This window comes from Hordeum vulgare, chromosome 4H (genome assembly GCF_904849725.1).
Source record: "Hordeum vulgare subsp. vulgare chromosome 4H, MorexV3_pseudomolecules_assembly, whole genome shotgun sequence".
Lineage (NCBI taxonomy): Eukaryota > Viridiplantae > Streptophyta > Magnoliopsida > Poales > Poaceae > Hordeum > Hordeum vulgare.
Window position 1 is genome coordinate 412328728 of NC_058521.1, and position 72089 is coordinate 412400816.

Genomic DNA, 72089 nt, shown 5'->3' on the forward strand with positions numbered 1-72089 from the left:
TGGCTATGCAAAGTCCATGAAGGAAGATAAAATAACTCCAGCCCCTGAGCCTTCTGGTTGTCTTGACCCATCAAAGTGTATTGTCTAGTATGTGTTATCTGGATTTTCTTTGAGGACTTGTAATTCAGTCCAATTGTTAATAAAGTCCACCAAAGCTTGAGATTTTATGGCAGTCCAAGGCACATACTTCACCTAGTGTGGTCCAAGCTCGATTGCCCATTTAGCTATCCGGCATGTGGCTCCCTATTCTGTATAATATCTCCAAGAGGAGTGAACTGATCATGGTGATTGTATGTTCTTGGAAGTAGTGTTTGAGCTTGCGGCTAGCCATGAAGATGCCAAAAACCAGCTTCTGCTAGTGGGGTATCTTTGTTTTGATAAGGTCAAAACTTCGTTGATGTAGTAGACATGTCTTTGCACTGGATACTCTTTTCCTGCCTCCTTGCGCTCAACGACAACTGCTACGCTCATCGCTTTATTATTTGCAGCGATGTACACGAGCATAGGCTCTTTGTTAATCGTGGCGGCTAAAATGGGGGCTCAACCATCTGTTTCTTAAGTGCTTAAAATGCATCGTTGGCACCATTTGTGCAGACGAAGTTATGAGTCTTTTGTCAAGAGCTGATACAAAGGGATCGCATTCTCACCAAGGCGGCTTATAAGCCGGCTCAAGGACGCATTGCGACCCGCCATACACTGGACGTCATTGACGTTTGCCGGCTTAGCAAGGGAGGTCACAACTTTGATTTTTCTGGGTTAGCCGCACTACCACGTTCTGAGACCAAGAAACCAATCAACTTGCCTGCAGGTACAACCAAAACACACTTAGCCGGGTTAGGATTCATTCTGTATACAGGAAGGTTGTGAAATGTTTCCTTGAGGTCATCTAGCAGATTTCCTTCTTATGTGATTTGACCACAATATCATCGACATAAGCATGAACATTGCGTCCAATCTGGCTGTGTAGGCAATTCTGAACACAGTGTTGATATGTATCCCCTGTGGTCTTAAGCCCAAAGGGCATTGAGACATAGTAGAAAGTACCAAAGAGGGTGATGAAAGTCGTCTTCTCTTGATCCTCAACAACCATCTTCATCTGATGATAACCAGAGTAAGCATCCAAGAAGCAAAAATGCTCACAACCGGCTAAAGAGTCGAAGATCTGGTCAGTGCGAGGAAGACCAAATGGATGCATGGTACAAGCTTTATTAAGATCTGCGTAATCAACACAAATCCGCCAAGTATCATTTTCCTTAAGAACAAGCAATGGATTTTCCAACCACTCAGGGTAAAACACTTCAATGATGAACCCGACAGCTAGGAGCTGGGCTACCTCTTCACCAATAGCCTTTTGTCTCCCCTTGTTGAAACAACTGAGGAATTGTTGAACATGTATCATTTTAGGATTAACATTAAGGTGGTGTTCAGCGAGTTGTCTCGATACTCCACGCATGTCAGAAGATTTCCATGCAAAGATGTCCTCATTCTCACACATGAACTCGATGAGCGTGCTTTCCTATTTGGGATCCATGCATGTCCTAATAGTGAACTGTTGGGAAGAATCACCAGGAGTAAAGTCAACATGTTTAGTGTCCTCGACCAGCTTAAACTTGAGGGCTGTTTCAAACTCTGTGGTGGGCTTCTTGAGGGAGGTCATATTGGTCGGGTCAACATTGTTTGTGTAAAACTTCAACTCTTCTATTGCACAAGCTCACTCAGCGTAGGCTGCGTCTCCTTCCTCGCACTCCTGGGCAATTTTCCAATTCCCATCCATGGTAATTGTTTTGTGTGGCCCAAGCATCTTGATCTTGAGATATACATAGCAGGGTCGTGCCATCAAACGTGCATAAGTCCGTTGTCCAAAGAGGGCATGATGAGGGCTCTTAATTTTGACCACCTCAATACTCACGGATTCACAACGATAGTTAAACTTTGTGCCAAAAGTGACATTGAGCGTGATCCATCCAATTGGATATGATAACTTGCCGGACACAATTCCATGGAAAACTATAATTGAAGACTGTAGCTTACACCCAGAAAGATTCAACCGTCAGAACATGTCATAATATAAGATGTTGATGCTGCTACCCCCATCCATGTATAACCCCCAACTTGAGGTGCCACAACAGGGGCAAAGCCACCTGGATTGTCAACCCGGGGAGGGTGATCCTCTTTGCTCCAAGTGATTGGGTACTCACACCAATTTAGGTACGTTGGGACAGCCAGTTCCACCACATTTATGGCTCTATGTTGAAGGTTTCAATCACGTCTACAGGTATTGGTGATAAATACATTATATTGACCCCTGTTTAGTTTCTCTGTATTGATATGCAATCCGGATTGGTTGTTCTGCTGGTGGTTGCTCTAACTCGAGCAATGATGACCACCATTATTATTGTCGTGCCCCTAGAAATTTCCGCCTTAGCCGCGTGAACCTTGAAAGCCTTGACCTGCAAAACCACCAGATGAGCCGGCCCCTGACCTGCCGGCACTGGGATGACCCAGATTTCCACCATTGCCACCTCCATGGTGACTCTGGAATGCTTGGTTGCGGACCTCCTGCATGGTATAACAGTTTTCCCACCAGTGAGTAGTCGGCTTATGTGGGATGCTGTGTTTTTGAAAGCACAACTTCTCCCTAGGGTGGTATTGGTAATTAATCACAACATATGTGTCATCGAACTAATGATCTTATCCAAGTATATTTCAGAAAAGTTCAAAGATGCATTGGCTAAGGATTGTGAGGAGAACCCCTTGATGCAAGGAAAGGAATAGGATTGGCCAAGCTTCAATCTACAAGACTCTGCAATTTATATTTGTGATAAATCTCATTTGAGTCCATAGAAAAGCCAATACTATTAAAAGGTGGTGAGGTATCTACAATGAATTGGTTGCTCAGGTGCTTAGAGATAGCCACCAGAAATACTCACCCATTCTCCCACAAAATTTCTTTGTCCAAAGCCTAAACATCAAAATCGGTGGCACCAAGATTTTCCATTAGGCCCTACCAATTTTACAACAGATAGAACCGTTGTCGAATCCTAGAATCTTGGTACCACCAACATTCCATTCGGTGCCACCGAAAACGAGTGACCAAGTTTCTGGTATGTTGTTTTCAAGAATTGCAAATTCTGAGTCTTGGAATCGGACTCACCGAGATTAGGAAACTACCCTAGGTCACCATATCGATACCACTGTGATTCCTATATTGGTCTCACCGAGCATTCGAAACTTCCACATTTTGTGCAAGTCGGTGCCACCGAGATTTACTTTGGTTTCACTGAGATGGGCAATAATGTTGTAACGGCTGGATTTCGGGAGATGCCTATGTATACCCATCCACCACCTCTCATTCGTAGATGAAGCACTGATAACACACATACACTTGTCATATCCATTTTTTAGAGAGAACCACCTAATCATGTGTTGAGATCAAGATATTCCAATCCATCCATTTGAAACTTGATCTCTAGCCTCCCCAAATTGCTTTCCACCCAATCAATCTTTTCTACCCATGCCAAATTTATGAGAGAGTGATTAAGTGTTGAGGAGACTATCTTTGGAAGCACAAGAGCAAGGAGTTCATCGTTCTACCACATCTATTACATTTTGGAGGGTGGTGCCTCCTAGATTGGTTAGGTGTTGCTTGGGAGCCTCCTACTTCGTGTTGTGGAGTTGAGCCAAGAAGTTTGTAATGGTAAGGAGATCACCTACTTTGTGTAGAACTACCCTGAGTGAGGCTAGTCCTTCGTGGACATAAGCCATGATGGAATAGACAAGGTTGCTTCTCTGTGGACCCTCCGTGGGTTGAGCCCTCCATGGACTCGCGCGACCGTTACCCTACATGGGTTGAAGTCTCCATTAATGTGGCCATACGATAGCACACCTATCATAACCACACCAAAAGTAGTCGTCAAGCTTTGCATTAGATTTTTCTATCCCTACCCTCTCCTTACATGTGCATGCCATTACTTTCTGCTAATATACTCTTACACTTGCATGTGTAGGGTATGCTTGACTTAGAACAACTACTAAAACTTGCCCACAACTAAAATTGGGAAAAGGCTAAGTTTTGATTTGTTCAAGTAGTCTAATTACCCCCCGCCCCCACCTCTAGACATACTTTGGATCCTACAAGTGGTATCAGAGATTTCGTCTCCATTGCATTGGTTTCACAACCTCGGATAGTATGGCATATATTGAGGGAAATTGTCACCGTAGAAGTCCATATTTTGATGGTACAAACTTTGTTAGTTGGAAGCATAAGATGAAAATGCATATTCTTCGTCATAACCTCGCTGTTTGGGATGTTATTCGTGTTGGTTTGCAAGGTGAATTATTTGGTGATGGAAGGGAATCGGATCATGAAGCGACTGAGGAAGAATTGAAGATGTTGCAATACAATGCTCAAGCATGCGATACTCTATTCAACTGCCTATGCCCCAAAGAGTTCAACAAGATTAGCCATCTTGAGAATGCCAAGGAAATTTGGGACACTTTGATTGATATGCACGAAGGTATCAAATTTGTCAGGGAATCAACGTTGTACGTGCTACAAAGTCATCTTACCAAGTTCAAGATGAAGGATGGTAAACGAGTCACCGAGATGTACTCTAGGCGTGCTCTCATTACAAATGAGATTGCTAGCTTAGGAAGCGAAGAGATGACCAACAGATTCATCGTTAATAAGACATCGGAGCCTTGGATGGAAAGTACGATACAGTGTGCACATTGATCCAAATGATGCCAAACTACAAAGATCTCAAGCCAACGGAAGTCAAGGATAGATTGTCACTCATGAAATGTCACGCAAGGACAAAGAAGAGCTACACAACAGGTCAAGCAGTACATACAAAGCTTCTAGTGATCCTGCTAATTCAAATGAAAACCTTGTCACCAATCAAGAGATAAGCCTCATGGCAATAAATTCAACAAGTTCTACAAGAGTACAGGTCAAAAGAGAATCTCCAACTCAAGATATGAAGAGAATCGTTCATCTAGTCGCGACTTAAACTGCTACAATTGTGGAAGGCCCGGACACTACTCAAATGAATGCTTGCCCCCCCCCCCCACCCCACCCACCCACAAAAGAAGAGAATAGTCACCTAGAAGACGAAGTTCAAGAGAAGAGTCACCTCAATGAGAGAGAAGGAGTAGAGAAGATCGTTATGAACGAAGATCCTCCCGGAGAAGCAAGGAATCGGAGAAGAAGGACAAGTACACCAAGAGCCACTTAAGAAAAATACAACAAGCTCATGTTGTTGAATGGGTATCCGGCTCCGAGTCCGTCAATCAATCCGAGAGAAGCTATCACTCCAACTCCGACTATTGTCAAGATGAAGGTGTTGTCGGCCTTGCACTCGTATCCTCCAACTCATGTGACATATTTGATTCACGAAATGAAGGGATTGGAAACTTCTTCATGGATAAAGGCCCCAAGGTACCACACCCTGAGTACTTTGACTTTTATAGTGATGAGGATGACATACTTGGAGATGATGACTTGTTCATTGATAAAACTAGTAATAGCAATGAAAATGAACTTGATGATAATTGGAGATGATGGTTTGTTTATCCCTCTTAGGGGGGATATCACATCGAGGGGGAGCATTACTCTAAGACCTGAGTTAAAGCATCTGTCAAGGTGTGAACACATTGAAAGCTTTATATAAAAGTGGCAACCCAACTTGTGCTTAAACGAAGAGTATGACCTATGATCAAGTATCCTTTCTTCACTCCTAAGTCAATATATTCATATATAGATGACATTGTCATCGCCAAAGTGCTTGGTAGGTACTAGAGTGGTTGTGCATGTTTGTCATGATTTGTTTGACATCTTACTGTGTGAGCATGTTGGTATGCATATTTTTTGCTCATTCGAGGATATCCAATTGTTCTTATTTGGTTTTCCATTTTAATTGTCCAATTGGATACACAAGAATGCCTAAGTACCCCTCTCTAGATATCTATGTTTTCTCGTCTGAAATTCTATTCATGCTACATCACAAAAGTTGAGCAAGCACTTTAGGAACACTCTATGTGAGAAGCACTCGGATATCCGTCTCAACAAGGGCTGATTTCGAAAACCTCCCATGTGCCACTTGGTGTCACTAACCCCAAAATATCAGTCCTACTAGAGCACTAAGGTTAATCTCGTTTTTAGACCTCCGTACCACAGATTTGTAAATCTAGGCCTCGCCGAGTTTTAGTTTCACCAGACAGTTATGAAACTCGGTGCACCAATATTTCCAACCCGGTGTCACCGACAACAACATCGTTTATATACATGGCGGACCCAAGGGTGAAAAAATCTTCACCTCCTCGGCTTTCTGTACCCCTGTGCTTCCGCCTCCCTTGTCCACGGACTTCCTCCACATCTCTAGTGTGTCCTCACCGCTGGAGTCCATCATCGTTGTCGGCAATCTCCACCGCTGCCGCCACCATAGCAAGACTTCACCGAATTAGGGTAAATTTTCCGCCCCTTTTTTGTGTTCCTTATCTGAATCTTTTGTATAAGCATTCGCCCTAAATCTTACCATAGTGTGCCATGACTCCATCGACAAAACAAATCCTGTAGCATAGACGAACGAAGATTTTTTAGGCCTAAGTTTCCACTTTTTTATCTCAGAGTCACTGAATGGATTGGATCGGTGTCACTGATTGAAGAATTAGGGTTTCTGAGAACCATCTCGGTGAGACCGAGTCTCACTTTTCAATGCTACTTAAAAGTTTGGCCACGTCTTTGTTAAGGCAGATGCTTAATCTGGGAGACTCCGATTTTTCAATCTCGGCGGAACCGAAATACACAAAGCTGGTACTTGAAACTAAAACTTTGAGTTCAAAGTTTTGAATGTTTTTGTATTTTGTGATGCTCGCCCACTCCTGCTCTTCTACAACTATTCACAGGGTCCCTTGTTTTCTTGTGTGCTTGTCAGCATGTCAGGGTTTGAAGATAGCTAGAATGTTTCGAGAGAGCCAAGTATGGAAATGGACTCAGGCACTAGTCCTGAGAGGACTACCTCTCATCCAAGTACTCCAAGTTCTCATGATATGCCAAAGGTTGCTAGAAGGTCCAAGAAAAAGCTAAATTCCGATGAGGAGGATGTTGACTTCATTCCTAAAGAAAGCATCTCATGCAAGCAGAAGGAGAGGGTCAGAGTCAAGAAAGTTGTGAGAAAAGAGTATGCCAGCTTAGATGCTATGAGAGTTCCACAGACCGCCAAGAAAGGGATGACACTCTCCCTTGAGAACCCTACCTCCAAGTTAGCCAAGAAGCCAGGACAGAAAAGAGCTATAAAGATAGCCATACATATTGTTGGAAGGCCAACTTCCATGTATTAAGATCCAGGAGAAACAGTTGAGGAAGAAGAGGAAGAGGTACCTGCAAATCCACCTCCTTCCAAGAAGAAAAAGTTGATGGCTGATGCAATGCCCAGCAAGGCTGCAACCAAGACAAAGTCTTCTGCTCCCAAGGCCAAAAAGCCTATAGCTCCTAGGCCCAAGAGGACTACAAGGGACATACCTGCAACAGAGAAAAACAAAGGCTCTGCATCCAAAGATGTTGCTACAGAAGAAGAAGAACATGTTGTGCTGAGAAAGCTGAGAGCTCACCTGCCAGAGCATAATGATGCTCATTATTTCGCCGAGGACATTAAAAAGAGGAGAGATTAAGGACTGCTACTATGGAAAGCAGCAAATCCTTACACTGTTGGGAGGAGGACAGCTGTTGATGGTCGCTTTCACACCAAGGAACTACAGGACTTCTATGAGACTATGTTTTTGGACAAGAGTCCAGCTATGAGTGACATGAGGTATGTAGACTCGGACTACATCCAGAAACATGAGGACTTCTTTGCTCATGTGAGAGAAAATTTCAGAGCTATTGACATAGAGGATTTTGTCGGGAAAGAGATGACTGCCTGGAATGATGAGATGATCATGCAGTTCTATTCCACTTCACATTTCTATCCTGATGGTAGAATTGTGTGGATGACTGATGGTCACAGATATGAGTCAACTGTTGAGGAGTGGGCAACTATCGTAGGTGCTCCAAAGATCCAAGAGGGTGACTTGGATGTGTACTCTAAGCCAAAAATGAATTACAATTATATGGATAATATGTACAATCCGGTGCCCCACAAGTATTTCAAGACACACAAGCTTGGATTTGATTACTTTCTGCAAGCTAGGATACCTACCACAAATACCTTCATGAGGCATACCTTGATGCCTAAACATGGAGATGATAAGATGATCAGAGGGTATTCCATCAACATGCTCCACCACATTGATACTCACACCAGGATTAGAGAGATGGATCTGATAGTTGAGACTATCAAGAGGACAACTGCTGATCAAAAGTGATCCTATGGATATGATCCATGCATTCAAATGTTCATCAATGCCAAGATTAGGAAGCATGCGTATCTACTTGATCGTTCGCACCTGCCACTATAGCCAGAGTTTGAAGACAGCGATGTTGTGATGGTCCCCAGCCATCCTAGTTCATCTTTAGCTCGTGTACAGGCAGAGACAGCAGCAGATGCAGAGGCATCCAGAGCAGCTCCAGCTCCACAGTTGGGAACTAGAGAGGAACATATGACATTCCTTGCCAACACCATCCAAAGGACGGAGAAGGAAAGTACAGACATCTTCCTACACAAAAGAGTCTTGAGAGGATCATGGAGACAAAATTCCATGACCTGGACATCAAAGTGAAGGAGTTGACTGCCGCTCTTGAGCAGCTGAAACATGAAGTTGATGAAGTGCACACACCTCGCTCCAGCAGTGATGATGAGGATGATACGTCTCTCCCCACTACCAATCAGTTTAGGACTCATGCCAGATGTGTAGCCGGAAGCATGGCCATCTTCATCAGCCCAAGCATCAGCACCTTCAGCTCCGTCAACTCCTTCACCTCCAGTGTCAACACCTCCACCTCACATGACTTCAGCTGACACCTTTGCCGATGTTCTCTTGTTGACTCCATCAACTACTACCGGAGGAGATCGAGCCTAGAGTGACGCTTAGTTCTAGACCTTTTAACTTTTTGGTAACTTGTTGCCAAAGGGGGAGAAGTGTATAGATCATTAGGGCTTCAAGAGAGAGATATTTTTTGCTTTTTATTGCTCTCTTTGGTTCTTCAAAACATTTGGCATTTTGGATGTCTTAAATTTTGTTGTGTGTCATCATACACTTTGATTGCTGATGCTACAACTTTATATATTTGAGCTATCTACATGATGGTCATTCACTCATTGTTTGGTTTAATGTGCATTACTATTCATTCATGTCATTCATGTGCACCACCAAGATGTATGTGACATGGAAGGGTGACCCATTATCCTAATCGATTGTGCATTTGCATTCTTTTCGCATACTTTGGGGGATCTCATTCTTTTCGCATACTTCTCAAATGACAATACTAATCATTGATTATATCTTTTGTTGAATCTTTGATCTATATGTTGTCATCAATTACCAAAAAGGGGGAGATTGAAAGCACAACTTCTCCTTAAGGTGGTTTTGCTAATTAATCACAACTTATGTGTCATTGAACTAATCATGTTTGATACGTCCATTTTGCATCATGATTTGCTACTCTTATTTGTAGTGCTTTTATGCATTACACCACTTTATGGTGTAATTATAATGCCTTTTCTCTCATAATATGCAAGGTTTACACCAAGAAGGAGAATGTTGGCAGATGGAATTCTGGACCTAAAAAAGCTACGTCAGAGATACCTATTCTGCACATCTCCAAATGGGTTGAAACTTCACGGAGAATATCTATGGAGTAAATAAAAAATATTGGGAGAAAGAAGTACCGACGGGGGTTGCCAGGTGGCCACTAGGCACCTATCCCATTTCTGGCAACCATCTTCTGGTATATAATCATGTTTGACTTACAAAAAATAAATAGAGGACTTCCGGGACGGAGCATCGCCGTCTCGAGGCGTAACTTGGGCAGGAGCACTTCTGCCCTCCGCCGGAGTGATACCGCCGGGGGAACTTCCCTCATAGAGGGGGAAATCGAAGCCACCGTCATCACCAACAACCCTCTCATCTTGGCGAGGCCAATCTTCATCAACATCTTCAACATCACTATCTCCTCTCCAAACCCTACTTCATCTCTTGTGTTCAATCGTGTATCGGAACCTCAGATTGGTCCCTAGGAGATGACTAGTACTGTTGATTACATCTTGTAGTTAATGCTTTGTGGTTTATTTGGTGGAAGATAATATGTTTAGATCCAATATGGTATTTAATACCCCACTAATCATGAGCATGTTCATCACTTGTGAGTAGTTACTTTTATTCTTGAGGCCACGGGAGAAGTCATGTTGCAAGTAGTCATGTGAAGTTGACATTCTTTTGTTATTTTGATGGTAGGAATAATGTGATTCACTGTGTGGTGTCATGTGAACATCGTCTACATGGCACTTCACCATCTTTGGGCCTAAGGGAATTCATTGTGGAGTAATTATTAGATGATGGGTTGCGAGAGTGATAGAAACTTAAACCCTAGTTTATGCGCTATTCCCTAAGGGGCTGATTTGGATCCCTATGTTTAATGTTATGGTTAGAATTTATTCTTAACACTTCACACGTAGTTGCGGATGCTTGCGGGAGAGTTAATCATAAGCGGGAGGTTTGTTCAAGTAATAACAACATCCAAGCACCGGTCCACCCACATATCAAATTACCAAAGTACCGAACGCGAACTAACCAGACATGACGAAAGTGACAAGGTAAAATTCCCGTGTGCCCTCAAGAATGCTTTGCCAATTATAAGAAACTGTTCTGGCCTGTGCTTTGCCACATAAGGATTGAGCTACCTTGCTGCACTTTTTTTAGTATTTCTAATCGTTACTTGTTACAATTATCTTGCTATCAACCAACTTGTTACCGCTATTTCAGTTCTTGCACAAATTACCTTGCTAAAAACTGCTTGTCATTTCCTTCTGCTCCCCGTTGGGTTCAACACTCTTACTTATCGAACGGACTACGATTGATCCCCTATATTTTTGGGTCATCAAGACTCTTTTCTGGTGCCATTGCCGGGGAGTGAAGCACCTTTGGTAACCGGAATTTGGTATGGGAAAATTTATGTTATGTGCTGAAATTTACTGTCACTTGTCACTATGAAAGTAATCCTTTGAGGGGTTTGTTCGGGGTATCTTCACCTCGACCGGAAACACAAAGAGTTGTCCCTCAACCTACTGACCCTACTAAAAATATTTATTATGGAATTCCTTCGGGTATGATGGAGAAAGTGCTAGCTAATACTTATGCGGGAGATGGAACAGAACATCCCGATATGCACCTAATCGATGTGGATGAAGTATGTGGATTATTTATCCAAAGATGAAGTCAAGAAGCTGGTTTTCCCTTTATCTTTGGGGGGAGCATTGGCATCGTATATGCTATTGTTCATCGTGATCAGAAATTTATCTATAATTTTTGACCTCGTGAAGGAGAAAGAACCGCTCTACTTTTTGGAGGCTTAAGTCAATGTTATATTCATGCCCCAAATCATGAGCTCCTGAGAGAAATTATTATTCAGAATTTGTATGCCCGACTTTCTCGTAATGATCAAACCATGCTCGATACTTCTTGTTCGTGTTCTTTTATGAAGAAGGCTATTGAATTCATGTGTGATCTTTTGGAAAGAATTAAATGCAATTCTGAAGATTTGGAACTCGACAAAGGTAAAGATTCAGTTATAAAACTTGAGTTTGATTGTGTTAAATCTTCTACAAACACTGATGCTTTCAATGACTTTAGAACTAAATATGGACTTGACTCTCACATAGTAGCCTCATTTTGTGAAAAAATTGCTACTCACGTTGATCTCCCTAAAGAGAAATGGTTTAAATATCATCCACCTATTAAAGAAAAAGTTGAAGCACCAATTAGAGTTGAGGATCAAACTATCATTTACAATGTTGACCCAGTTGTGCCTACTTCTTATATTGAGAAACCACCTTTCCCTGTTAGGATAAAGGAACATGCTAAAGCTTCAACCGTGGTTAACAAAAGTTATGTTAGAACAACCAAACCCTCTTAGAAAATCAAGGTAGAACCTAGTATTGCTATGGTTAAAGATGTCTTGGTCGATAATATTTATGGGCATGTTATTTATATCTATGATGAAGTTGCTAGAATTGTCAAACCTGATACTAAAGATAAAAATAAACCCGTTGTTGGCATGCCTGTCATCTCAGTCAAAATAGGAGATCATTGTTATCATGGTTTATGTGATATGGGTGCTAGTTTTAGTGTTGTTCCTTTTACCTTATATCATGAAATTATGCATGAGATAGCACCCGCTGAAATATAAGACATAGATGTTACTATTGAACTTGCAAATAGAGACGCCATCACAACACTTGGTATTGTTAGAGATGTTGAAGTCTTGTGTGGAAAAGAAAAATAACCTACTGATTTTCTAGTAATTCTCTCACCACAAGATGGTTTTTGTTCCATAATATTTGGTAGACCCTTTTTGAACACTATCAATGCTCAAATAGATTGCAAAAAGGAAATTGTTAGTGTTAATTTTGGTTGTATTTCTCATGAGTTTAATTTCTCCAAGTTCAGTAGGCAACCCCATGATAGAGAATTTCCTATTAAAGATTAAATAATTGGTCTTACTTATATTGCCATTCCTCATACTGATCCTTTAGAACAATATTTGCTAGACCATCAAAATGATATGCATATGCCTGAAAGAAATGAAACAGATAAAATGTTATTGGAACAACAACCTATCCTTAAACACAACTTGCCTGTTGAAACTGTAGGAGGTCCTCCTCCACCCAAGGGTGATCCTGTGTTTGAATTGAAGCAATTACCTGACACTTTGAAATATGTTTATCTTGATGGAAAGAAGATATATACTATTATTATCAATGCTAACCTTATAGAAAGAAAATATACTGTTAAAAACTGTAAGTGCATCTAGTGCCCCTTAGTGATTTTGGTGGTTGAAGACTTATAGGTTAAGTATCTAATGTGTTTATAAGTGTACACAGGATCTATAAGTCATTGAGGAGTTTGAGATATTTGAAGAATATCGACCCCTAACAATATATGTCTTCAGTTGAAGAAATTGGTCTGAAGCTGAAGAAATGAATCGCGAGGAATCTGCGATGAAATTGATATTCCTCATGAAGATATTGATATTAAGAAGATCGGTGGTTCCTGAAGAAAATCGGTCTGAAGAAATTGAAGCGTGAAGATTTACGTTTTCTGTTTTACTTTCTTCGCATTTGATGAATAGGAACACTGTACTGTTAAAGGGGGTCAAAGTAACACTATGGAATGAATTTCCTCATGATGCTCAACCCAAGCCAAATCCTACCAAAAGCCTCAAGTGAGAAATATGAGTGACATGAGGACTCTCACAGTTGAGGGTCCCGACCGTTTCGATAACCACGCCAAGTCACTGGTCTTATCCACTCCAACGGCCATAGTATTTAAGGGCATTAGTGTCAAATCATGTCGGCATGCTCCCAGGCTATAAATAGCCGCCCCCCACAACCACTAGCTGGTTGGCTGCTCCATTAGAAACTGACACTTGTCATAAGAGGAACCCAAATTCCTCATAGCCTTCGAGAGTAAATCATCAGTGAGGAAATACACCACCCACCGAAACCACAAACCAAACCTAGTGATTGAGCATCACTAAAGAAGTTGTTCCTGTGTGGGACTGAAGCCTTTTACCTTTGAGGACTGAGCATCCTCCAGACGGTTAGGCGTCATGGTCTAGAGCAATCCAGCAGTCAATTGTGGATCGCCGGGTGACCGAGTTTGTGAGGGTTTGGAAGTCTGCCCTGAAGACTTACCACGCGTGTTGGGCGAGGACTGTGTGTCCTTAGCTCAAGGAGAATACGGTAGGGACTGTGTGTCCCGGGACTGGGTGTCCTTTGGTTTCAATACCAAGCCGCTCCACACCAGATGTACAACTGTCACAACAGTTGGAACTGGGTCATCAACAACAGTCTTCACCAAGAATCGGGTTCTAATTCCTCAACTCTTTACTTTCTCTGTATTATGTGTTGATGATTTTCACTGTGACTGTTTGAAGAATTTGCTGAAGACTTTCTCTGAATTTCCTCAACCCCAAATTCTTCACAATAGTTAATCATCATCTGTATTATGCGTGCCTGCTTACTGTGCAATCTGTTTTCACAATCTTCACTCTGTAATACTGCTGGTGTGAACGTTTGCACGTCTGATCCTTAACTGTTTCCGCTGTAAGTTAGTCATCAGTGAGGAATTTCCTCAGTGATGAAATTCTAAAAATCTCCTATTCACCCCCCCCCCCTCTAGTCAATATAACACACTTTCAATTGGTATCAGAGCAAGGTACTCCCTTGTTCTGTGTGATTTTGGTGTAACCACCTGGAGTTTTAGTTATGTCGACTGCAGGCATGTTTAAGGTGACTGCAGCATGTCCTACCTACGAGGGAAAGAACTTTCCCTTCTAGAAGAACAAAATGCAAATGCATCTACAAGCTATTGACAATGATCTCTGGTATATTGTGGAAAATGGTGTCCCCATCATTTCTGCAAGTGTCAGTGCAGCTGATGTGAAGAAATTCAAGCAACTCGATTCTCAAGCGAAGAACATTATCTGTGGTCATCTGAGCCCTGGCCAGTTTGGAAGAGTAAGTGCCTTAGGCTCTGCAACACTGATCTGGGAGAGACTGTGCAAGGTAAATGAAGGAGTATCAACCCAACGTGACTCTCGTGTTGATATTCTTCGCAATCTCTTCAATCGCTTCAAGAGACATGACAATGAAAGCTGCCAAGACACCTTTGATCGCCTCACTGCCATATCAAATGAACTGCAAGCACTGGGAGCTCGAGACATCACTGATCACGAAGTAGTGAAGAAACTGCTGAGATCTTTCGATTCTTAATTTGACACTCTAGTTCTGATGATTCAAGAAAGACCAGACTACAAGATGCTAGATCCAGCTGATATCCTTGAAAGGCTAAATACTCACGAATTCCAGCTAGAAGAAAAGAGAGATCTATATGGACAAAGCTATTCCAGACCACATGCACTGAAGGCTAGAGCAATTTCCTCATCTGAACAACAAGACACAGATGACAGCAGTTGTGACCCTGAAGAATTTGGTCAGGAGCTTGCAATGCTTGTGAGGAAATTCCAGAGATTTACACGACGAGGCCAGTTCGGAAAATCATCAAGAAGAGACATGAGGAAATCAGAATCTGCATCTGAGGACTACAAGAAACGGACCTGTCACAAGTGCAAGAAATCAGGTCATTACATTGCTGATTGTCCCCGCTGGGGAAAGGAATCAAAGAAGAAGAAATACAAGGATGACAGTTCTGATGACTCGAAGAAGAAGAAGAAATCTTCAAAATCCTCATCTTCAAAGTCCTCTTCACACAAGAAGACTAGCTTCAGAAAGGCTCGGGCACTTATTGGCAAGGAAATGGATTCCGAGGCAGAATCAGAGGAATGTGATGAAGAAGAAGGCTCTGGAGAAGACTCAGAATCCGGACAGGCTAGTCTTGCACTAGCTACCACTTTTGTCAACAAGTCAATCTTCAATCTTGAAGAAAATGAGTGCACCATCCATACTGATGACTATGCTGATGACATCGCTCCAACCTATTGCTTCATGGCAAAAGGTTCAAAGGTATCAAATAATGCCTCCTCCTCTGATTCAAGTGACTGTGAACCTAATGATTATAAGAAACCCGGTTACAGTAAACTTGCTATAATTTCCACTAAACAACAAACTGCTGTGGAAAATCTTCAAAAACTGGTAGACAAAAGTGATGATCTGTTGAATGATGAAATGAATCTTAATCAAATCCTCGCTGATGACATGAAAAATATTCAGTCTAGATTTGATGATCTTCAGGATCGTCATGATACACTCCTCACTGATCATGAGAAGCTTTCCTACGAATTCCTTCAAAGAAAGCTTGATCTTGAGAAGCTGAGGATGTCTCATGATGATCTTCGTATGGAAAATGATTCATTACTAGCTCAATAGATTAGCGCTAGTCAAGTTGAATTTATTCCTCCATGTCTTAAATGCATTGAACGTGAAACTGCTAATTCCTCACCAGAATCATCAAATGCTACAAATTCTTCAACTGCACCTGTTGTGTCTACTTCCTCAGTTGAGGAAAACACAAATGTTACTGATGAAAATGCAGAGTTGAAGGAATTGTACGTGACAGGCATGTACAAAAGTCTCAAAGGACATCAAACCCTTTGTGATGTGCTCAAAAAGCAGATTTTGAACAGGAACCCGAGGAAAGAAGGAATTGCCTTTGAGAGGAAATTAAATGCTGATGGATCTTATTGGAAACCCGAGCAGTATCCTAAAACATCATGGGTTGCTGCTACTGATCCTCCTTTTGATTCATCTAATCTAACTGGCTTCTCATGTGAATTATCCTATTCCTCGGATGAGTCATTTGATTCCAACTATAAACTGTTCAAAAATCAATCTGGTGAAGTATTTGCTCGATATGTTGGAACTAACTGCAGGAATGGCCCTCCTTTGAGGAAAATTTGGGTTCCCAAAAGTTGTCTTGAAAATCTTCAGGTGAATGTCCTCATGACACCACCTCTGAAGAATCTGAACCCCAGATCAAATTCCTCAGGAGGACCAAAGTCTTCAAGATGATCAAAATCCTTAACTGGTCTAAACTATGCTCGTACCCGTGCTTATGTGTCTAACATGCAGGGAAACTTCAAGGACTATGAATATTAGCGTTACTCCTCAAATCATTATGTTCATAAATCCTCAAACCAGTTCTCTGCATACTCATATGAGTACTTTAACCCCCCTACTGTTAAGAGAAGTGCATTAGCTTCAATGCCACCTTTCTCATATGGTGCTCGCAGGATGATGAACGCTTTGCCATCCCTTCAGATGTGGGTGGTGAAGAAATCAAACTAATCACTTCTGCAAGTCAGGTCTCCAGATGAAAATCATCATCTGAAGAATTTGCTGGAGATGTGAGGAAACGCTTGATAGGACGCAAGCTAAATGATTGATGAAATAGAAATATTTCACACGTCCTTACATTTCTGTTATGATGAAATCACTGAACTGATGAAATTAGTATCATATTCTTCAAATCTGAAGCATATGAGATGGTAAGCTGTACTAATTCATCTGCAGGATGACCAACCCAAAAATACTGAGTGGGTTCTCGACAGTGGCTTCACACATCACATGACTGGTAATAAAAGCCTACTGATGAATATGCCACTAACTCCATCATCTCTGAAGCAAATCACATATGCTGACAAAGGTAAAAGCGAGGTATTGGGACTTGGCAAAGTAGCTATTTCCAAGGATAGGCATATGGACAAAGTGATGCTTGTTGAATCCCTTGGTTTTAACCTCATGTCAGTCTCGATGCTTTGTGATCTTGATATGATTGTTATCTTTGGTAGATATAGATGTGTAGTCATCATGGAATCTAACAGATCCAAAGTCTTCGAAGGTGTAAGAAGAGGGGATTTGTACATTGTTGATTTCTCTACAGGTCCTCAACCAGCCACTTTCTTACTAGCAAAAACCTCAGAAGGATGGCTGTGGCACCGAAGACTAGGTCATGCAGGCATGAGGAATTTGCACACACTTGCAAAGAAGAAGCATGTCATTGGCATCAAATCAGTCAAATTCCTCAAGGATCATCTCTGCGGTGCTTGTGAATCTGGGAAAATGACCAGATCCAAGCATCCCTCCAAAACCATCATGACCACTACACGTCCATTTGAATTGCTTCATATGGATTTATTTGGACCTACTCACTATGCCACACTAACCAATGCAGCATCTCTATATGGCTTTGTTATAGTTGATGATTATTCCAGATACACTTGGGTGCATATTATAGTGTATAAAACCGAAGTGCAGGAAATCTTCAAACGATTTTCTTCAAGGGCCTCGACGAACTTCGGCATCAAGATCAAACATATCATGAGTGATAATGGAACCGAGTTCAAAAACACTGGTCTTGATGATTATCTTGATGAACTTGGTATTACTCACGAATTGTCTGCTCCTTATACTCCTCAGCCGAATGGTGTCGTCGAAAGAAAGAACAGGACTCTGGTTGAAATGGCAAGAACTATGCTTGAAGAATATCAGACTCCTCGTCGCTTCTGGCCTGAAGCAATCAACACTGCATGTCATATCATCAACAGGGTATATCTTCACAAATTCCTCAAGAAAACCTCATATGAACTCCTCACTGACAAGAAACCCAATGTAAGTTATTTCAAAGTCTTCGGTGCAAAATGCTGGATTAGAGATCCTCATCATAGCTCAAAATTTGCACCTAAGGCACATGAAGGTTTTATGCTCGGTTATGGAAAGGACTCGCACACCTACAGAGTCTTCAACAACTATCACAACAAAGTTGTTGAGACTGTACATGTGCGGTTTGATGAAACTAATGGCTTGCAAAGAGAGCAATTGCCTTCTGATCCAGATAAGCTGTCTCCCGAGGAAGCAATAAAGCTTAAGCCTACTGAAGACATTGTCCCCACTCAGGAAATTGGTGAAGAAACGATCCCCATCGCTGATAAAAACCAAGAAGATGCTCCTGAGGAAATTGCAACAGCACCACTTCCTCAGCCCAGACAAAATCCTCAACCAGCTCATCCGAGGATTGCAAACGAAGTTGAACTTGACAAAATCCTCAACAGCATCAACGTGCCAGGTCCTCTCACTCGCTCAAAAGCTTCACACTTAGTTAACTTTTGTGGGCATTTTTCCTTTGTGTCCATCACAGAACCCTCAAAAGTAGCGGAAGCTTTTCTGGAACCGGAGTGGATCCAAGCCATGCAAGACGAACTTCTTCAATTCAAGCTGAATGACGTATGGGAGCTCGTCAAACAACCAAATCCTCGCAAGCATAACATTATCGGCACCAAGTGGATTTTCCGAAACAAGCAAGATGAGGACGGTCAAGTGGTGAGAAACAAGGCACGACTAGTAGCCCAAGGCTACACCCAGGTTGAAGGAATAGATTTCGATGAAACTTTTGCAACTGTTGCTAGACTTGAAGCTATTCGAATACTACTTTCTTATGCTAATCATCATAACATCACATTATATCAAATGGATGTGAAAAGTGCATTCCTCAATGGTAAGCTTGAGGAAGAAGTATATGTTGCTCAGCCCCCAGGTTTTGAGGATCCAAACAATCCAAACAAAGTCTTCAGACTCAAAAAGGCTCTGTATGGCCTCAAGCAAGCCCCTCGGGCATGGTATGACACATTGAAGGAATTCCTCATGAAGAAAGGCTTCAAACCTGGTTCACTCGATCCAACTCTTTTCACAAAATCTTATGATAATGAGCTGTTTGTATGTCAAATATATGTTGATGATATCATATTTGGCTGTACTGACAAAAGATACAGTGATGAATTTGTCTACATGATGAGTGAAGAATATCAGATGTCCATGATGGGGGAGCTGAAATTCTTCTTAGGTCTTCAAATTCGTCAAAAAAGCAATGGAATCTTCATTTCACAGGAGAAATACCTCAAGGATGTTCTGAGGAAATTCGACATGCACGAATGCAAAGGTGCCAAGACTCCGATGCCTACCAATGGCCACCTCGGCACTGATGAAAATCGTAAAGACTTCGATCAGCAGGTATACCGTTCTATGATTGGCTCTTTATTGTATCTATGTGCATCTAGGACAGATATAATGCTTAGTGTTTGCATGTGTGCACGTTTTCAAGCAAAACCGAAGGAATCACACCATAAGACTGTGAAACATATTCTTCGATACTTAGCTCACACACCAACACTAGGATTATGGTATCCCAAGGGCTCCAATCTTCATCTGGTAGGGTATTCTGATTCAGACTATGCTAGTGACCGTGTGGATCGCAAGTCAACTTCTGGCACATGCCATTTCCTCGGAAGACCACTAGTTTGCTCGTCCTCAAAGAAGCAGAACTGCGTATCACTCTCCACTGCCGAAGCTGAGTACATCGCTGTTGGTTCTTGCTGTGCTCAATTGCTATGGATGAAGCAAACCCTCAAGGACTACGGCATCAACATGAAGAATGTGCCTCTCTACTGTGACAATGAGAGTGCTATCAAGATTGCATACAACCCAGTACAACACTCGAAGACCAAGCACATCCAGATTCGTCATCATTTTCTTCGGGACCATGTCCTCAAGGGCAATATCCTCATCGACCATGTGAAGTCTGATGATCAACTGGCGGATATCTTCACTAAGCCCTTGGATGAGAAAAGGTTTTGCAAGTTGCGGTGTGAGCTAAATATCTTAGAATCTTCAAATGTTTTGTAAAAACATGCACACATCCTAACACTTATGCAAAGTTGATGACTTAGATGTGCAACACATGATGAAACGATTTTCTTCAACTGATGAAGAAAGTAACTCTGAATGTGAAGAAATTAATGAAGAAACTGATTCTCAGGGCACTACGACAATTGTACGCGGCGCCGGTAATCAACATTATTATATGGTGGGTAACGCCACCACCCAATATGAAATTCCTCAAGTTGATTTTCTTCAAATGATCAATTTCCTTACAATGCATTTTTCTTCAAAACAACTGTTCTTCATTGTGATGATCTATTACAAAATCTTCAAAAAAAACACTTGATGACTTTCGTTTGCCTAGGTAGACTGTGATTTCTAGTCCTCAACAGCATTCACTTATTGCTATTTCTTCAAGTTGATATTTCTGCTAAGTGACTGTGATCAGACCCTACTTTCCCTCTATGATATACTTATCCAGTCTATTCAATTCTTCATATGTGTTCTACTTGAAACTTTGTTCAAAATCCTCACTGCATTCTTGTCAGCTGATGATTTTGTAACGAAAATCCTCAAATCCTCAAAAATTGTTTTCTTCAAAGGAACAGTAACTGAACCCCCACTTCCCACGATTGGATAACCACGATCTCCACTATCTCCACCGCATCGTACGGGAGCTACACGTGTCCTGCGGAGACGTAGAGGCAGGGGTTATTTGGTCCGAAACTTTCGCGCCAAACAGTAACTTTCGGGCTATAAATAGGTCCTTATCCCCCTCGGTATCCTCTTCTTCGCCTCATCGCTCTCCTGCCATCGCACTCTCCACCGAACCCTAGCGCCACCGCTGGTAGTCTTGTCGCCGGTAAGGAAGAGCTTCACTGCCTCGACCTTTTCATCGCCAGCATCACGCTGGAGTCGGAACATCTACGTCCGCCGCCGCCGTAGACATCCTCTGCCACCAAGTTAGGGTGCATTGGACACTCGACCGAAGAGCCTCTCCAACACTACTTTCTGTGTTCTTCGTTCGCACCTTCCAGGGTAAATATATCCCATTTTTACAACAGATTAAATCTGAAATTTTACCACTTCTATGAGAAATCTGTTTTTCCTCAAGATACAATGTGCACGTGATTCCTCAAACACTATCTATCACCACAATCATTGATGAACTAGCTAAGCATCTAAGATTTTCACGAGATTCCTCAATTGTGCAAATTTTCGGATCTGTACAACTCTGGAACCCAAGAACAGTATGCTTAGGAAAATTCCTCAACCACTAGTTATATTCCTCAAACTGTAAAACTTTTTCATTTTCTTCAAATCTGAGAACGCATATGACCTCTCCAAATTCTTCGCAACTATACTCTGTTCACAGGTACACACATGTCAGCTGATGAATCTCTCGGTTCTCATCACATGAACTCATTTGCAGCATTTCTGGAAGAAACTCTTCAAGGCTCATCAGAATCCTCAAGAGTTCAAAATCATCAGCAAATTCCTCGTCTGAAGAAAATGGAGGAAGAAAGGAAACAGAAGGGAGGAAAGAAACTGGAGCAGAACACAGCTGCTGATATTCGTGAGGACATATACTTGGACTATTGTACGCCTGATGAAGAATCTGAGACAATGGCCAAGAGAAAGATTAGGCTGCAGAAGATTGAACGCAGATGGGCGAAGGAATGGAAGGAGTACAGGTTTGTGACTCCAAAATATGCGAAGAAATTCACTTTGAAGCCTCCTGGCAGAAGGGCCCCACTTGAGGATCATCAAGTAGCACATCCCTCAAGTCTTATGACACTTTATGACTACCCAGATGAAAAAGAAAGGCATCTGGCCAAGCTCAAGAAGCAAGCTGAAGTTGTAGTGAAGAAATTTAATGAATCCTCAGTTGCTGCCTCCGGTGCTGCTCAATCCTCAGCAGCAGAAACTTCAGGCTCAGAGATTCCTCAAATGCAGTCTACGCAAACAAAGCCAATGGCTCCAAAGCCTCAAGAGAAGTCTGCACAGGATTCTGTCACAAAACCCTGAGCTCCAAAACCCACGGTTCCAAAACCATCAACACCAAAACCATCAGCGCCAAAACCCTCAGCACCCATCTCCTCTACACCAAAATCCTCAGCTCCACCTCCAAAGTCTCAAGAAAAACCAGTACAGAAAAATGTCGTGAAGCCTACGACCGCCAGCTCCAGCTCCTCACTCCCAGTTGCAACAAGCTCGAAGACAAAGTCTTCAACACCACTTGTGAAGACTTTGGCAACTACTAAACATGCACCTCTGCCCAGCCCCAGCAAAATCATCACAGTCCCGTCTGCATCAGAGGGAAGTGATGAGTATGATGATGAAACCCTGCAAGCCATCATCAGAAACAAGCAAGAACGGGTAGCACAAGCATCAGGCAATGCTATTCCTCTGGCAATGGACCCCACGGTCCTCCTCGACTTCATCAATGTATGGTATGAAGACCCAAACACACCCATTGATGATTTGAAACTTCCTCCTGGCATCAGCCACATGGTGGCGACCTTCATAAATGAAGCCAAGTGGAAGGAACAGAAGGCCAAGCAGGCAAAGATTGCAAAGGCCAAAAAGGAGAAATTCCTCAGGCAAAATCTCCTCAAGCTGACTCCTGATGCACTGGTGTCAACCCAGGCAGAGCTGCAAGTCTTGACTGACAAGTGTGACAAACTATCAGACCGCAAAAGCATCAAGCGCAATTTCATCAAGCTAGCCACTAGTGCTGCTGATTACTACAACAAACGACACCCACCACCAGCACCAACTCCTCAGCCCCTGGTTGAGGAGCCAGAAGATACATCTCCTGATGAGGAGGAAACTCCTCAAGCTGAGGAAGAACACTAGGAGCGCCGTGCTGATGAACCGGCCATTGAGGAAATCATCACCGAGACTGCAACTGATGAAATTGCAACCACTGAAGAAACTGCTCCTGATCCAGCTGCTTCATCAAAGCAGGCTGATGACTCTGTTCCAGCTGGTTCCTCACTACCAGCTGAAGAATCTGCAGAAAGAACACCTTCACCAAAAGCTTCAAAGATGAAGAAGATAATCCCGTCTGCATCAGACGCGAAGAAGAAAAGAGCTGCTGAGAAGGAAGCAAAGAAGAGAAAAGCTTCTTCAGCAGAAGAAAAGATAGAGGCAAAGCGCCTCAAGGAAACTGAAGAATCTGCCCCTCTGGACCCGGTGCCTCTAAATGTTGCACCTTCATATGAAATGGTCGTCATTGGTGACCAAACTACGAGGGGAGATGAGGAAATGAAGGATGTCGCCTCTGAGGAACATACTGATGAGGAAATCCAGATTGATGACAGTCCTCAACCTCATGTTCCTCAGACAGTGACTACTCAAGCTTCAGCTGCAGCAGCTGATGAAAATGCCTCAGCCACAAAGCCAGCTGAAGAAAAACAAGCTGACGAAAATGTCCATCCTGAGAAGGCTCCTCACTCTGAACAGGCTGACCAAACTCCTCAAGCTGAGAAGGAAGCAGAAATTCCTCAGCCTGAAGCTCAGCCAGAGCAAGAAGTTCCAGCTGATGAAATTCCTCAACCTGAGGAAAATGCTGAAGAAAATGTTCCCGCCCCTGACAATAACTACATTGTGCTCAACCCAGAGACTGCCATGGTTGTTTCCCCTCCCATTCCTCAGCACAATATCAAGCCAGTTCAGCGCCAGCCATTCTCGAAGCGGCCAAAGTTTCAGAAAGAAGATTTCTTTGAGGAACGCATGTATTTCATCGGAGAGAATCCTTATGACAAGCCTCAAATGAGGCATCTGAAGTTTTGTACAAGGACTCAGATGAACTACTATGCTTCTGTGATCTGTGGACGCAACAAGATATTCCAGCACAGGCACATTCCTCATGTGGAGCTTGAAGCAATACCCTGCTTGGAACCAGTCCTGAGTGTACTCCACGATGCAGGTTTGCTCCCTATGTGCTCAGACATATCAGATTGGAACAGTGAGCTCATTCTTCAGTTCTATACAACTCTGCACATCTCTGGCAACGCTGATGACATCAACACTTGGGTGTTTGATTGGATGACCCAAAACACTCACTACAAGGCTCCTGCTTCTGGACTCCTCAGAGAATTGCCCGTACCAATTCCTTCAGATGGGGCAGTGAAGCTTTATGGTGAGCGTGAGCTGCCAAATGGAATGATGGAAGTCCTCATGAAGCATTTGGCTGCAGGAAAACCCTCAAGAACCACATTCCTCGTCCATGAGCTCAAGTACACACCCTGGTCTGTCTACCGCATTCTCTGCAGTGTGCTCGCGCCAACCAAAGGCCATGACGATGAAGAAGATGTTGTCGGCCTCATGAAGAATATCCTCTTCAACATCATTCACGGTATTCCTATGAATATCCATGATTTCTTCTTGAGGACTTTGGCCGACAATGCCATGTGCCCCTTTGATCACAAAATTTATGCCCCATGGATCATGAGATTCATCAGGACAAGGACAGGCATCAACTTCCACGCTGATTTCCAAAACCATGTTGGTTATATGCCTCCTATCCGGGTCAACAAGAAGACTTTCGAGCCCATTGAGGGAAAAGGAAAGTCTGTGATTGACGAAGGCAGCAGGCCCCTTGATGGTCAGTTCAAAGAGCCAGACGCATATTCTTCATGGGACGATACTGAGACTCGTCCACCAAGCCCTGTTCCTCCTCGAGTGCTAACCACCAGAGAGCTTCTCCTCAGTCTTCATCAGAAGGTGGATCACAATCACCAATGGGTCAAACGCCAGTTTGGTGCCATTTTGAAAACGCTCACTGAAACCCAGAACTCTGTGAAGATTAATCATCACTATCTGCATGAGGTTTTCGATCGCACCTGGGCTACGCTTGCACATCTGAAGACCCAGACTGAGCTTGAAGAAATGAACTTTGAGCAGGACTTTGACTGGTCGTGGCCTCCCAAGAAGAAGTTCAGGCCCATTCCAGTGCCAGACCTTGAAGACAGCTCCTTCTCTTAATTCCGCACCGCTGAGTCTGATGAGGAACAACTCGACACCGCAACAGGCCCAAGAAAGAAGACTACACCCAAAAAGCGTCAAGGATCTTCATCAACCGCCAAGAAATGAAGTCTTCACGGGCGTTAGTCCTCAGTTTGTCCCTTTTTGTCACTTGATGACAAAGGGGGAGAAACTTGAGAGTTAGTCTTCAAACGAGATTTATTTTTGGGGCCTATGAACTATATTTAAGTTACAAACTCTTGGCTCTTCTGAAGTTTTTATGTAATGAGTTGTAACTTAAGCCCGATGGTACTCTGACGCTTTTGAACGTTTTTCTTCGCATGATTATTCCTCAAGTTTTCATGCACACATGCTAGAATTCGTCAGATACCATTTGCCATCATGCATCTTCATTTTCTTCATATCATATGCTATATGTATGCATGATTTACAAGATTCAGGGGGGGATCTCCATGATATAAATCATCAATGTGCATCTGCTATAAAAGCAGAATCCTCAAGGTATGCACATCTTCAGGGGGGGTCTCTGTGAATCTTGTCTTCAAATTCCTCAATTGAGTATTTACACTCCACATTTTTATTCCCTGTTGAATACTTAACCTAATTGTCATCAACCACCAAAAAGGGGGAGATTGTAAGTGCATCTAGTATCCCTTAGTGATTTTGGTGGTTTGAAGACTTATAGGTTAAGTATCTAATGTGTTTATAAGTGTACACAGGATCTATAAGTCATTGAGGAGTTTGAGATATTCGAAGAATATCGACCCCTAAAAATATATGTCTTCAGTTGAAGAAATTGGTCTGAAGCTGAAGAAATGAATCGCGAGGAATCTGCGATGAAATTGATATTCCTCATGAAGATATTGATATTAAGAAGATCGGTGGTTCCTGAAGAAAATCGTTCTGAAGAAATTGAAGCGTGAAGATTTACGTTTTCTGTTTTACTTTCTTCGCATTTGATGAATAGGAACACCGTACTGTTAAAGGGGGTCAAAGTAACACTATGGAATGAATTTCCTCATGATGCTCAACCCAAGCCAAATCCTACCAAAAGCCTCAAGTGAGGAATATGAGTGACATGAGGACTCTCACAGTTCAGGGTCCCGACCGTTTCGATAACCACGCCAAGTCACTGGTCTTATCCACTCCAACGGTCATATTATTTAAGGGCATTAGTGTCAAATCATGTCGGGATGCTCCCAGGCTATAAATAGCCGCCCCCCACAACCACTAGCTGGTTGGCTGCTCCGTTAGAAACTGACACTTGTCATAAGAGCAACCCAAATTCCTCAGAGCCTTCGAGAGTAAATCGTTAGTGAGGAAATACACCACCCACCGAAACCACAAACCAGACCTAGTGATTGAGCATCACTGAAGAAGTTGTTCCTGTGTGGGACTGAAGCCTTTTACCTTTGAGGAGTGTGCATCCTCCAAACGGTTAGGCGTCATGGTCTAGAGCAATCCAGCAGTCAATTGTGGATCGCCGGGTGACCGAGTTTGTGAGGGTTTGGAAGTCTGCCCTGAAGACTTACCACGCGTGTTGGGCGAGGACTGTGTGTCCTTAGCTCAAGGAGAATACGGTAGGGACTGTGTGTCCCGGGACTGGGTGTCCTTTGGTTTCAATACTAAGCCGCTCCAAACCAGATGTACAACTGTCACAGCAGTTGGAACTGGGTCATCAACAACAGTCTTCACCAAGAATCGGGTTCTAATTCCTCAACTCTTTACTTTCTTTGTATTATGTGTTGATGACTTTCACTGTGACTGTTTGAAGAATTTGCTGAAGACTTTCTCTGAATTTCCTCAACCCCAAATTCTTCACAATAGTTAATCATCATCTGTATTCTGCGTGCCTACTTACTGTGCAATCTGTTTTCACAATCTTCACTCTGTAATACTGCTGGTGTGAACGTTTGCACGTCTGATCCTTAACTGTTTCCGCTGTAAGTTAGTCATCAGTGAGGAATTTCCTCAAAAGGAATTTCCTCAGTGATGAAATTCTAAAAATCTCCTATTCACCCCCCTCTAGTCGATATAACGCACTTTCAAAAACATTAAGGAAGCACCAAACTTCTATTGGGTATACTCTTGATGATCTTAAGGGCATTAGTTCCACTCTCTATCAACACAAGATTAATATGGAACAATATTCTAAACCCGTTGTTGATCACCAGCGAAGACTGAATCCCAACATGAAAGACGTGGTAAGAAATGAAACATTGAAGCTTCTGGAAGAACGTATAACTTATCCCATAGCTGATAGTAGATGGGTAAGTCTCATTCATTGTGTTCCTCAGAAACATGGTATTTTTGTTGTTCCTAATGATAAAAATGAACTCATTCCACAAAGTATTGTGACTGGCTATAGAATGATAATTCATTTAGGAAATTAAACAAAGCTCCTAGAAAAGATCATTATCATTTACCTTTCATAGACCAAATGCTAGAAAGATTATCGAAGCACAGACATTTTTGCTTTCTAGATGGTTATTCTGGTTTTTTCTCAAATACGTGTGTCACAACCTAGTCAGGAAAAAACCACCTTTACATGTCCTTTTGGAACCTATGCTTATAGACGTATGCCTTTTGAATTATGCAATGCACCTACTACCTTTCAAATATGTATGACTACTATTTTCTCTGATTTTTGTGAAAATATTGTTTAGGTCTTCATGAATGATTTTTTTCGTTTATGGAACTTCTTTTGATGATTGCTTATGCAACCTAGATGGAGTTTTGCAGAGATGTGAGCAAACTAACCTTGTCTTGAATTGAGAAGTGCCAATTTATGGTAAATGAAGGTATTGTCTTGGGTCATAAAATTAATGAACGAGGTATTGAGGTGGATAAGGCCAAAGTTGATGCAATTGAGAAGATGCCATGTCCTAAATATATTAAAGGTATCTGTAGTTTCCTTGGTCATCCTGGTTTCTATAAGAGGTTTATTAAAGACTTCTCTAAAATTTCTAGACCTCTTACCAATTTATTATAGAAGGATGTTCCTTTTGTTTTTGATGATCATTGTGTAGAAGCCTTTGAAACACTTAAGAAAGGCTTAACTTTTGCACCTATTGTTCAACCACCTCATTGAAACTTGCCTTTTGAAATTATGTGTGACGCTAGTGATTATGTTGTTGTTGTTGTTCTAGGACAAAGAGTTGATAAGAAATTAAATGTTATTCATTATGCTAGTAAAATTCTAGACGATCCCAGAGAAGTTATGCTACTAGTGAAAAAGAATTCTTAGCAGATGTATTTGCTTGTGATAAATTCAGATCTTACATTGTCGATTCTAAAGTAATTGTTCACACTGATCATGCTGCTATTAAATATCTTATGCAAAAGAAAGATGCTAAACCTAGACTTATTAGGTGGGTTCTATGGCTACAAGAATTTAATTGCAAATCATTGATAGGAAAGGAGATCAGAAGCCCGTAGATGATAACTTGTCTAGGTTAGAAAATGTTCTTAATGACACATTACCTATTGATGATAGCTTCGATGATGAACAATTAGTTGTGGTCAATGTTTCTCATAACACACCGTGGCTTGCTGATTATGCTAATTACATTATTGCTAAATGCATACCACATAGTTTCACCTATCAGCAAAAGGAAAAAAAACTCTTCTTTGATTTAAGACATTACTTTTGGGATGAACCACATCTTTATAAAGAGGGAGTAGATGGTATTATTAGATGTTTTATACGTGAGCATGAATAGGAACGAATCCTTCGGAAGTGTCACTCCGACGCTTATGGAGGACACAATGCGGGAGATAGAACTACACACTAGGTATTACAGTCTGAATTTTATTGGCCTACTCTTTTCAAAGATGCTTGTAAGTTTTCCTCTCTTGTGATGAATATCAAAGAATTGGTGATACTAGACGATGCCCCATGCATTACGATGGGAATCTTGTTAAAAATGTAAGGATAAGCGATAGAAGACTAAAATTAATGCAAAAATAAATATAAAACTTTCTTGCATGAATTAATTCCCTCGGAAAAATAATGCATGAGGTGGTATGTTTTGCATGAACAAATTAATGGAAAAAGTAACTTATGACTCCATGCATGACTTTTGATGATGTGGCATTGTTGCATTGAGTGGAAAATTAGCTAGTGGGTTGTAGCTAATTAGGTGAGTGCTCACAATTGTCAAAAGTGTCTAAGATGATATATTTATATGTGAACCTCTCTTTCCTTATTACTTCTTATTAATTGCAACAATGACTGAGGTCTATGTTGATTTATTCTCAACAAGTTTCAATCATCATACGTGTCATAAGTGAAGTTATCACTTTCCATAAGATCGTCTCATGATCTTTCATGCTATCGTTCTTTTCATACTTTTGATCATGGCACAAAGCAAAGCCCTTGACTAAGACACTCTTTATTATATAGCTCGTAAGCTCGAATACATCGTGGGAGAGACAAAAGCAAAAGACTCAAACTAAAAACTAAAGACTTATTCCTCTAAAAGAACAAATAAAAACTGAAAAGGAAAGAACTAAAACAAAGGTAAAAGCAAAAGATATAAAGGTGATACGATACCAGGGCAACTCCCCCAAGCTTGGCAGAAGCCAAGGGGATTGCCCATACCAATGCTTAGTTGTCTTCCTTTGGTGGTGATGGTGGTGTTGTTGTCGGAGTAGTCTTATCCTCCGTCTTCCAAGGCATAGGTGCTCCATCATGGCAGGATGAACGAGTCGCCAGAATCCTCAAATCTGCAGCCAACCTTATTGATTTAAATCTGTACTCATACTCACAGTTTTGATTCTGCAGGTCATAGATCTGGCCCTGAAGTTGGTCAACCCTATCGTAGAGCCTGGAGAGGTGTTTCCCAATATCAATGGCATCCATCTTGTGGTTGCTAGTGAACTCCGTGATCATCGTGTGGTTGGCGTTGAGTCCACGCTCCACCATCCCTTGGCACTTGAAGACTTGTTGCTCCATTGCTTCGAGCCTCCTCTCCACGCTTCTGGTCTTCTTAGGCCCCTCAACATCACGGATGTGCAACATCCCCTCGCTCATCTTGATAGATTGAGGGTGTTTCAGCACTTCCGTGAGGTAGGGATTGATGACCTTCTCGAAGATCTTGTCCTTAGGAGCATTTGGGGAAGTCGTGATGATCTAGATCTGTCACAGAAACAGGCTCGAAACGAAAACAGAGGAAAACTACGCAATACGGAGATCAAAACCTTCTGCTGACTATATATTAATTTTTTTTCTAGGCCAGAAGGAGTCCTCCGCAAGAAAACGGAGTCTGGGAGGCACACGAGGTGCCCACAAGCTTGCCCACCGCCACCAGGGGTGGTGGCGGAGTGGGGGCTTGTGGCCGCCTTGTTCGCTCTCCGGGCTGCTTTTTATTTTTCTAATTTTCCAAAAATTCCAAAACGGAAGAAATTTCCTATTGGAAAAGTATCGGAGTCCAATTTCTTGCCAAAACAGATACATCTTCGTTTTCAAGGTCTGAAACAGGCTGATAAACATCCCTTGTGTACTCCTCTGGAGTTATGACATTGATGATATTGATCTCAACATTTATGGGAGTACCAGAGATGTAATGCTTGATTCTTTGCCCATTTACCACTCTAGGAAAATTTCCTTCCGGGCTATTGATTTTGATGGCACCAGAACGATATACTTCCTCGACAACATAGGGACCTTCCCATTTAGAGAGAAGCTTGCCTGCAAAGAATCTCAAACGAGAATTGTATAGCAAGACATAATCACCTACATTCAACTCTCGTTTCTATATTCATTTGTCGTGCCATCTCTTAACCTTTTCCTTGAATAACCTGGCATTCTGATATGCCTGGGCTCTCCATTCATCTAACAAGCTGATATCAAACAACCGCTTCTCACCGGCAAGTTTGAAATCAAAGTTGAGCTCTTTGATTGCCCAATAAGCTTTGTGTTCCAACTCAAGAGGTAAATGACAGACCTTACCGTAAACCATTTTATACGGTGACATGCCCATGGGATTCTTATAAGCAGTCCTATAAGCCCATAGTGCATCGTCCAGTTTGCTAGACTAGTTCTTTCGAGATCTATTGACGTTCTTTTGTAGGATCAACTTGATCTCCCTATTACTCAACTCCACTTGACCACTAGACTGAGGATGATAAGGAGTTGCAACTCTATGGTTTACATCATACTTAGCTAGCATCTTGCGGAAAACACCATGAATGAAGTGTGAACCGCCATCAGTCATGAAGTATCTAGGGACTCCAAATCTTGGGAATATGACTTCTTTAAGCATCTTAATAGAGGTGTGGTGATCAGCATTTTTAGTGGGGATAGCTTCTACCCACTTAGTAGTGTAATCCACAACAACTAAGATGTGAGTGTACCCATTGGAACACGGGAAGGGTCCCATATAATCAAAGTCCCAGACATCAAATGGTTCAATGACAAGTGAATAGTTCATAGGCATCTCTTGACGCTTACTGATGTTCCCTATCCTTTGGCATTCGTCACAAGACAAGACAAACTTACGGGCATCCTTGAAGAGAGTGGGCCAATAGAAACCTCATTGCAATACCTTATGGGCAGTTCTATCTCCAGCGTGGTGTCCTCCATAGGCTTCGGAATAACACTTCTGCAGGATCTGTCCCTGTTCATGTTTAGGCACACAACGTCTAATAACACCATCTACTCCTTCCTTATAAAGGTCAGGATCATCCCAAAAGTAGTGTCTCAAATCAAAGAAGAATTTCTTCTTTTGTTGATAGGTGAAACTGGGTGGTATGTATTTGGCTACAATATAGTTTGCATAATCGGCATACCACGGTACACTAAGTGAAGTGCGGATGACATTTAATTGCTCATCAGGAAAGCTATCATCAATAGGTAATGGGTCATCAAGGACATTCTCTAGCCTAGACAGGTTATCTGCTATAGGGTTATCAGCACCCTTTCAGTCAACGACGTGCAAATCAAATTCCTGTATCAGGGGAGCCCATCTGATCAGCCTAGATTTAGCGTCCTTCTTCTCCATGAGGTACTTAATAGCAGCATGATCAGAGTGAATAGTGACTTTGGAGTCAACTATGTAAGATCTGAACTTTTCACATGCAAACACGACTTTTAAAAATTCCTTCTCCGTAGTGGCATAGTTTCTTTGGGCACTGTCTAGAGTTTTACTAGCGTAGTGAATAACATTCAACTTCTTGTCAACTCTTTGTCCTAGAACAACACCAACAGCATAATCACTAGCGTCACACATGATTTCAAAGGGCAAGTTCCAATCAGGTGGTTGAACAATAGGTGCGGTTATCAAAGCCTTCTTAAGTATTTCGAAAGCTTCCTCACAATCCTCATCAAAAACAAAAGGAACATCCTTCTGCAAGAGGTTGGTAAGAGGCCTAGAAATCTTAGAGAAGACTTTAATAAACCTTCTATAGAAACCAGCATGACCTAGGAAACTTCGTATACCTCTGATATCTGTCGGGCAAGGCATTTTCTCAATTGCATCAACCTTAGCCTTATCAACTTCAATGCCTCTCTCAGAAATTTTGTGTCCTAAGACGATACCTTCATTGACCATAAAGTGGCACTTCTCCCAATTAAAGACGAGGTTGGTTTCTTCGCATCTCTGTAAGACTCGATCAAGGTTGCTGAGGCAATCATCAAAGGAATACCCGTAAATGGAGAAGTCATCCATGAAGACCTCGACAATCTTTTCACAAAAGTCAGAGAATATAGCCATCATACATCTTTGGAAGGTGGCAAGTGCATTACATAAGCCAAAAGACATATGTCTATAGGCAAAGATACCGAAAGGGTAGGTGAAAGTGGTTTTCTCTTGATCAGATTGTGCAACTGGTATTTGCGAGAAACCTGAATAACCGTCTAGAAAGCAAAAGTGTGTGTGTTTTGATAGCCTTTCTAGCATTTGGTCGATGAAAGGCATAGGATAATGATCTTTCCTGGTTGCCTTGTTCAGTTTCCGGAAGTCTATCACCATTCTATAGCCGGTAATAATCCTTTGTGGGATTAGTTCATCCTTATCATTAGGAATGACGGTGATACCTCCCTTCTTAGGTACGCAATGTACTGGACTTACCCAATCACTATGAGCCATAGGATAAATGATTCCCGCTTCCAGAAGCTTTAATATTTCTTTTCTAACGACCTCTTTCATCTTAGGATTTAATCTCCTTTGATAATCAGCAAGTGGTTAAAAGTCAGGATCGGTTTTAATCTTGTGCTGACATAGAGTAGGACTAATACCCTTAAGATCATCAAGAGTGTATCCAATAGCAGCGCGGTGCTTCCTCGGAGTTTTTAGTAACTTATTCTCTTCGCGCTCTGAGAGGAGAGCACTAATAATGACAGGACATATCTCCTTCTCATCAAGATAGGCATACTTAAGAGTATCAGGCAACTGTTTAAGCTCGAACACAGGATCACCCTTCGGTGGGGGAGGATCCCCAAGCAGTTCAACAGGCAGATTATTCTTGAGAATAGGATATTGCTCTAAGACAATTTATCTTTCTCATCTCTCTCCTCCATATGCATATCATTTTCATGCTCAAGAAGATATTTCTCTAAAGGATCCATAGGAGGTATGGCAATAGAGGCAAGAGCAATGATTTCATCCCTACCAGACGACTCTCTTTCATGGGTTTGTCTTCCAAACTTGGAGACGTTAAATTCATGAGACACACCCTCGAAACTTACTGTGACAGTCTGTTTAATGCAATCAATGTGAGCATTGACAGTGTTGAGAAAGGGTCTACCAAATATGATGGGACAAAAGCTATCGTGTGCAGTACAAAGGACGAGGAAATCAGTAGGATACTTCGTCTTACCACACAAGACTTCTACGTCTCTCACAATTCCCAGAGGGCAGATAGTGTCTCTATTAGCTAGCGTAATAGTGACATCAATGGGTTCTAACTCAGCAGGTGCAATCTCATCTTTGATTTCATCATATAGAGAACGGGGTATTGCACTAACACTAGCTCCCATATCACATAAACCATCGTAACAGTGATCTCCTATCTTAACAGAAACAATGGCAGGCCAACTACAGGCCCGGGTTTGTGTTTCACATGAGGTTTAGCAATTCTAGCGGAGTCCTCACATAATTTGATAACATGCCCATCTATGTCTTCGGCTAAGAGATCTTTGATAATAGCAACACTAGGTTCAACTCCAATCTCTTCAGGGGGTGCAAGTGGTCTAATGTAACCCCTGCGTATCATAGTTGGAGCTTTAGAATTATCCTTGATCCTAGCAGGGTATGGTGGTTTCTCGGTATAAGCACAAGGAACAACAGGATCACTAAAATCTATGATTTTCTCCTCAACTAGATTGGTTTTGGCTATGTTGCTTTCTACAGGAGGATGATATTTAAACAACTTCTCTTTGGGAAGATTAACATGAGCAGAAAAAGAGTCACATAGAGAAGCTACTATCTCAGAGTCAAGTCCGTACTTAGCGCTAAAATCTCTAGAAGTGTTTGTCTCAACAAAAGATTTAACACAATCGAACTGGAAATTCATACCTGACTCCTTACCTTCCTCCAGCTCTCAATCTTCAGAGTTGCGTTTGATTCTCTCCAATAAATTCCACTTGTGATCAATATCCTTCTTCATAAAAGAACCGGCACAAGAAGTGTCAAGCATGGTACGATCTTCATGAGAAAGCCGAGCATAAAAGTTTTGAATGATGATTTCTCTCGAGAGCTCATTATTGGGGCATGAATATAGCATTGATTTAAGCCTCCCCCAAGCTTGAGCTATGCTTTCCCTGTCACGAGGCCAAAAGTTATAAATAAAGTTCCGATCACGATGTACTAAATGCATAGGATAGAACTTTTAATGAAATTCCAATTTCAACCGATTGTAGCCCCGTGATGCAGTATCATCACATAGCCTATACCATGTCAACACCTTATCCTTCAAAGATAAAGGAAAGACTCTCTTCTTTACCTCATCCTCGCGCAAACCTGCAAGCTTAAATAAACCACAAACTTCATCTACATAGATCAGATGTAAGTCTGGATGTGAAGATCCATCTCCTGTGAAAGGATTAGCCAGCAGTTTCTGAAGCATACCCGAAGGAATTTCATAAAAGATATTTCCAGTAGGTACCTCAGGTTGAGGAGCAACTCCTCGTGATTCCATTCATGGTGAAGATACCCCAAACAAACTCCTCAAAGGAACAGTTTCCATAGTGACAAGTGACAATAAATTTCAGCACAGTATATAAATGTTTCCTTACCAATTTCCACTTACCAAAGGCACTTCACTTCCCGGCAACGGCGCCAGAAAAGAGTCTTGATGACCCACAAGTATAGGGGATCAATCGTAGTCCTTTCGATAAGTAAGATTGTCGAACCCAACGAGGAGCAGAAGGCTCTGATAAACGGATTTCAGCAAGGTAATAACTGCAAGCACTGAAAGTAGCGGTAGAAAGTGATTGTGTAGCGAGGTGAAACATAGCAAGCAAAGAATAACAAGTAGCAAGTAGTTGCAACGGTGCAGCAAGTGGCCCAATCCCTTTTGTAGCAAAGGACAAGCCTGAACAAAGTCTTATAGGAGGAAAAACGCTCCCGAGGACACACGGGAATTTCTGTCATGCTAGTTTCATCATGTTCATATGATTCGCGTTCGTTACTTTGATAGTTTGATATGTGGGTGGACCGGCACTTGGGTACTGACCTTACTTGGACAAGCATCCCACTTATGATTAATCTCTCTCGCAAGCATTCGCAACTACAAAAGAAGAATTAAGACAAAGTCTAACCATGGCATTAAACTAGTGGATCCAAATCAGCCCCTCACGAAGCAACGCATAGACTGGGGTTTAAGCTTCTGTCACTCCAGCAACCCATCATCTAGTTACTACTTCCCAATGCCTTCCTCTAGGCCCAAAAATGGTGAAGTGTTATGTAGTTGACGTTCACATAACACCACTAGAGGAAAAACAACATGCAACATATCAAAATACCGAACGAATATCAAATTCACATGACTATTATTAACATGACTTATCCCATGTCCTTAGGAACAAAAGTAACTACTGACAAGACATAATCATAATCATGACCAGAGGTGTAATTTTGCAGTGTGATTCCGATCTATGCCGAACTACGGCACCTCCGCGTTCAACACACGTGCATCCCGGTGACGTCTCCCGCACCTTGATCCAACAAGGAGGAGGGAGAGGTTGGGGAAGAACTCCAGCAGCACGACGGCGTGGTGTCGATGGAGAGATGAGGTCTCCCGGTAGGGCTTCGCCTAGCACCAGCAGAGAGGAGGAGGAAGAAGGGCAGGGCTGCGCCGAGGGAGAGGCAAAAGTCTATCTCCCAATGGCCTAAAGTGCCCGGTATATATAGGGGAAGGGAGGGGCTGCGCCCCCTTGAGGGTTTCCCCCTCCTGGGGGGGGAGGCAGCCCTAGATGGGGGATGGTGTGGCGGCCAAGGGGGGAAGGAGGGGTGTGGCGCACCCCTGGTGGGCCTTAGGGCCACCTGGCTTAGGGTTTGCCCCCTTCCCTCTCCCCTGCGCATTGGGCTGAGTGGGGAGGCGCACCAGCCCACCTAGGGGCTGGTTCCCTCCCCCACTTGGCCCACCTTACCTCCCGGGGTCGTTGCCCCCCTTCAGTGGACACCCGAGGCCACCTCCGGTGGTCCCGGTACGTTACCGGTGATGCCCAAAACACTTCCGTTGTCCGAAACCATCCGTCCTATATATCAATCTTTACCTCTGGACCATTCCGGAGCTCCTCGTGATGTCCGGGATCTCATCCGGGACTCCAAACAACTTTACGTAACCTCGTATAACAATTCCCTATAACCCTAGCGTCACCGAACCTTAAGTGTGTAGACCCTACGGGTTCGGGAGACAGGCAGACATGACCGAGACACCTCTCTAGCCAATAACCATCAGCGGGGTCTGGATACCCATGGTTGCTCCCACTTGCTCCACGATGATCTCATCGGATGAACCACGATGTCAAGGATTCAATCAATCCCGTATACAATTCCCTTTGTCTGTCGGTATAGAACTTGCCCGAGATTCGATCGTCGGTATACCTATACCTTGTTCAATCTCGTTACTGGTAAGTCTCTTTACTCGTTCCGTAGCACGTCATCGTGTGAGTAACTCCTTAGTCACATTGAGCTCATGATGATGTTCTACCGAGTGGGCCCAGAGATACCTCTCCGTCACACGGAGTGACAAATCCCGATCTCGATTCGTACCAACCCAACAGACACTTTTGGAGGTACCCGTAGTGCACCTTTATAGTCACCCAGTTACATTGTGACGTTTGGTACACCCAAAGCACTCCTATGGTATCCGGGAGTTGCACAATCTCACGGTCGAAGGAAAAGATACTTGACATTACAAAAGCTTTAGCATACGAACAATACGATCTAGTGCTATGCTTAGGATTGGGTCTTGTCCATCACATCATTCTCCCAATGATGTGATCCCGTTATCGATGACATCTAATGCCCATGATCAAGAAACCATGATCATCTATTGACTAACGAGCTAGCCAACAAGAGGCTTGCTAGGGACACATTGTGATCTATTTATTCACACATGTATTACTGTTTCCTGTTAATACAATTATAGCATGAACAATAGACGATTATCATGAACAACGAAATATGATAATAACCATTTTATTATTGCCTCTAGGGCATATTTCCAACAGTCTCCCACTTGCACTAGAGTCAATAATCAAGTTACATTGTGATGTATCGAACACCCATAGCATTATGGTGTTGATCCTGTTTTGCTCGTGGAAGAGGTTTAGTCAACGGGTCTGCAATATTCAGATCCATGTGTACTTTACAAATATCTATCACTCCACTCTGGACATGGTCCTGGATGGAGTTGTAGCGGCGTTTGATGTGCTTCGTCTTCCGGTGAAACCTAGGCTCCTTGGCTATGGCAATGGCCCACTGTTATCACAGAAGAGTGTCATTGGACCCGATGCGCTTGGAACCACTCCAAGGTCGGTGATGAGCTCCTTCATCCAAATTCCTTCATGAGCTGCTTCTGAAGCAGCTATGTACTCCGCTTCACATGTAGATACTGCCACGACTTCTTGCTTGCTGCTGCACCAGCTCACTGCCCCACCATTCAACACATATACGTATCCGGTCTGTGACTTAGAGTCATCCGGATCTGTGTCCAAGCTAGCGTCGACGTAACCCTTTACGACGAGCTCTTCGTCACCTCCATAAACGAGAAACATTTCCTTAGTCCTTTTCAGGTACTTAAGGATATTCTTGACCGCTGTCGAGTGTTCAATACCGGGATCACTTTGGTACCTCCCTACCAAACTTATGGCAAGGTTTATATCAGGTCTGGTACACAGCATGGCATACATTAGAGAGCCCACAGCTGAAGCGTAGGGGACAGAACTCATCTTCTCTCTATCTGTTGCCGTAGTCGGCGACTGAGTCTTACTCAATCTCACACCTTGCAAAACTGGCAATAACCCTTTCTTTGAGTTTTCCATATTGAACTTCTTCAACATCTTGTCAAGGTATGTACTTTGCGAAAGACCTATGAGGCGTCTTGATCTATCTCTATAGATCTTGATGCCTAATATGTATGCAGCTTCTCCAAGGTCCTTCATTGAAAAACTTTTGTTCAAATAGGCCTTTATGCTCTCCAACATCTCTATATTATTCCCCATCAATAATATCTTATCCACATACTGTATGAGGAAAGCTACAGAGCTACCACTCACTTTCTTGTACACACAGGCTTCTCCGTAAACCTGTATGAACCCAAACGCTTTAATCACCTCATTAAAGCGAATGTTCCAACTCCGAGATGCTTGCACCAGCCCATAGATGGAGCGCTGGAGCTTGCACACTTTGTTAGCACCCTTAGGGTCAACAAAACCTTCTGGTTGCATCATATACAACTCTTCCTTAAGGTTCCGTTAAGGAACGCTGTTGTGACGTCCATTTGCCAAATTTCATAATCATAAAAGGCGGCAATTGCTAACATGATTTGGACTGATTTCAGCTTCGCTACGGGAGAGAAAGTCTCTTCGTAGTCAACTCCTTGAATTTGTCGAAAACCCTTTGCGACAAGTCGAGCTTTGTAAACGGTTACATTACCATTTGCATCGGTCTTCTTCTTGAAGATCCATTTATTTTCTATGGCTCGCCGGTCATCGGGCAAGTCCACCAAAGTCCATACTTTGTTCTCATACATGGATCCTATCTCGGATTTCATAGCCTCAAGCCATTTGTTGGAATCCGGGCCCGCCATCGCTTCTTCATAGTTCGAAGGTTCACCGTTGTCTAACAACATGATTTCCATCACAGGGCTTGCCGTACCATCACAGGATTTCCATTTCGGTCTCTTGTATTCGAGGTCATGTATGTACATGCTAAGCTCGTCGAGTCAACCTAGGTGTTTCGCGTGTGTAAATCTGGCTTACACATGTTGTATGCGAACGTTAGAATCTATCACACCCGATCATCACGTGGTGCTTCGAGACAACGAACCTTCGCAACGGTGCACACTTAGGGGAATACGTTCTCGAAATTTTAAGAGGGATCATCTTATTATGCTACCGTCGTTCTAAGCAATAAGATGTAAAACATGATAAACATCACAATGCAATCATATAGTGACATGATATGCCATTATCATCTTTGCTCTTTCAATCTCCATCTTCAGGCATCACATGATCATCATCGTCACCGGCGTGACACCATAATCTCCATCATCATGATCTCCATCATCGTGTCTCCACGAAGTCGTCATGCCAACTACTACTATCACTACTACTATTGCTAACCGTTAGCAATGAAGTAAAAGTAGTAAGCACATGGCATTGCATCTCATACAATAAATTAAGACAACTCCTATGGCTCCTGCCGGTTGTCATACACATCCACATGCAAGTCGTGAAACCTACTACAATAACATGATCATCTCATACATCATACATGCAACATCACAACTTTGACCATATCACATCACATGTCAAACCCTGCAAAAACAAGTTAGACGTCCTCTAATTGTTGTTGCAAGTTTTACGTGGCTGATTTGGGTTTCTAGCAAGAACACCTTCTTACCTACGTGACAGACACAACGATGAGATGCCAAAGCTATTTACCCTTCAAAAGGACCCTTTTCATCAAATCCAATCTGACTAGAGTAGGAGAGACAGACACCCGCTAGCCACCTCTATGCACGGTGTGCATGTCTGTCGGTGGAACCAGTCTCACGTAAGCGTACGTGTAAAGTCGGCCCGTGCCGCTTCATCCCACAATACCACCGGAAAAGAATAAGACTAGTAGCGGCAAGAAAATTGACAAATCATCGCCCACAACTTTTGTGTTCTACTCGTGCATAGAATCTACGCATAGAAAACCTGGCTCTGATACCACTGTTGGGTAACGTAGCATAAATTCAAAATTTTCCTACGCATATTCAGATCTTCCTATGGAGAGACCAGCAACGAGAGAGGGGTAAGAGCATCTTCATACCTTTGAAGATCGATAAGCGGAAGCATTACTAGAACGCGGTTGATGGAGTCGTACTCACAGCGAATCGGATCGCCGTGTGATTCCGATCTAGTGCCGAACTACGGCACCTCCGCGTTCAACACATGTGCACCCCGGTGATGTCTCCCGCACCTTGATCCAGCAAGGAGGAGGGAGAGGTTGGGGAAGAACTCCAGCAGCACGACGGCGTGGTGTCGATGGAGAGATGAGGTCTCCCGGCAGGGCTTCGCCAAGCACCGGCAGAGAGGAGGAGGAAGAAGGGCAAGGCTGGTACGGCAACCCTGTGATGGAAATCATGTTGTTAGACAACGGTGAACCTTCGAACTATGAAGAAGCAATGGCGGGCCCGGATTCCAACAAATGGCTTGAGGCTATGAAATCCGAGATAGGATCCATGTATGAGAACAAAGTATGGACTTTGGTGGACTTGCCCGATGACCGGCGAGCCATAGAAAATAAATGGATCTTCAAGAAGAAGACCGATGCAAATGGTAATGTAACCGTTTACAAAGCTCGACTTGTCGCAAAGGGTTTTCGACAAATTCAAGGAGTTGACTACGAAGAGACTTTCTCTCCCGTAGCGAAGCTGAAATCAGTCCAAATCATGTTAGCAATTGCCGCCTTTTATGATTATGAAATTTGGCAAATGGACGTCACAACAGCGTTCCTTAACGGAACCTTAAGGAAGAGTTGTATATGATGCAACCAGAAGGTTTTGTTGACCCTAAGGGTGCTAACAAAGTGTGCAAGCTCCAGCGCTCCATCTATGGGCTGGTGCAAGCATCTCGGAGTTGGAACATTCGCTTTAATGAGGTGATTAAAGCGTTTGGGTTCATACAGGTTTACGGAGAAGCCTGTCTGTACAAGAAAGTGAGTGGTAGCTCTGTAGCTTTCCTCATACTGTATGTGGATGACATATTATTGATGGGGAACAATACAGAAATGTTGGAGAGCATAAAGGCCTATTTGAACAAGAGTTTTTCAATGAAGGACCTTGGAGAAGTTGCATACATATTAGGCATCAAGATCTATAGAGATAGATCGATATGCCTCATAGGTCTTTCGGAAAGTACATACCTTGACAAGATATTGAAGAAGTTCAATATGGAAAACTCAAAGAAGGGGTTCTTGCCAGTTTTGCAAGGTATGAGATTGAGTAAGACTCACTCGCCGACCACTGCAGCAGATAGAGAGAAGATGAGTTCTGTCCCCTACGCATCAGCCGTGGGCTCTCTAATGTATGCCATGCTGTGTACCAGACCTGATATAAACCTTTCCATAATCTTGGTAGGGAGGTACCAAAGTGATCCTGGTATGGAACACTGGACAGCGGTCAAGAATATCCTTAAGTACCTGAAAAGGACTAAGGAAATGTTTCTCATTTATGGAGGTGACGAAGAGCTTGTCGTAAAGGGTTACGTCGACGCTAGCTTCGACACATATCCTGATGACTCTAAGTCACAGACCGGATACGTATATGTGTTGAATGGTGGGGCAGTGAGCTGGTGCAGCAGCAAGCAAGAAGTGGTGGCAGCATCTACATGTGAAGCGGAGTACATAGCTGCTTCGGAAATGGCTCATGAAGGAATTAGGATGAAGGAGCTCATCACCGACCTTGGAGTGGTTCCAAGCACGTCGGGTCCAATGACACTCTTCTGTGATAACACTGGGGCCATTACCATAGCCAAGGAGCCCAGGTTTCACTGGAAGACGAAGCACATCAAACTCCGCTACAACTCCACCCAGGACCATGTCCAGAGTGGAGTGATAGATATTTGTAAAGTACACACGGATCTGAATATTGCAGACCCGTTGACTAAACCTCTTCCACGAGCAAAACATGATCAACACCATAATGCTATGGGTGTTCGATACATCACAATGTAACTAGATTATTGACTCTAGTGCAAGTGGGAGACTATTGGAAAAATGCCCTAGAGGCAATAATAAAATGGTTATTTTCATATTTCCTTGTTCATGATAATCGTCTATTGTTCATGATATAATTGTATTAACAGGAAACAGTAATACATGTGTGAATTAATAGATCACAATGTGTCCCTAGCAAGCCTCTAGTTGTCTAGCTCGTTAGTCAATAGATGATCATGGTTTCTTGATCATGGGCATTAGATGTCATTGATAACGGGATCACATCATTGGGAGAATGATGTGATGGACAAGACCCAATCCTAAGCATACCACTAGATCATATTGTTCATATGCTAAAGCTTTTCTAATGTCAAGTGTCTTTTCCTTCGACTGTGAGATTGTGCAACTCCCGGATACCGTAGGAGTACTTCGGGTGTATCAAACGTCACAACGTAATTGGGTGACTATAAAGATGCACTACGGGTATCTCTGAAAGTGTATGTTGGGTCGGTACGAATCGAGCTCGGGATTTGTCACTCCGTGTGACGGAGAGGTATCTCTGGGCCCACTCGGTAGAACATCATCATGAGCTCAATGTGACTAAGGAGTTAGTCACACGATGACGTGCTACGGAACGGGTAAAAAGACTTACCGGTAACGAGATTGAACAAGGTATTGGTATACCGGCGATCGAATCTCGGGCAAGTTCTATACCGACAGACAAAGGGAATTGTATACGGGATTGATTGAATCCTTGACATCGTGGTTCATCCGATGAGATCATCATGGAGCAAGCGGGAGCCACCATGGGTATCCAGACCCCGCTGATGGTTATTGGCAGAGAGGTATCTTGGTCATGTCTGCCTCTCTCCCGAACCCGTAGGGTCTACACACTTAAGGTTCGGTGACGCTAGGGTTATAGGGAATTGTTATACGAGGTTACTGAAAGTTTTTTGGAGTCCCGGATGAGATCCCGGACGTCACGAGGAGCTCCGGAATGGTCCGGAGGTAAAGATTGATATATAGGACGGATGGTTTCGGACACCGGAAGTGTTTCGGGCATCACCGATAACGTACCGGGACCACCGGGACCATCGGAGGTGGCCCCGGGGGTCCACAGAAGGGGGGCAACGACCCTGGGAGGTAAGGTGGGCCATGTGGGGGAGGGAACTAGCCCCTAGGTGGGCTGGTGCGCCTACCCACTCAGCCCAATGCGCAGGGGAGAGGGAAGGGGGGGCAAACCCTAAGCCAGGTGGGCCTAAGGCCCACCAGGGGTGCGCACCACCCCTCCTCCCTGCCCTGGCCGCCGCCCCCTCTCCCATCTGGGGCTGCCGCACCCCTTGGGGGTGGGAACCATAAGGGCTGCGCCCCCTCCCCCTCCCCCTATATATAGTTGAGGTTTCGGGGCTGTTTTGCACACGGTTTTCTCTCTCTCTCGGCGTAGCCCTGCCCTTCTTCCTCCTCCTCTCTGCCGGTTCTTGGAGAAGCCCTGCCGGGAGACCTCGTCTCTCCGTCGACACCACGCTGTCGTGCTGCTGGAGTTCTTCCCCAACCTCTCCCTCCTCCTTGCTGGGTCAAGGTGCGGGAGACGTCACCGGGCTGCACGTGTGTTGAACGTGGAGGTGCCGTAGTTCGGCACTAGATCGGAATCGCTGCGAGTACGACTCCATCAACCGCGTTCTAGCAACGCTTCCGCTTAGCGATCTTCAAAGGTATGAAGATGCTCTTACCCCTCTCTCATTGCTGGTCTCTCCATAGGAAGATCTGAATATGCGTAGGAAAATTTTGAATTTATGCCATGTTACCCAACATTCCTCTAGGCCCAAATATGGTGAAGTGTTATGTAGTTGACGTTCACATAACACCACTAGAGGAAAAACAACATACATCATATCAAAATACCGAACGAATATCAAATTCACATGACTATTATTAACATGACTTATCCCATGTCCTCAGGAACAAAAGTAACTACTCACAAGACATAATCATAATCATGACCAGAGGTGTAATGAATAGCATCAAGGATCTGAACATAACCTCTTCAACCAAGTAATCCAACTACCATCAACTACAAAGAGTAATCAACACTACTAGCAACCTTACAAGTACCAATCGGAGTCGCGAGACGAAGATTTATTACAAGAGATGAACTAGGGATTGGAGAGGAGATGGTGCTAATGAATATGTTGATGAAGATGCCTCCCCTCCAACAAAAGGAGTGTTGGTGATGACGATGGCGACGATTTCCCCCTCCGGGAGGGAAGTTTGCCCGGCAGGATCATCCTGCCGGAGCTCTAGATTGGATCTGCGCAAGTTCCGCCTCGTGGCGGCGGCGAAACCCCGGAAAACTCCCTCTTGATTTTTTCCAGACCAGGACGCTTCATATAGCAAAAGAGGGGGGCTAGTGGGCCTTCAGGCAGCCCACAAGCCTGCCCTACGCCACCAGGGGGGTGGTGGTGGTGGGTAAGCTTGTGGAGCCCTGGTGGCCCCCCTCCGATAGTTCTTTCGCCCAGTATTTTTAATATATTCCAGAAAAAATCCACGTAAATTTTCAGGGCATTTGGAGATGTGCAGAATAGTGGACTAGGATTTGCTCCTTTTCTAGTCCAGAATTGCAGCTGCCTGAATTCTCCCTCTTCAAATAATCCTTCGAAAATAAGATAGAAAAGGCATAAATATGGTACCACAAGTAATATAACAGCCCAAAAAGCAATAAATATCAACATGAAAACATGATGCAAAATGGACGTATCAGTCCTCGCCCACTTAGGTGCAAAGCATGACCCTGACCCCAATAACACATTCCTAGAGAGGCTTTTCAAGCCATCCGGTGTATGGCAAGACGAGGTTACTAGCATAGGAGTTGATGGTGTAGCATAGGTTGTACCCCCCATAGCCGAGCCGGAAGATCAAATCATCGACAGACCTACAATTGAAGAAACACCTTCAGCTCATGAGGTCATGGCACTGATCACGCCATGGACCGAGCCCTTCCTTGCTTACCTTCCACGCAAAGAACTCCCAGACGACCAGGCCAAGGCGCGACGCATCATCCGTCGATCAAAGGCCTACAAGGTCCATGAGGGTGAGCTATATAAGAAAAGCACCACAGGAGTCCTCCAGTGGTGCATCTCGGAGGAAGAAAGGGAGGCAGCTTTTGGCCAAAGTACACGCAGGTAAGGGCGGCCACCATGCAGTGGCACGGGCCCTAGTTAGCAAGGCTTTCTGAGCTAGTTTCTTCTGTCCTACAGCCCGAGCGGACGCCCACACACTCGTCTAGCACTGTGTGGGGTGTCAACTTTTTGCAAATCAAAGCCACATGCCCACAACGTCTCTTCGGACAATCTCGATCACCTGGCCCTTTGCAATCTGGGGTCTCGACATGGTCGGACAACTTAAAGGGGGACCAAGTAAAAGAATTACCTCCTAGTTATGGTTGACAAGTTCACCAAACAGATCAAAGCAAAGCATGTAAGCTCCGCCAAAGCCGAGCCGGTTATCCACTTCATATACGGTGTCGTACACCATTATGGTGTCCTGCATAGCTTAATAATGGATAATGGATCCAATTTTATCGCCTAGGAGGTAAAAGATTGGTGCGCAAACTTGGGCATCAAAACTCGACTATACCTCGGTATATCACCCTCACACCAATGGACAAGTTGAACGAGCCAATGGGCTCATTATGAGTGATATCAAACCTTGGTTGGTCCGATATCTTAAAGAATCCAACTACCACTGGGTGGAGGAGCTCGACTCAGTACTATGGGGCATGCGTACCACCCTGAATTGTTCAACGGGGTACACACCATTTTTCATGGTGTACAGGGCCGAAGCGGTCCTCCCTTGGGATATCATCCACGACACGCCTCGGGTGTGCATGCACGAGGAAAGAGAGGTCGACTTAGATCGGCAAGAAGATTTAGACGCATTGGAAGGCGAGCATGATATAGCTCGGGCCTGGTCTACTTTTTATTAATAGCAGGCTCGACGCTATCACAGCACAGAAGTTCGGGCAAAACATACAACATGGGCGAACTCATTCTACTCTTCCCAGAGAAGCAAAAGCATAATATTAACCCCAAGTGGGAAGGCCCTTTCATAATTGATGAAGTCTTGACAAGAGGAGCTTATCGCTCGTGCAACGCAGAGGACAACCGCCTTGAGCCAAACCATGGAATGCAGCTCGACATCGGTGTTTCTATGGCTAGACCGATGTCGTTACCTTCTTTATACCCTGGCATTTTTTTTCTTTTTTCCAGTTTTTCTTGTTTACTTTTGTAGGATTACTTAGATTTTTCGAGGATATGTTCGGATCAACTCAACTGCTTCAAGCATTTATCGGAGCACATTCATGATAAATAGAATGCCCAAACCCGATAGCACCTCGGGGCTTCATAGGGAAGTCGTTCAATGTATTTATTTCTCCTACATCTTTATGTACTATATGCCTCGACTGAACATCGATTTATGCCACTATATGCATCAATTGGACTTAAGATTCTTGCAATGCTAGGTTGCCTTGCTCCTATGCTTACCCTCTACGTTCCCAAATGTTCGGCTAGGGGGTAAAGGGAGCAACTCTGCTATTGTTAAGACCGGTTCACCCGGATACGTACGTCGGATGGGTGAAGCCAAAATCTAGCGTTTCTTAAAAGACAACTTGGTCGGCTGCGAATGAGGTTCATATAATCAGCAATATTCGCCACAAAAGGGGATTATTCCTCCCGAAATAGCAGCTATCCGCACTGCACGGATACATAGCTATAACATCTATGCTTTATGTAGTAGCCTGAAGAAAGGAACCCATCAAGGAACTTTTTCTTTGGACGATGTTTCTTACGTCGCATCGTAATATAACATAATACCCACATGCGCTCTCTGTTTGTTTGCACCATATGGTAGGATTGCCTGGTTCTTGGAAATTAGTTCCTGTTACCACATGATAGAGAGCATGGAACACTGCCCGGTTATTAACAGGGGTGGTAGAAGTTGATGGCCGGTTAAAGACAGAGTTTTCATGCACGGAAGGAATTGTCTTGATACACGAATACAAAAGCACGCGTTAGGCAGTTGGTCGAGATGATCTATTATGACACCCAATGTGTTGTCTTCTTGTGAAAGGCGGGCTACGTGCATCGCTTGGTCAGAAACCATGTGAAGAGGAATCTCTTTACCATCCAGCCCTGTCGGCCCAACCCGGGTCATGTGCTCTGGATTAAGTTGGGTAAAACGTGTCTTCACCATAGCCCACACCTCCCGAGCTACTTCTCGCCAGGACGAAGTTTTCCATAGCTCAAAGCGACTTTGGGCTCCTTTGAACTGCTCGGCAAGCTCGGCCATTCCTTGTGGAGGATTTTCATTTTGCCATAACGCTTTCATCATGCTCCTCATAGCCTTTCGAGCTCACTCATGCACAATGGGTAACTCCTTTAGCAGGCCCCCCTCGAAAGAACTAACTTATTCCTGAGGACGTCCAGTAAAGAGACCTAATCAAAGGGAATTGCACATTTTTACAATCAATGCAATAAAAAGTGAAGTATCACATTCTAGGTTGGGATTTTGCTTATATGCCCTTTAATTTTTTATTCTCTTCATGGGTTTGTACCAATTGAGCTTTCAAGTTCTCAATTTCTTCAGCATGTCGTATATTCTCCTCATTGAGTTGGTTCTTTTCCTCACAACATTGCTTCAATACGCGATGACCAGCTAGAAGCTGGGATTCAACATACCTCTGAGAATCTCGGGATGCATATAACTCTATTTACAGTTGTCCTATATATTCGCCTGCTATGGCAAAGTTCTTTGTTATAAAGGAAATCCCATTAAAGTTCACCACATTTCAAATAATTTTACTCATTGTGTGCTTCTCCCGTGAATTTCTTCACCTCCTCCAGTTTGGCTTTGCTAGCTTGCAATTTAGCCTAGCTTAACTCGAAATCCTTGGACTGTTTTTTGTTCTCCTACTTTAGATCCTGCACGGTCGCAAAATATTATGTCGACCCTTAACTCGGTCTTCTCGACCAAATTAAGGCCCGGGGGCTACTGGCTTGAACTTATGTTCTATTATCAAAAACTGATCACTTACCTGTAGATTGGAAGACATCACCCTGGCCGCTTCCTCAAGTCCGACTCGTGCATCCTCAAGGCATACGCGATGACCAGGTAGAAGTTGCGATTTGACATACCTCCGAGAATCTCGGGATACATATAACTCTTTTTGAAATTTGCCTATAGATTCGCCTGCTATGGCAAAGTTCTTTGTTATAAAGGAAACCCCATTAAGGTTCACCACATTTCAAATAATTTTACTCACTCTGTGCTTCTCCGGCGAATTTCTTCACCTCCTCCAGTTTGGCTTTGCTAGCTTGCAATCCAGCCTAGTTTAACTCGAAATCCTTGGACAGTTTTTCGTTCTCCTGCTTTAGAGCCTGCACGGTGGAAAAATATTATGTTGACCCTTAACTGGTGGTCCCGACCAAATTAAGGCTCGACGTCTACTAGGTTCGAACTTATGTTCAATTATCAAAAACCAATCACTTACCTGCAGATTGGAAGACATCACCCTGGCCGCTTCCTCGAGTCCGGCTCATGCATCCTCAAGGCATGCATTTGCTGAGCTGAGAGCGTTAAACTCTTGTTTAGAAAAAATAGGGTGATGTAATGACTCCTTTCGTCGTCGATGATTCATCACGCTTTCAACTTCAGATTTAGTTGTCGAAAACCCTTTGGGGTCATCACGGAGTGGGTACATATTAGGAACTCTTGCGTCAGCCGAAGACCTTGGATTTTGATAACTGCCTAACACTTCGTCAGCGTCTTCGGACGAAGAAGGTTGCACATGTCTCGTGGGTATTTCGGCTAAGGGTCATGAACATTTAGGGCAATCATTACCATAAGGCGCAGGGGTTGATATGTATACCTCTTGGTCGAAGGATAGCCGGCATGTTTTCCGCTGTTACCCCTTGTTCGGGAATCATGTTCTCGTTTGACACAACCCGGACGGTATAGCTCGGGATGGAGTTCAACGCACGGACCAACGACCCTTAGGGGTCGAGACAGGAACATTTTGGACGACGGGATGCAAGGCCACTCTTCGGGTGTTGGCTTTCCTTTTGTTCGTTGTAGAAGATGGGAGAGACCAAGGGTTGTCAGCTTGAAGGGCCACCTTGAGTTCGTCGATGCTTTCTTGATAAAATACTCCGGCCTCAAAAATGACTGAAATTTCTGAATCCTCACGAAATCTGGGGTCATCGTCATGGGAGTAATTCTAAGGCTGGGGGCGGGACACCTGACCGTCTCAATCCAATGCCTCTAGGTATGCTAAGGAGGACGAGAGGTTATTGATCGGCAAATTCAAGCATAAGCATCCGAGCTATGAGAACATAATCACACTTACCCATTCAATGGGATTATATGCCGAGAAGCCGTCCCTAATGGTGAGCCGGGCAAAATCTTCTTTTCCCCCTTGAAGGGGTCGACCAGAATAACTGCTAAGGCTTCCTAATTTTTTGGTCCCTGTTGTCTGGAACGAGTAGTCTCGCTTTTCCCGTTATAGCACCACAAGGGGTGCGTGCGCTATTGAAGTGGTTGGACGCACAGGGTAATTACCGCACACATCACCTCAATCATGGTTAGCCCGTTCTGAGCAAGTAATCTCACATTGTCGGCTAGGCGTTTTACTTCGGACCTCTCTTTTAGGGAGGAACTCTCCACTCGCCAGCTGAACCGATTAATTAAGGGGGTCTCGGAATATTCGGGAATACCCCTCTGAACTGCGTCGAATAAGGGAACGTCTTCCATATAAAACCATTTCGAAGACCAGTCGTTGGTTTCCTTCTTTGGAGTCCCGACCGGGCATCCTGTACCATCTATACGCCACACTTCGGCTCCGCCCACTTCTCGAATTGACTTTCCCCTAGTTCGGGGAACGAGGCAGAAGTATTTTCTCCATAGGTCAAATTGAGGCTCGCAGCCCAAGAACATCTCGCACATGACTACGAAGCCTGAGATGTGAAGGATTGAGCTAGGGGTGAGGTTGTGGAGGTGTAGCCCGTAGAATTCCAATAAGCCCCTCGGGAAGGGGTGGACCGGAAAGCCCAGACCTCGAAGTAGGAAAGAGATGACGCAAATCCTTTCACCCTTTTGAGGGGTAGGGAATTATCTGCAAAGGCCTCGCCATTTGCGGAGGTCAACCCAGTGCGAGTGGGCGTAAGATCCAACATGGGAAGATACCCTTGTACTTCGAGGTCACGCAACTCGGGCACAAAAACAGAGTAGCTTGCCTAGTCTTCTGGGGGGCAAAGGGTCGCGAGGAGGAACCTGCCATGGCTCTCGGCACTGAAGCTCTAGGGTTTCTTGGTGGTGCTTGGAAGGTGATTACCACCCAGGACGGATTTTGATCTATTATAAAAGGTTTTTTCTCCCTCGATTATGAGAAGTGGCTATGTGAAGGACTACTGGATTGCTTATCTTTATTAATACGCACAGGAATTGAGTGTTGCTATAGATATTCAAATGGAAAGGGTAAAGATCGTGGGCCCCATGATGCGTTGATAATCGAAACCTGGTCGGTGACTAAATCGTCATTATATGAATCAAATAGAGGAACTCGCCTTCCAAGCTGAACACTTTGGGTGCAAGGGCCTATTGAAGATAATATACACCGGCGTTGGAGGCTAGTTCGGGGGCTACTAAGGGAGTTCAGAATTAAGGGATCCTCAGGTGGTCGGCTTTTATCTTATGGGCCCGACTAATGGGCTGCTCTGTTGAAGACCGGATTGCGTGATGACCTCGTATTCAAGAAGAAAAGCTTTGAATATTGGCGTGTCATCCAAGTTAAGTAGTCTAGGTCGGCGCATATGTCCCCGGCTCGAGGTCGGTTATGTGTAACCCTAGGAGCCCATGGTCTCTAGATAAACAAGAGGGTTTCATCTGTGTATCCAAGTTGACTCATCTAGGGTTTTAGCTCATGCGATCTCGAGGTGGATCAACTCCACAATTCTCATCCACATAAATATAATCAAGTAGGGCAAAGGGTTGTACCTCCTCAAGAGGGCCCAAACCTGGGTAAACACTGTCTCCTTCGTCCTCTGTAACCCATCGATCCAAGGTCCACAGCTCGAGACCCCGTACCCGACATCCACCTATTTTAATACCGACACCTAGCGCACCCTTATGTCTAGTGGGCGTGTGTGGCCTCGCCTCTGGTGGGTCTTGGTTCCAGAAAAAATCTCCAAAAAGTTGTGTTCCATTCCAAGAACTTTTATTTTTGCACAAAAACAACACTATGGTAGTTTTGCTGAAAATAGTGTCACTCTGAGTTAGTTTAATTCAAATTATGCAAATTAGATTCCAAAACAAGAGCAAAAGCATTAGGAAAAGTAGATACGATGGAGACTTATCAACTCTCCCAAGCTTAACCAATTGCTTGTCCTCAAGCAATTCAATTGACAAACTCAAAGTGACAAAGAAAACCTTTTATGAACTCTTTTGTTCTTGTTTACATATACATGCTTACAGAGCACCTAGGTTTTCAGCACAAATTAGGGCTAATCGTATTGACAATAACCCTTACAAACTATTTTAGCTCATATAAATGACATAATTAACCAGCGAGCAATAATAAGATAACTCAAAAGCCAACACTTGGTAAAAACAATCATGATACAATATGGCAACAATGGTATCTCGCTAGCCCTTTCCGAGAACGCAAAACATAAATGCAGAGCACCTCCAAAGTTCAAGCAGCGACTAGACATTGTAATTCATGGTAAAAGAGATCCATTCATGCTGCGAACAACGACTAACTAGGCACAAAGCATGAGGATGATAGCAGTGCTCTCAGGTCTTGTGCTTATTTGATAAGGTGATGACCCAAAGTTAAAATAAAATAACTTGAAAATAAATAGAAGGTCCCTTCACAAGGGGAAGAAGGGATTTGAAGTGGTGCCAGAGCTCATAACGAAATTAAGAGATAAACTATTTTGGGAGTTGCACCCTTCCTGTCAATGTTACGACCTAGAGTTATAAATATATTCCATCCTAAACAAATTAGCGACGGTTCCAAGGGGTAAAATTAAAGGTTTACTCCCCCTGGACGAACAAACACACTCCATGGCTAGCCGAATCCATGAGTGTCGTCCATACCAACAACAATCCAAGGGAGTTTTGTTTAAATATTTGCGATTTATGATTCAGGATTGGGAGTCCCTTTTTACAAGCCTCTTTCGTGCAACGACGAGTGAATAAACACTCATCATGAGAATAGCCTGCTTAGCATGGAAGATAGTGACCACCCCTTGTCGCGCCATGAGCGGTCCAGGCACACAAATCAGAAGTTCATATGATATATTAGAGGTGGCACATGCCGCATATAGGTAGGTATAGTGGACTCAACTGGAATAACTTTTTTTCAAGGATTTTGATGCACAAGCAGTATTCCCTCTTAGAACAGGTGAAGGCTAGCAAATAGGTTGGGAAGCGACCAACTAGAGAGCGAAGACGGTCATGAACATACTTTATGAATAATCATCATTGCATACTAGCATGAGTAGGATATAAACACCATGAACATAAATATCATGGAATTTATGTTGGTTTTGATTCAATTACATGCATGAACATGTGCCATGTCAAGCCACTCGAACATTTAGAGGAGTATATCATCATACTACATCACAACCATTTTAATGCATGTTGACACCCAAGATAAATCATTATCCACTCCTAGCTACTTAAGCATGGTATGAACAACTATAATCTCTAATTGTTATTGCAAACATGTTTGGTCATAATACGTTGAATCATCAATACTGGTCTAAACATATTTATGAAAACAAAAACAAGTTGAGTTAATACCCGCTTCTCTCTGCCACAGTCACTTCACCAAATATCGTCATTATTGCCTTTCACTTGCACGACAGAACGATATGAAAATAATAATAGTGCAAGAGCATCGTGGACTAAGCTGGAATTTGCAACATTTTAATCAAAAGGAGAAGACAAAGTAATATGGGATCTTAATTAGATTAATAACATTGCATATGAGAGCCACTCAATACTTTCATGGTGGTCTTCCCCTTGGGTATAACTCGAAGAAGGGAAAAGAAATTCAGAGAAACACACTAAAATATTTTCGGAGTTTTTAGTTTTTCAAGAAAAAAGCAAATTAAAGAGGGGTAAACTAAAACGAGAAAAACTATTTACATGGAAAAGCTCCTTACAAGTAAAAGAAGAAAAGAGAGATCATTTTGGGTTTTCTGCAAGTTTTTCAAACACACAAGAAGAAAGCAAGAAAATTAATCTAACAAGGATAACACCATGCAAGAGTGTGAACACCGACAACAAGAAAATGCAACCATGAATGCAAGGTCGATGGAAACACGCACTCCCCCAAGCTTAGGCTTTTGGCCTAACTTGGTAATCACCACTCGTAGTAGCCGTCCGACCTCATCTCGAAGTGTTTGGGCGGCGGCACCAGAGAGTGCCACTCCTAGGGCTCCTGCTCAACCGTTGCCTGGGTGTTCTGGTAGGCAATAATGTCCTTAGGCATGATCCTGTATCCGTTCCTGGTAATATAATCGAACAAAGAAGGTGCAGGCAACGGGATATTATCTTGGTTATCCTCACTAAAAGCTAAGTTATACGGGGGGTTATCCAAGGAATCATCACTGATAATAAATTGCTGATCAATCATAGACTGGCAATCTAGATAAGCATGTGGTAAAAGGTAGTCATCATGGCGAAAAGGGATGTTAAAGTGTTTCGCTAAGCAAGTGTCATAAATACCACCGTGGATTTTACCCTTAGATCTGTTATTGTGTAAACGTCGAGCAATAATAGCTCCCAAATTAAAGGTGTGATTATTATGGATTGCTCGATGCAAAATGGCAAGGTCAAGAGCGCTAAGGATACTACCCTTCCCCCAAGTAGTTAAACACTTCATGATAAATAAAGCAAAGTAGTGAAGTGAAGGAAACTCCGGGCTCGGGGCTGTGGCTTTTGACACGCCTCTTGTCTCACTGATTGTTAAGGTGAGCAAGAAATCCTCAAACTCAACCGGTTTGGTTTCTCTTAAGTCCCGTGAGAGGGAATTAAACATACCTCACAAAATTTAGTAAGAGGTATTTGACGGGTTTCAGCATATATACTAAACCGCATTCAAGGTGGATCATGCCTATTTAGAAAATAGAAATTTTGAACAAAGGAATTGGTGAGGGTACGGTATTGGTCACACTCATCTGCGATGAAGTTGGTCAACCCAACATTTGCCACAAATTGCGCAAACTCATGGTGGAATCCGGCTAGTTCCATGAAGGGAGTGTGTGGACATTCGCATGGCCGGACCTTCGTCAGTCGCATGGTGGTGAGTCCAGTAGTATACGATTAACCAAGAACCCCCTTGGCATTCTTATTGGATGAACTCCTCCTGAAGAGGTTCATTTTTCCAAGAACAAATTTTCGAAAAATATGGGTCACAAAATGAAGTTAACAAAACTTCACAAGAATGATAGCAACTACTTATAGGGATACCTAGAGCCTAAAACAAGCATTCAACCCACTTGGAAATTCAAAAATTCAAGATGCAAGATCATCTATAGCGGCACCTAGAGTAGCTAATTACTTCCAAGATAAACCACTAAAGCAAAAACTAATTGGAGAAGTTGGGGAGTTACATACCAAGGAGCAATCCCCAAAACAGTTTCAGAAATGGAGTTTCGAGCAAAGAGAACGAAATCGGCGGGTTTGAGGCGACAACACGACAAAGAGAGATACATGGATATTTTCCTTGATGTAAGTGACGAAGCGGGCTGAAGGAATAAGTGAGGGGACTGATACGTCCTAAACGTATCTATAATTTCTGCTTGTTCCATGATCTTTTGGGTGACATTATTATATGTTTTGCTACACTTTTATATCTTTTTACACATATTTGGACTAACCTACTAACTCAGTGCACCCAGTGCCAGTTTCTATCTGCTGATGTATTTTTTGCAGGGGCTTTTACCCAATTTTTCGGAGCCCCAGAAATCCCGAGAAAAATATATAAAAACCGAGAAGCTTCACGAAGCACAAAAGGGGGCCAGAGCGGTGCCACGGGCCGCCCAAGCGACCTGTGGGCGCGGCCCACCCCTAGGTCGCGCCAAGAGGCCGCTTGGGTGAGGCCCACATCCTCTAGTGCCCTCCTTTCACCTATATTTACCCCTTGACGACGAAAACCCTATACGGGATCCAGAATCGCAAATTTCTCAATCGTTCCACCGTCACAACTCTTCGGAGATCGGGAGCGTCACAAGACCTCTTCCCGGCACTCTGTCGGAGGGAGGATTGACCTCCGTGAGCTTTGCCACCGCCATGGACGCTCCCCGGACGTGTCGTGAGTAGTCCTCCTTGGACCATGAGTCCATGACCAGTAGCTATGTGATGTCTTCTATCCAATTGTGTGCTCCAATGGTTAGTCCTTGTGAGCTGCCCTACATGATAAAGGCATCTATGTAATTCTCTTGCTATTGCTATGCTCGGTGTCGGTGCACTAAAGACTGGGGTCTCCAGTAGCCTGGAGTAGTGCGCGGACATCGGCAGCCCCCTCCACTACGGCAAGGCGCATCGCTGGAGAATAGAGCGGAAGCAAGGCTCGGAAGCCCACCAAGTGCAGACTACAAGCCCCCGGCAAGCACCCGCTTGCTAGGATTGAAGAAGAGGACCCGGCAGGTCGCTCCTCGCCGGAAGGAAGACACTACCAAGGTGAGACCCTCCCGCCAAGGAAGAAGGACTGAGCCCCGACAAGCCATGCTTGCCGGGAAGATTGACAAGGCCTCGGTAGGCCATCACCTCCCTGCTGAGAGGTACAAGAAGATCCCCCGGCAAGGTAACCCTGCCGGGGAGGAAAAGAAGGCCCGAAAAGAGGCGCGGGCCCAGGGCGCCTTCGCGTCCTGTGATCGCCTCCACTGACGAACATGCCACCGCCGATGCATGGACCACGCATCCGCCCACATGCCAGCGCAATACCCCAACATTTCCACGTGCGGGTGTGTGTCCAACTCCCCCTGACAAGGACAGGAAGCATGTAGAAGCATTTAATGTGCCACAGTAACACTGTGGCAGGCGGTCGCTGATGTTCCCCTCGTGAACCCACCGTTCACCCTCTGAGCCACTGGTGGGACCACATTGCCTATAAAAGGAGGCCCGAGGCTCAGTAGAAAGGACTTTTGGCTTTTTGACCAATCGAAAGGCCGTAAGAGGGACAGATCTACAGTAAACTAAAACAAATAATTGAACACATGCAGGAGTAGTATTTTATGCGCAACGAGGCCCGGACCTGGGTAAAAACGATCTTGTCGGGCCCTAACTGTTGGTTCTGCTCTTGCCGCGACTCCTCTTGCCACCAAACCAGCAAAAGGGGACCGTTGAGGGCCCCACAGGTGTCGATCCTTTCGGCGACATTTTGGCGCGCGGGGAAGGGGGGTCGCCGGAAGCAGGCCGGCGTTAGTGCCATCCCAATCCGACGAGTCATTCGACAGCTCCACGGATCTCAGTTCGCCGCAGCATCCTACCGGAGTGGGAGGAGGCAGTGGCTGCTCTCCCGCGCGCGAGAGCACATAGTCCATAGGTGCTATGTGAGCGCGGGTGGAAGGAGCGAAAGCCCCGAGCTCTACATCGCCGGGCCGACACACCTCCTTGGAATGCCCGCGCTGCTGTCGAGGGCGTGACAGGGGGCTTCGGCGAGGCCTCTGACGCTTACTCCGGCCATCGCACATCTCCGGAGTGCTGCATGGTCGTCGAGGACGCGTTCGAGGCCCCGAACCTCCCCTTTACGCGCCCTCCAGCTCGCATTTCTCCTTGGAGCGTTGTGACGTCGAAAAGATGCGTTCGGGTGCTCCGCCAGCAAACCTCTTGCAAAAGAGGTGAGAATGTGTTGCGCCCCGGCGCGCCTCTTTCCTTCAGTGTGGCCAAGAGCCACCGGCGAAAACCTCGTCGGCAAGGATGCCGCTGGGGGCAACGTCATCTTGCCGGTGTGCAAGATATTCCTCCCCGACGGCACCTTCAGACACTGTGGCTAAGAATGTCGTGACGCGCAAGATAAGTACAGAGGCAAACTTCTTGCCAGACTCTTGGTAGACTAGTTGTATCCTTTTGAAGCATCGACTTTTGTATGGAACTCTCGCGTGCAGATGGACCTTGCTAGGATCCGTGCACTCCGACTTTGATTCGAGCCTGTTCAACGGCTTGAGCGGCCACAGAACGCCCTCATCTCGTTTAGAACTCGTTCAACGTTTCGGACGGCTATGTAGCACCGTATTTCACCTTGAGCCGCGCTCGACGATTTACATGGTTGCACTGAGTGCGGCAAGGAGTCTTGCCGATGACGACCTCCTCTGTTGAGTTTTCTGAGGATCCACTCCTTTAAGTACTCGCGGCAGGATAAGTCAAGCCGGCAAGCATCCGAAAAGTACAAGAGAATAATCATACAAGATGAGAGTCGAATAAAGGATGCATCTATTCATTCATTTGTCTAGATAAATTTGATTCCACTTACAAAAGTGTTGTTGCCCTAACCTAAAGACTTTGTATTTTGACAAGGGACGACATATGCTAAGGGTGTGAAGCCTAAGAAGGTAAAAAGGCGGCAAGGCCCTCTGCACAACCCAGGCTGGTTCCTCCTGAACCAGCATTGCGCAGAGGAGAACGGGGCCAGGAGAGAAGACGGAGCCGAACTCCGGGAGCTGCCGAGAAGACGAGGCAACGTCGGCTCTTCCAGCACGCGGGTCTCGGCTCAAGACGGGGTGAGCCGCGGGCTGACGATGATGGTGTGACCGGCGGTCAGTCAGAGAACAGGTCCTCATACGCAGGCTTAACGTTCCGAGGATCTGACCCGTCCCTGCTGTCGTTACCACCCGACCCTTCCTCGTCACGCCCAGACGAGGAAGGGTTGTCGGTCCTGTTCGAGCTCTCTTCGTAGCATCCGAGACGCGCACATGAGCGACCATATAGCTTGACGGAGAGCAGGTTGTCCGTCATCATCTTGAAGCGGAGAACGTGCCCATCCCAAAGATTGTGGGCACGAGCGAAGCTCTTCCACCCACGTTCAAGGAACAGGAGTCGGGGCCCCGGATGCTCTACGGCCACCGGTACGGCACCGTTGCCGCAGCTATGTTCCCGTAGCCATAGCACCGGGGGCTTCTCTTCCTCCATCACCTTGGCAAAAGCGCGGGGGAGTTGCAGCCGGGACCTGATATGTCCTCGCAGCTGGACAAGGAACTCCAATGGGGTCCTTTCAACGTGAGTTCCTGTCAGGGCAAGCCCAGGGGATGGCGGAGACGTTGGGGCAGGGATATGCCTCCCTCGACCATGTTCCCAGCATCCTCGGCCCCTCGAGCCTCTCCCGCCACGATCGACGGGGCTGCCACTGGCTGCGGCCCCAGAAGTTGTGGCATGATCCGAGCGGGATCCCCTTGCCGCCCTGGCGGCCAACGGAGGCCGGCCCCGTCCCCAAACCATAGTCAGGGACGGGAGCCACCAGCAAAGTTGAGAAGAAGCAAAACAAACAAGGCGACATGCACTAATTAAAGGTTTCGGTAGTAAGATGGATGGCCAAAACCTCCGCGCAAACACCCCAATTTATAGGGCAATGCTCGGAGGTCGCCCTCCTCGCTCCAGAAGCCGCTGCCCCTCTCGCCCAATCACCCTCAAGTCACGAGCGGAACATGGAACCGCCCTGATGCGCCAATGCATGCAGGGCGGGCCATCCACGCCCGCGGCTTTTGAGGCCATGATCGCCACTTGCCCGATCGCCCCTCTGCATGCTCTACGCATGGCAGAAGCGTTTCTAGGGAATAAAGGGGGCCATCACGCACACGCCACGCACCTCCCACTTCGCGTGTTCAATGCGCGACGTGGGGAAAGAAAACCTGCAACGGCTCGATTTCGATAAGCCCGGCGCCTGTGAGTCCGCGCACCACTTTGGGTCTGGCCCAACAACGCCACACATGCGCGTATGGCCTAGGCTCGGGGGCTCCTGTCGGTGCACTTAAGAGTGGGGTCTCCAGTACCCCGGACTAGTGTGTGGACACCGGCAACACCCTCCACAGTGGCGAGGCGCATCGCTTGAGCATAGAGCGGAAGCAAGGCTCGGAAGCCCACCAAGTGCAGACTACAAGCCCCCCGCAAGCGGCCACTTGCTAGGATTGAAGAAGAGGCCCCGACAGGGAGCTCCCAGCCGGGAAGGAAGACAATGCCAAGGCGAGACCCTCCCGCCAAGGAAGAAGGACTGAGCCCCGACAAGCCATGCTTGCCGGGAGGATTGACAAGGCGTCGGGAGGCCATCACCTCCCCGCCGAGAGGTACAAGAAGAGCCCCCGGCAAGGTAACCTTGCCGGGGAGGAAAGAAGGCCCGAAGAGAGGCGCGGGCCCAGGGTGCCTTCGCGTCCTGTGATCGCCTCCATCGACGAACATGCCACCGCCGATGCATGGACACGCGTCCGCCCTCATGCCAGCGCAACACCCCAACGTTGCCACGTGTGGGTACGTGTCCAACTCCCCCTAACAAGGACAGGAAGCCTGTAGAAGCATTTAATGCGCCACAGTAACAATCTGGCAGGCGGTTGTTGTTGTTCCCCTCGTGAACCCACCGTTCACCCTATGAGCCACTGTGGAGACCCCTTCGCCTATAAAAGGAGGCCCGAGGCTGAGTAGAAAGGACATTTGGCTTTTTGACCAATCGAAAGGCCGTAAGAGGGACAGATCTACAGTTAACTAAAACAAATAATTGAACACATGCAGGAGTAGGGTTTTACGCGCAACGCGGACCAAACCTGGCTAAAAATGATCTTGTTGGGCCCTGACTACTGGTTCTGCTCTTCCCATGACTCCTCTCCCTGCCAAACCAGCAAAAGGGGACCGTTGAGGACCCCATAGGTGTCGATCCTTTCGTCGACACTCGGTTTGTTGGGATCCGATGGATTATGAGATTATGTTCAGATTGTTATGTGTTATATATTTGATTATCCTTTTATATTATGTTCCTTAGTGATTCATGCATGTTCTCTGTTGCTATTTATTGCTTTGGCCGAGTAGTAGATTCTAACTCCAAGAGGGAGTCTTATGCATCATTGTGGGTTCATGCCCCTAGATGTTTAGCTTGAGTGACAGAAACATGAGACTAGGGGATGTGCTGTTGCCACCAGGGAGAAAACAACGGTGCTTGTGACCATGGTTGCAAGGATTGTTTACCTTACGCATAGTTCGTTAATGCAGTTGTCCGTTGCTTTGAGTTTACACTTTGGGTGGGGCTCGCAACTTAAAACCAGCGAGATGTTCTAGATAGATATCTCAAGGTGGATGATTAGTAAGTAGATGCTGATGAATAAATGGTCTACTTGTCTTGGCGTACTGCCCATTACTATTGAGCCTCTAACTTTCAAGTAGCATAATTAGCATTGCGGTGCATGATAACTCTGTCAATTGCCCAACTGTAATTTGTTTACCGAAGCAAAGTTGTTTATCGTCTTTTGGTAGAGAGACATCACTAGTGAACATCATGTGACTCCGGTCCATATCACCATCATTGTTTACACCTCCACCATTTACCGTTTTCATTTACTTTTTCATTGCAATCACTATTACTATTCCCGCTCGTGGTTTGATCCTTTGCAAACTACAAGGCCGGAGAGATTGACAACCTTTGTGTACTCGTTGGGAGAAAAGTTATTTGTTGTGTGTGCAGGTCCATGTCTTCTTCTAGCGCTAGGGTGGGAGACACCTACTTGCCGATCCTAGGAGTCCTCTTGGTTCAATCAACCTTACAAACTGCGTGTAAGGGAAAACTTGATGCTGACTACATCTCAACCTTCCACTTGGGGTAACCAACGAGGAGCGAGAAGCATAAACATCATCTCGTCATCAGGGACCCCCGAGGGACCCATTAGACACATGGCCGCGTCAGGGGGGCTAGCGCGCCCTGATGTCTAGTGGCCACCTTGGAACCCCCCCCCCCCCACACACAGTAGTGTTTTTAGTGCCAGATATTCTCAAATATTCAGAAAAAAATCATATAAAAATTTCAGATCATTTCAAGAACTTCTATTTTTGGGCACCTTTTTTACTGCACGAAAAAAATCAGAAAACTAGATAAACATGACATTTATTGTACTTAATTGAAAATAATAGGGAAAATAAGGTCAGTACAGAGAGTTGTGCCTACTGAATTCATCGACCTCATGCTTCTTGAAAATGATTAATTAAGAAGGATGATCAAGTCTTATTAACAAGCACTTCCAATTAGCATGATCTTGAAGAATTTTCGTAAAACACTAAGTTACCTCAATGGGGATGTTCATATCCCCAACAATAAGTATCTCATATTTATTTGTGGCTGTATGTAGAGGTAGTTGAAAACTTTCATTGATGGTAGTCGGAGATTTTTCAATAAAATTAACATCATTCACTTGAAATTGTTCCCTCGGAAAATGCATCATATGTTCTTTACCATTGACATGAAAAGTGACCTTGCTTTTGTTGCAATCAATAATAGCCGTTGCGGTATTCAAGAAAGGTCTACCAAGGATAATCAACATGTTGTCATCGTCGGGCATATCAAGTATAAAAAAAGTGTGTCAAGATGGTAACATTTCGAGCAACAACAGGTACATCCTCACAAATACCGATAGGAATGGCACTTTATTTGTCACCATTTGCAATGAAATTTCAGTAGGTGTGAGTTTATTCAAGTCAAATATTTTGTATAAAGAGAAAGGCATAACACTAACACAAACTCCTAAATCACATAAAGCAGTTTTGACATAATTCTTTTTGATGGAACAAGGTATAGTTGGTATTGATCGATCTCCTAGTTTTTTAAGTACTCCATCCTTAAAAGTATCATTATCAAGAATGGTAGAGATTTAAGCTTTAGGTATTTTTCTTTTATTAGTGACGATGTTTTTCATGTACTTAGCATAAGGGCCATCTTTAATAGATGAGTTAAACGAGTACGCAAAAAGACTGGCCTAAGCATTTCAGCAAAGGTTCAAATTCTTCATCATCTTTTTTCTTAGTTAGTTTAGGTGGATAAGGCATGGGTTTTTGAACCCATGGCTCTGTTTCTATGCCATGATTCCTAGCAACAAAATCTATTTTATCATAACACTTGTTCTCAGGTTGTGGGTTATAAAGATCACGAGCAGGTTCTATCTCAACATCATTATCCGGATCTTTATCATTGTCAGGTTGAGCATCTACATGAGCATCATCATTATCATTTTCATTATCAATAGGTGAATTCTCACTACCACATTGAGTTTCAGCATGAGAGATAGAGATATTATTAGCACTATCAGAAGGTTTTTCTACTTCCGGTTCACTAGAAGTATGCAAGGGCCTATCATTTTTCTTGTTCTTTTTCTTTCTAGAAGTACTAGGTGCATCAACATTAATTCTTTGAGATTTAGCAACTTCTTCTAGTTGGGTTTGAACCATAGAAGCATGTTTTCCTACACCTCTTACATCATTGGTGATTTGAAATAACAAATTACTTAAGCGACCAATCATACCAGACTTTTGTTTCAATTGTTTCATGACATAGGAGTTGAAATGATCTTGCTTGATAATATAATTATCAAACTCATATAAGCATTCACTATGATTTTTATTGTAAGGGATGTCACCTTCATCGAACTTTAAAAGAGAATTTACCTCCACCACGTGTGATGGTGTTTTGAGACCATGGATTTCTTCGATAGGTGGTAAAATATTAACATCCTCAGCTTTAATGCCTTTTTCCTTCATACATTTCTTTGCCTCTTGCATAGTTTCAGGACTAAGGAATAAGATCCCCTCTTCTTTGGAGTGGGTTTTGGCGGTGGTTCAGAAAGTGTCCACTCATCATGATTCTTCAATATATTAGTCAATATTTCCTCACCCTGTTCGATAGTTTGTTCCCTGAAAACACAACCAGCACAACTATCTACGTGGTCCCTAGAAGCATTGATTAGTCCATTATAAAATATATCAGGTATCTCATTTTTCTTAAGAGGATCATCACGTAAATCATTAAGTAATTGGAGAAGCCTCCCCCAAGCTTGTGGGAGATTCTCTTCTTCAAATTGCATCAAGTTAAATATTTCCTCTAAGGGGGCTTGTTTCTTATGAGCAGGAACATATTTTTCATAGAAGTAGTAAATCATATACTTGGGACTACGCACACAACCAGGAGCAAGAGTATTATACCAAATCTTAGCATCACCCTTTAATGAGAATAAAAATAATTTGATGAAATACTAGTAGCAAATTTTCTCATCCTTAGCAAATAGGGTGGCTATATCATTTAGCTTAGTGAGATGTGCCAGAATGGTTTCATTTTCATAGCCATGAAAAGGATCATATTCAACCAAATTAATTATCACTAGGTCAACACAGAATTCATAATCCTTCTTGGTAACAAAGGTAGGTGAAGTAGCAAACATAGGATCATATTTCATTCTAGCATTCAAGGATTTTTCTTTCAACTTTCATAGTAGTTTCTTGAGATCTTATCTATCCTCACGAGCAAGAAAGTCTATAGAAATTTATTCATCCATAACATAACCTTCTGGTATTTCAGGCATTTCAGTTCTAGGATAGTCATGTCTAAAAACTATCTCCAAATTTTCAGTTGCAAAGACTTCATCGGTTTCGATAGTACCATCAGTTTCAGCATGCTCAATTTCTTTAGCTCTAGAAAGTTGTTCATCAAGAAATTCACCTAGTGGCACAATATCATTAGGCAAGGTACTAGCATCATCATAAGCATCATTCATAGCAGAGGTAGCATGATCAATTACTTGCAACATATCAGGATTAATAGCATGTGGTGTTGGTGTTGCAAATCTATTGAAAACAGAGGGCAAAACAAGTGCACCGCTAGATGGCAGTTCCTTTCCTCTCCTCGTCTTAGAGGGAACAATATTGGTTCTTGGGTCTTTCAGATTCTTCATAGTTATAAATAAATAGATAACCCAAGTGACTCAGAAAATATAGCTATGCTCCCCAGCAACGGCGCCGGAAAACGTTCTTGATAACCCACAAGTATATGGGATCGTGATAGTTTTCGAGGGTAGAGTATTCAGCCCAAATTTATAGATTCGACGCAAGGGGAGACAAAGAACATTTGTAGGTATTAGCACTTGAGTTTTCAATTCAACCACACTTGGATATTTAGTATCTGCAGCACAGTGATCAGTAGGACGGTAATATGATAGTTTTGATAGCAGTGGTAATAGTTGCAGCAGTAACGTTAACAGTAAAAGTAGTAACAATAACAATGATAGCAGTTTTGTAGCAGTTGTAACAACAGTAGCAAGAGTAGTAACTTAGCAAGCACAATATTGTAACACCCTCGTTTTCGCTCCGTGATTTTTTTTCATTTGCGGGATTTGACCCCCCTCTTTTTCTTGGGTTATCAGATTTCTTTCAACCTGGGAATGTGAAGATGGTCATCTAGCCTTGCCTTCCCTAAATTCTACCCAGCTTAGCCGTTCAACCCAAGACCTTTTCTCAGGGTTTTGCCGTCAAAACCCTACCTTCCGAATTGCCGGAAGGGAAACCATGATCTCTCGTGTTTCAAAGGAACCCCAATTTCTTTTGCCATGTTGCCTCCCAAACCTTTTCCCAACGATCATCCTTCATCTTTGAACCCTGGATATACAAAAATATTGCCAAGTCATTTGCAATATTTTTGATTTAGAATTAATTCCTTTTTCTGCCAGTTAAAGGAATTAAATCCAGGAAAATAGCTATCCATCTCCAAAGCTCATGAAAACCTGTAGATATATTCTTTGTGATCATATTGAGATCCCATAAAATATTGGCCATCATAGAATAAGGGGAAAATGCATTTTTCTATTTAATGCCAATATATCATTTTGGGCACTTTCTAAAGGAACTACCATTTTGGTAGCCAGGAAAAATCCCAAATAATTTGTGGAGCTTGTCCTATCCATATCTTCATCATTTCCATCAAAATCCCAAGTTCCCTAGTTCATATTTTGAGCACAACATCAAATTGCAAATTTTGTCCACTTGGGAAATTTGCAAAGGAAGTGCTCTATTCCTTGATCTCCTTGAGCTGAAACTTTTCATGATGGTTTACATTGTTAAATCACTAGTGAATACCAAAACTTAGCTCAATCCCTCTCACCATCTTTTCCCAGCAATTTTCCTAAGTTTCTGCCCATTTGGAAGCTCTATGAAGGCAGTACCCTCTAGGAATTTCCAATTCAGATGAAACTTCTCCAGTATCTTCATTTGATCAAATCATCATCTTTCCCCTAGTTTGAGCCAAATTCATTTAGCCATTTGAGCCCAGCTTCAAATTCTAGTTTATGGACCATTTTGTGGTTTGTGAAGGAAGTGTATGCAAACAGGGTCCAGAAGACTTAAAATTTTGCAAGCTTATAGTTCTTCCTATCCTATTTCATTTTGACAAAGATCCAACTCCAATTATCCACTCATTTCGGTAACGTCCCAGATCTGTGTTGTAAAGACCGTTCTGGTGGCTACCGATTTATTTGCCGGTTTTATGAGAGGGTTCCGAGGGTCTAATTTACAGTTAGAGCTTGTAAAGTAATAACCTGTCATTTACATACTGTCTTATTAATGACCCATAATATAGAGATAGGTTGAGGTGTTTCTACCGTTGTTATTTCATGTAGAATCATCATTATGTTAAGTCATTGCTGACAACAACCATGCTTGATAAATATGTTGTTTAAACCAAACCTAATGGGTTGACATCGAGTCACCTGTCCGGGCTTATCTGTGCAAACACATTTGCCGATATGGGACGGCCGTGACTTGGGCTGATCGCGTGACCTTTCACCTGTACTCCCAGAGAGGGAGGATTATGCACGCGTGCTACCATGATCAGGTGGGCGGTGAAAATCCTGTGAGCCGAGTTGAGATTAGTTGGGACCGTCCCTAGTTGGGACAGTTCATTTTGGTCACGACGGTGGCAGGTGTAATGAGGACACTGGGCCACCTAGGGCAGGACTATGGAAGGGAGGATGATCGCCGGTGTACGATGAAAGAGTCACGGGTCAGGCAAGTTTCGTTGGAGTAATGTTGCTCCACCCGAATGGGATCACGAGGCTAGTACTCCATAGTGTGGGTAAAGTGTGCAACCTCTGCAGAGAGTCAAATCTATTCGAATAGTCGAGTCCACGGTATTGGACAGCCCGACCAGATCTCAGTAGGTGATCAACCGTAAGAGCGATGATAATGATGGAAGAACTCATCTTGTGCAGACATCGGAAGATGTCCGGTATATGACATGTTAGCCATGAGATGGCTATGAGATGAGTGGTCGATGACCACATGAGTTGGATTGGCTCAGATTCACACTGGATCATGAGAATAGTCAGAGTACAAATCATTTACCTAATATGTTTTACCTTATCGCATTTACTTTAGAAGTTATCTTGCTAGATAACCCAGTTATACCTTGATAATTAACCTTGCTAGATAGGTATGCTATGTCATGATGATTAATATTGCTCTAATAACAAATGCATGCTTGAATGACATAGATTGTTTTGCTCAGTGTATATGTTAGTTTTGGTTTGCTTGCGAGTACATTCAAAAGTACTCAACGGCTTTTAACGTGGCCAGGTTCACATAAGGATCCCTCGTACGCGAGGAGACAGAGTGTTCGCGGGCTAGGAGCATAACCGAGTCAGATCCCTGTGGATTGGAGCTGCATCAAGACCATGCTTCCTTAGATAGAGCTTTTTCACTGCCATCACCCTTGTGGCTCATCTTGTAAAACTCTTATATTCATTAATAGAAATGCCTATGTTCCTGATACCTGTTGTAAACGTGCATGCCAGAGTGATTTTCTGGGCTGGTATGCGCGGCGACCGTCTGGCTACAGTGGTAATTAGGCGGAGCACCACAACGAATTGTATCAGAGCATCCAGGCTGACTATAGGTTACCCTATCCAGACCTCACTGTCTTGTGTTGAGTAGAAAGCCCAGATGGATTTCATCCATCTTTGCCACTTGGCACGACTACTATTGATCATAAGGCAACCCCATAGGTTTTCGGCTCCATTAGACCCCAACTCTCGTGGCCCTTGCCTCTGGTGTGAAATGCTTGCACCCGGCAACGACCCGTGAGCCCTGAAACCCCTAGGTCAACCAGATATCCTTACCCCTTCTTGCTAGCCATGACATTCCTCTTCTCACTCTAGTTTCCATTGGGAAACACTTATAAATTATATCTCTCCTCGACAACCTTAGGAACGTTGACTAAGCCACTTTGGCTATAGTCCTGTGTCGAGAGTGATGTTCCCTAAGGAAGTAGTAGGAGCTTGACACCAGTGCTATCAGGAGCATGGTGCGGTTTCGCTTCTAAATCCTTATAAATGCATCGAGTGCGCTATATTAGTTATACTAGTGGATCCTTGGCCATGTTTAAGGTCCGCAACACTTGAGCTTATTTGCTTTCTGGTTTCTCGCGGTTCTTGTTTCTTTTGTCGGTTTCATTTTTCCGCCCCGACTGGATCCATCTGCAAGAGTTGTCTAAGAAAATCAGCATGCAACCGGGATAATACCCAATAATCCCCATTTCAACCAAAGTCAAGCCATGCCAACTTCCTCATATTCAGAACATTACCACTGGATCTGTCAAGAATGACAAATGGGTCAGAAGCAGAATCGTGTGCAACAGACAAGGCCCGGATATACCTAAGATACTTGGCCTCAGAATCGATCATACCAAAGGAAACGGACAGATGAACTACCGAGAATGAACATCCGTAGGGACAAAATATTCCGTCTGAAATACACATATTATTCCAGTCAGTAAGGTCAACCTTGAGTCTTTTCTGAGTAAACTCAAGAGCCATTTATTCTTCACCAAGGACATATTTCAAGAAAGCAAGTGACCCAAAAGCAGCGAAAAAACTCTGGTACGTTGGTACAAATTTCAAGGAAAATCTTAAAGCACATCGGTGCAAATATAAAATTTTCTGGACACTGTGAACAAGGTTTGCAAGGAATATGGATAAGTTCACGGTTGTCTGAATCAAGAAGCACCCAACATGCTTGGAAGCTCAGCTGAGCCAGATGGAATTATCCATCAATTGCTTATTATCGACAACACCTGGTTTGAACATATGGCCTTCTGAATCAATTGTCCACATGAGGTCTGCACCAGTCATGCAACCTTTACAACAACAACAACCAGACCAGCGGAAGGACAAGCGATGTATGGAATATCTTCAGCCAAGGTATAGCCTGTATCAAGTTATGGCTCTACTATGGGTAAAATTCCGGATAATTCAAAACGAAGTCAGAACCAACTCTAGATCCGACGATACATCATAGAAAAAAGGCTTCTGGAATAAGTAACCTAGCCTTCCCGCACAAGCTACCAAAAAGATCTTATGGTACCACACTATCTCGGTACGCCACTCGGTTAAAGATTCTTGTAGGATATGACACTCCCATCTTCCATAACAGGCTGCCACGGAAAGCTTTTGGCGTAAGGAACCCGACCTTCCGCAGCAAGCCACATGAAGGAAAGATTTGGAGGTATGATAACCAGCCGTCTTCAGCACGCTACTCTAGCAGAAGCTTCGAGCATAAAGAATTTAGTCTTCTTCAACACGCCATCGTGCCTACAACAAACTTGTCATGAGCATGAGCTAGTCTGGACAAACATTCTCTTCAGAACCCAGTGGTGATGGAAGGATCTATCCTACATTTTCATATGTTTAACGGATAAATTCATGCAAGCCACTCATACCCGGGAATGACTGCGTTTAGAGAAACGTTAGCCCTATGTTTAAAAAAAGAATATGAGCACAACAACCCCTACGAGATACACAAGAGTAAGTTGTGAGAACAAGCTAACGCTCAGGGAAAACAATCAAGGAATGATGTTGGCGTAACATGAAAAGTACATCAAAGGAGTCCTCAAGACCAAAGAAGTCGTGGGTAAACGACCCCCGTGACGGTCAACAAGATATCGTTTCGCAGATAAAGAGCCATTACCAACCCTTGTGAGACTCCTGCATATGCAGCCACAAATGAGCTTGCCGCACTCCTCATGAATATGGACCATCAACCCAGATAAGAAGCTATGCCCTGAAAGATACACCAAGTGATAGGCATACTATGCACATCTCAGTGATCACAACAAGGACTGCAGAGGCTATATATATGACAGAGCCATCCCCATGAATAGCAAAGTCTGAACGAGACATTAAGATCAAATGGTTCAAAGCACATCGACAACAACAGCTCGTAGACAGTAGGACATCATAAGAGATTATTGTCTATGATTATTTTGTGATCATGTCTGATGTTTCAGTCAAGTATATAGAAGCAATAGCTCAGTCAAGTTGATTCCTTGAGTCATGAATCACCTAAGGACAAGGCCAAAATGCTTGAGGCAGCGATTAACACCAATATGAAACACACAGCTAGACTGAAGATTCTGACATGGCAAAAAGGAAGCCACTCCCATTCACTCGAGGACATGCGAGTACGTGAGCCTGGTATGAGGAAAGGATGAATTACCCGTGACATCTAGGATCTGAAACATTACAATAAAGCCCAAAGCAGATACTTCCAGGCCCTAAACCACAGTGTTGGTTGGCAGTACCCACTACCGTACCCCGCAAGACCACTATAAGAATAAAGGGTATAACCGACAAGAAAGAGAAAGGTTCAAGAAAGCCATGTGCAAATACAACACTTGGTCCCTCCGAAGAGGCAGTTATGAAGTCAGAGAATCAATGAAGGCAGGACAACTGATGGATCCAAGTCGCACACAGGTAAATCCCCTCTTCCCCAGGAGGTAAGCCTAGAAATCTCGAGGACGATATTTTCTTAAGGGGGTAGGTTTGTAACACCCTGGTTTTCGCTCCCTGATTTTTTTTCATTTGTGGAATTTGTCCCCCGTCTTTTTCTCGGGTTATCAGATTTCTTTCAACCTAGGAATGTGAAGATGGTCATCTAGCCTTGCCTTCCCTAAATTCTCCCCACCTTAGTCATTCCACCCAAGACCTTTTCTCACGGTTTTGCCGTCAAAACCCTACCTTCGGAATGGCCGGAAGGGAAACCCTGATCTCTCGTGTTTCAAAGGAACCCCAATTTCTTTTGCCCTGTTGCCTCCCAAACCTTTTCCCAAGGATCATCCTTCATCTTTGAACCCTGGATATGCAAAAATATTGCCAAGTCATTTGCAATATTTTTTATTTAGAATTAATTCCTTTTTCTGCCAGTTAAAAGAATTAAATCCAGGAAAATAGCTATCCATCTCCAAACCTCATGAAAACATATAGAGATATTCTTTGTGATCATATTGAGCTCCCATAAAATATTGGCCATCAGAGAATAAAGGAAAATTGCATTTTCCTATTTAATGCCAATATAGCATTTTGCGCACTTTCTAAAGGAACTACCATTTTGGTAGCCAGGAAAAATCCCAAATAATTTGTGGAGCTTCTCCTATCCATATCTTCATCATTTCCATCAAAATCCCAAGTTCCCTAGTTCAAATTTAGAGCACAACATCAAATTGCAAATTCTGTCCAGTTGGGAAATTTGCAAAGGAAGTGCTCTATTCTTGATCTCCTTGAGCTGAAACTTTTCATGATGGTTTACATTGTTAAATCACTAGTGAATACCAAAAATCAGCTCAATCCCTCTCACTATCGTTTCCCAGCAATTTTCCTAAGCTTCTGCCCATTTGGAAGCTCTGTGAAGGAAGTACCCTCTAGGAATTTCCAATTGCGTTGAAACTTATCGAGTATCTTCATTTGATCAAATCATCATATTTCCCCAAGTTTGAGCCAAATTCATTTAGCCATTTGAGCCTGATAACCCACAAGTGTAGGGGATCGCAACAGTTTTCGAGGGTAGAGTATTGAACCCAAATTAATTGATTCGACACAAGGGGAGGCGAAAGAATATTCTCAAGTATTAGCAGCTGAGTTTGTCAATTTCAACCACACCTGAAAGATTAGTGTATGCAAGCAAAGTATCAGTAGCAAAGTGGTATGATAGCAACGGTGCCAGAAAAAGATCTGTTGACGGCAGACTATTCTTAACTTGGTGTATCAATGGCGCCAGTAAATAGCACGTTGACGGGGGACTATTATTCCCTGGCAACGGCTCCAGAAAATTCTTTCAACAAGTAACAGCAAAGTAGCAAGTAACAGCAGTAGTGACAGCAGCAGCAAATAACAGCAGTAGCGACAAAGTAACGTAGCAAGGACCAGTAGTAAAAGACTCGTAGGCAGTGGATCGGTGATGGATGAGTATACCGCATGTGATTCATCATGTAAAAGCTATAACACGGAGAGATATGTAACTAGCTCCCGTTCGTCAATCTAATGTAGGCATGTAT